At 39.8% G+C, this 52,123-nt stretch overlaps 1 protein-coding gene across 1 annotated transcript; it reads right to left on the reverse strand.

Annotated features, from left to right (window-relative positions):
* Positions 1–21,939: 21,939 nt before the first annotated feature.
* LOC119428837 (E3 ubiquitin-protein ligase Midline-1) lies at positions 21,940–46,884 on the reverse strand. The gene is made up of 9 exons (XM_037696524.1): positions 46,159–46,884; positions 40,708–40,803; positions 33,940–34,047; positions 31,039–31,187; positions 29,533–29,660; positions 27,025–27,168; positions 23,316–23,477; positions 23,024–23,231; positions 21,940–22,951 (listed from the first exon to the last, which is right to left on the reverse strand). Exons 1-9 carry the CDS (start codon positions 46,882–46,884, stop codon positions 22,603–22,605), a joined length of 2,070 nt encoding a protein of 689 aa, XP_037552452.1. The 3' UTR covers positions 21,940–22,602.
* Positions 46,885–52,123: the final 5,239 nt, after the last annotated feature.

Below are 52,123 nucleotides of genomic sequence, written 5' to 3' on the forward strand. Positions count from 1 at the left end.
TATATATGTGCATGCGTATATGTATGCATGTATATATATGTGCATGCGTATATGTATGCGTATATATATATATGTGTATACGTATGCGTGTATATGTATATATGCATGTGTATACGTATATGTATGCGTATATATATATATATGTATATGTATGCGTATATGAGAGAGAGAGAGAGAGAGAGAGAGAGAGTTAGAGAGTGAGTTAGAGAGTTAGAGAGTGAGTTAGAGAGTTAGAGAGTTAGAGAGTGAGTTAGAGAGAGAGAGAGAGAGAGTTAGAGAGAGAGAAATCCAATTGGTAGCCTTTTGTTATGTTTAAAAGAACAATTGTGACAGGAAGTATCCTGTATCTATTAGCCATGGCTATGTAAAGATGTGTGAGTGTGATGTAGGAGTTATTCTGTTGAAAGAATATTTTCATTGACGACCACCGTCACATGTTGTGGGTGCATTGGAAGGCAGCGGTGATTTAAAGGGATCCGACATGAACGCTGAAGGTTGAGTACCTTTAGTGATCATGTTCCTAAAACATGAAGGCCCCGGTCGGAGTGTATGTGTCTGCTCAGTGACACAGCAAATCTAATTATGGTTGGAAGCAATTATTCATACTCGCCAGTCAACTGTTGGACTGTCAGCAGTGATTTCCTCACAGCTTTGAGGAAATGAACTAGAAGACCTCAAGTATACCCGTGTCCATCTCGCTTTGAGCTGCAATTCCTCCTCAAAATTATACTATCACTACAAATAACCATCCACAGTGCTCTTTTAACTCCAAACACACTGTGACTCACCCAATTCAAACTGCAGCTCATGTTTCTCCCAGAACAGCTTTAATCCTGCTTGACAATATTTAAGCAGCTTGTTGGACATATTAATAATAAGCTAGCAGATAAAGACACACATGCACATGCAGGGACTATTTGAGGGTCCATTACTATTCAGGGTGTTAACGGAGTGTTAATGCCCTTTCCCTGGTGTGCAGTTGACCCATTAAATTACTACACCAAATGAATGTTTGACTCAAACAACACCCGTAGGATGTTTATGCTGCAACCCAAAATGCACTGAGCTACAAATCGTCCTCAGGTTACTGCAGGGCTTTCCAAAATAACGGCTCTCACAAGCTGTTGCATTAACATGTCCAATGTGGGGCTGTGATATACATGTGTGTGCTTTGATTGTGGAATGATTCAGTTAAAGTCTGGTTGGAGAAGAATCAGCGCAATGTGCATAAATCCACACCTTGCGCAACGTTTGTGCTGGACCAGGAATGTGGTGGGTGTAGGAGGCAAAAACCTCTACAAGCTGTTGCACATGGGGACAGGGAAGTGATCCCAGACATCTTGTTTGCACTGTGTATCGCGGCTATTGTTTGTTAATGTCAGGCTGCAGCTTCCAGCTCTGACTAGGCTGGAGAGGGTTGAGTCTTTGTACTATGACAGACACACATACAGTTGAGCATGTACATTTAATCACTTGTACACATGCACACGAAAACATACAGCTTAATTGACGATTCACAGAAAAAATTATGTGAATTTACTCCTTTGTAATGAAAATGGAGTATGTGATGGAGAAGCTCAGTTATCATGTGTGTGTTGCTCTCTGCTGGTCAGTTATGCAAACTGCACCCAAAGAGCACCAGAACATCTTGTTTTTTAAAAGGAAACAAGTATTCTAACATACTTTCAAATATTACATTTGTATTTCATGTTTTCGCTCTGATACATGAAGATTAGGTTAGTCATTTATCAGGTATTACCTGCTTCTGTTGAGGTACAATGTCTAAGTCATAATGTAGATTTTCATCTGGGACATGGGCCAGGCTATTTGAATCAAATTGCTTTTCTTTTTAGCTCTTGATGATTTGATTCTCATTCAAACAGTATTCGCTTTAGTAACCATGCCATGTGGTAGATATAGTATTGCAAACTGCATTTTAAATGGATTGACAGTATTTTGGAAACAATATCTTAAGCAAGACGATAGCTCAGTGGTTAGCATTGTTGCCTCATAGCAAGAAGGTCCGGAGTTCAGTTGCCTGACCAGAGCAAACAAGAAGAGGCCCAGAGACGATCCTTGGTGCACTCCCACCTCCACCTTGAAGCTATCTGTCATTCCTACAGCACACCTCACCACTGTCCTGCTGTCCTCATACATGTCCTGCTGTCCTCATACCTCCTTAGATAGAGAACTTTACTAATTGGCTTTTATGTATGTGAATGTTTCCGTAACGTGCCCTGAGACAACTTTGTTGTGATTTGGCGCTATATAAATGAACTGAATTGAATTGAATACATGTCCTGCTGTCCTCATACATGTCATTCCGTCCTTATACAGGTCCTGTACCAGTCTACCATATTTCCTCATGCAACATCACACCACCTCCATCGACACGCTGTCATATGCTTGTTCTAAATCCACAAAGACACAATGGAGTTCTTTCTGACCCTCTCTGTACTTCTCCATCAACTTCCTCAAAGCGATGGTGTCTGTGGTGCTCTGTCTTGGCATGAAACCATTCTGCTGCTCACAAATAGTTATTGACGAATGTGTCTACCATTAAAAATACAATGACAGCTTATCCCTGTCACTCATCTCCTTCAGGCTCACCATAGTTCACTTCTTGTTGTATTAGGCAAAAGGTAGGGTACTAGACACTACTGCTTCACTGTGCCTTAAAGAAACTAGAGGCAACCATTCATGCATGTTTTTGAAGTGTGGGAGGAAACTGGAGTACTATCATTGAGACAACATGCAAAGTCTGTGCTGAAAGGCCTCTACTGGGTTTTAACGCTACAGCTACTAGCTGTGAGCTACATTTCTAGATAATTTTAATAATCATTGCATATTTTCTTTTTGGTTTTCCCCATTGTGGGTGAAGTGTTTTTGTGTGTTTTTGTTGCCAGGATATACTGAATGTCATTGAAATTTGCTCCATGTTCCTTTTATAGGCCTGTCAGCTGTTTTCACACGGAACTAAGCTAAGTCACAGATGATGGATTTTTGAAGGACGTATGTGTGGCGTTTGTGTGTGTACTTGTAGTCGACGTATTTGTGTAATAAACAACTCTGACGCAGTAGAATTCTGTGTGAGTCAGTAAGATGAGAGAGACAACATATCCCCCTTGGATCTGCGAACGCTCACACAAACACACACACACCAGGCAAAACGAAATCAAACTCTTGCTCAGACCGGATATGAACATGATTCAAGAAGTCACCTGGGTGTGTCATTTTCTAAGTGTCTGCAGTGGGACTCGCCTCAGGTAATCCATAAGCAATTATTCTGGGAAGACAACAGACAGGCCTGTCATATCCGCTCTCCTCTCTACAAACTCACCCGGGCAAGAACAAACAATGGCACGGGTGCCCACACACCCACACACAAGCTCGCACACATTTGCACATTCATATCCAAATGTGCATGTTTCTCTCACCTCTCCTCTCGCCTCCTCTCTCCTTCACACACAATACATCAATTCTCACACGTAGTCGCTTTGCTGTTTGTCTTGTTCTCACAAATTATTCACCTTTTTCTTTCTTTTCAGTTTCTCTCTTCATGGAGTCACTGGGGTCCCCTTTTTTTCCAAAACTTCAAAACTCAAGGTCCTAACGTATGTTAGAAAAATTGTTTGTGACCAGATTAGATAAATTTATTGCTAAACAAAATATTCTAAGTAGCAGTCAGTATGGGTTTAGAGCAAAAAAAATCTCTACATCAATGGCTCTCATGGAATTGATAGAACAAGTAACTACTGCTGTCGATCAAAAACAATATTGTGTTAGTATTTTTGTTGATTTAAAGAAGGCATTTGATACTATTGACCACACTATTCTCCTTGAAAAATGGAATAAATATGGTATTAGAAGACTATGCACTACAGTGGGTATCTAGCTATTTGAAAGATAGGAAACAGTTTGTACAAATAAATAATGTAAGATCTGACCTCTGTAATATCACATGTGGAGTTCCTCAAGGTTCTGTACTTGGACCACAGTTATTTATTCTATATGTGAATGACTTGGTAAATGTGTCAGGACTCTTTAAATGTATTCTATTTGCAGATGACACCACATTTTTTTGTTTGGGTAAAGATATAGAACGAATGTTGGAGTTGATGCAGACAGAATTTATAAAAATACAAACTTGGTTTAAACTTAATCAATTATCATTAAACTTAGGATAAAACTAACTATGTGATATGAGGGCGGCTGTGGCTGAGTGGTTAGAGCAGCCGTCCTCCAATGCAAGAGTTGTGGGTTAGAATCCACCAGCAGTCACATGCCGAAGTGTCTCTGGGCAAGACACTGAACCCCTTGTTGCCTCTGATGTGTGTCCCATCGATGTATGAATGTGATGAAGCTCTGATTAGTCTCTTTAGAATGATTTGTTCAATTAGCTTTGTAGAGATCTAGTAGAGTGCTGTATGAATGGGTAAACGAGGGCACAGATTGTAGTGTAAAGCGTTTTGAGTACCTCAATAAGATAGAAAGGCGCTATACAAGTACAGTCCATTTACCATTTACAGTCCATTTAGAGTCGAGGGTGTTGAGATTTGTAGAGTTAGTGAGGTGAAGTTTTTGGGTGTTATCATTGATGAAAAGCTGACATGGAAACATCACATAAATTCTGTAAGAATAAAAATAGCTCAATTGATTGCAGTACTATACAAAGTAAGGGAGTTATTGGGTGATAAAGCTCTGTGTATGTTGTATAACACAATAATTGTTCCACACAATCTACTGTATTGATGTTTGGGGGAAAGCGTGTAAAACAATTACAAATCCTATTTTTGTTTTACAGAAAAGAGCTGTAAGAATTATCACCAGAAAGCATTACTGTCACCCATGGAGTACATTATTTTATCAACCGAAGTTATTGAAGTTTTATGATTTGGTAGATTATAATATTTTATCAGTTATGTATAGGGCTCATAATAACACATTACCTTTAAATATCCAATTAAATGTTGTTAAAAGAGAGAATTGTTATAATCTTAAGGGGATAGAGATATTTGTGAAACCTAAATTTTGAATTGGTTTGAAGGGACGGTCTCCCTCAATCCAAAGAATTAGATTATGGAATAATCTGGAGAGTGATGTTAAAAATGCCAGATCAATGTGTATTTTTAAAAGAATGATCAAAGTTGGTTTGTTAAAAAATATATGAAATAGCTCAATGTGTATTTATATGAATTGTTGCTTGAGAAGGAGTTGTTTGTTTTGTTTATGTTATTTGAAGATTATTATTGTTTAAATAATTTTTTTGGTAAAAAGGGGCAGCTATATGGTTTTTTCTTTCTGCTGCCTGTCATTTTATTTGTGATCGTATTTCTTATTGTAGATAGAATTGTTTAGTTTTGTTCTAAAAAACATGAATAAACTTTATAACAATAATAATAATAATAATGTAAATGAAATTATTACCTAAATCAGTTTGGATGAGCTAGACCTCTAGTGGCCATTGTATAAAAATGACGCAGTTCCAAGAATGTTAAGCCCTGCAAATTGTTATTTATTTTTACAATTGGGCAGAAAATGAACATGGAATCCTTGACTAACACTAATGCTTATTTTTATTCCTTTTTTATGAAGCAGTTCATTGTCCCCCATCGCAAAGCGGACATGGAATTTGAAATACTCTCCATCTGTCCAGGCATGTTGTGGGCATAACTAGAAAAAGTAGAGAAATTGCATTTCCTGTGAAAACGCAGTGAATGCTTATTGCTGAAGAACTTGCTGGAAAAACAGACGGAATTAGCTAAAAAAAATCATGCTGAGTTGTAGCTGAAATGGAAGAACAAGCCTAAATTTGCAGAAGAAACCAGAAAGAACACATATTGGCCAACATCATCCCAGTTCCTAAGAACTCTGCAGCGACTGGTCTGAATGACTACAGACCAGTAGCCCTCACCCCTATAGTTGTTGAAAGACTGGTAATGACCCACATAAAAGCTACCATCGACATCAACGAGGACACTCACCAGTATGCATACCGGAAGAATCGATAAACAGAAGATGCCATCTCCTCTATGGTCCACACTGCTCTCACCCACCTGGAGCAGAAGAGCTCTTGCGTCCGTATGCTCTTTGTGGACTTGACATCAGTCTTCAACACCATGATCCCCCAAACCCTGATGGATAAACTACTCACACCAGGACTAAGCCCTTCCATATGCAACTGTGTCCTGGACTTCTTAACAAACAGGCCGCATTCTGTGAGGATCCACAACTTCTCCTCCTCCACCATAACCCTCAGCACTGGCTCCCCTCAGGGCTGTGTGCTAAGTCCCCTCCTGTTCACTCTGCTCATGTATGACTGCACCTACCCATCCAAGCTGTCATATTGTAAAATTTGCAGATGATACAGCGGTGGTGAGATGCATCACACAACGATGAGTCCAGCTACAGGCAGGAGGTGGAACACCTGAAGAGCTGGTGCAGGACCAACAACCTTCACATCAATGTGAAGAACATGAAGGAGATGGTCGTGGATTTCAGACAGAGTAAACACACCTACACCCCCCGTCCCCCCGCCCCCTGAACATAGGAGGATCTGCAGTGGAAGTGGTCTCCAGCTACATGTACTTAGGTGGGGCAACACCACTACCAGACTGATCAAGAAAGCTCATCAGAGACTCTACTTCCTCAGGCGGCTGAGACGAGCTGGACTGGAAAGCTCAGTCCTTACCTCTTCTACAGGTGTGCAGTTGAGAGCATCCTCTCCAGAAAGAAAAGCTTTGCAGAGAGTGGTAAAGGCTGCACAGAAGTCTGTTGGAGTCAGCCTCCCCACCATCACAGATATCTACACCTCCAGATGCAGGAAGAGGGCCACCTGCATCATGAATGACCCCACTCACCCAGCACACACACTTTTTGCCACGCTCCCCTCAGGAAGAAGGTTGAGGAGCATTAAGTGTAGAACCACTAGACTGAGGAAGAGCTTCTACCCTGAAGCTGTTACTCGGCTGGGGGCCGAGATGGTGTAGTGGTAGGGCAGCCAACTTGGGACCAGAAAGTCACGGTTCAACTCTCCTTCATGCCCACATGTCGTCTGTCTCTAAGCAAGACACCTAATCCCTAATTGCTCCCCAGGCGCTTAACTTGCTGTCCACTGCTCCACCTGGGTGCATCTCTGGTGTGATGGGTTAAATGCAGAGAACTAATTTTGCCATTTTTATGGGAACATACAACAATGACATAGTACTTACTTACACTATGAACTATTAGAGGTTGCTAATTCAGTATTGCATCGGGGAAAACTAAACAGCCACTGGCCAACAGGGTGGCCCAGCACAGATGCTGTTATTGCTAGTATCACTCAGCCTCCTGTGAATAGTGAACACCCATCAATGTGCTAATGATCCATTGTTAGGCTGATGGTCCTTCTTGACCATGTGAGCAGCTGGTTTTGGTGGTCAGCAGCAAAACTGGGTCATCCACTCTGAGAAGGTGCTATTTAAGAGACTAAGCTGAATACAGCACCTCAGACTGAGCAAGTCTTTCGGATGAAAGACGAAACGTTTCTACTTTTTTGTTTTGCTTTTTGTTTTTTGAACGTCCAGAGGACCAGATTTAACTTTTTTAGATTTTTCTACCTGGATTATTGAGCATGCATCTGGATATTAGAGGTTGCATTTGTTCATGTAAAAAAGAATACAAGGCAACCGATGTGCTGATTTCTTGAAGGAATACCCTCTATTGCAATGAAATATTTTAATCAGAGATTTATGCAGCTTTTTAATAACATTTGTAACCATAAATTAGTTTAAATGTAGCAGTTTGTGGTTAATAATTGCAATTCGAGCAGCAGATTAGCTCTGACTCCGATTTGAGTCTTGTGGTGTTGTTAAAGCTGAGAAATGCTTTGTGGAACATGGAACATTTTGGTTTCACTGCATCTGTTTTTATCACTATTCTTCCATTTGTTACCTAAAACCTAATTTTTTCTATTAATTATATTAATAGATCAAGGTGTTTTTGTGCACATAAACTAAATCAAACAAATAAGCAACGCTGTTAGTTGGAACTTAGATGAAAATCTAGAGTTTAGTGTATATTTTGCACTTTGATCAGCAGTCGAAAGGTTGTGAGACGGACATATTAAAGCAATACTTAATCAAAAATAGTCAGTCTCAAACAATATAAGCGTACAAATACATGTAATCAAACTAGCCTAGCCTGAATTTTATGTTGTTTTTTGGGGTTTTTTGGGGGTTCATATTATCTAGAGTCATGTTCCTCTACAATTCATAAACAGATGAATCAAATCAATGTCTTCATACAACCTGCACTGCACCCCAACCGGTACTTCTTAAGAATAATAAGTCTGTCTTTCGTTAGTCAGCAAATAAATTACTTTTTCTCTCAGCATGGGCTCAAACACCTAGCGAACACTCTGCCAGTGTACCTTTTAATTCCTGCCTTTATCTTTTCTTGTTGCTTGGTTGCTTCCCTCTCTTGTCTCCCCTTATATTTTTTTCCCAATTAGTCGACTGCACAAAAGCCCTTTCCCATTTGGAATGCAATAAATTATTGTCTCTTAATTAGGTGGCACGGGGGTAAAAGCATGTCTGTCTGAGTTTGTTTCGACCTGAGAAAAGATGTTATGATTGAGGATATCGAACTAATTGGATTCTTCACTGGCCGTCTGGATGAAATTGCAAGACTTTTGAAGAGGGATTGAGTGGGGGATTTGGGGAAAGAAAGTTTTAAGAAGAAAATCCAAAAAAGTACGAGATAATAATAGAGCCTGGTGGTCTGGGGAAGAACAGACTGAAAGTTAAAACGAGAGTATTTAGACATTGAATAAGGAACGATTAGATGGAGTCTGTGTATTGAAAACCTTTTTGTACTGTTTAAAATTCCAAAGTCTTTGTTTTTAATCTTTGCATTTCATAATGTGATATACTTGTATTAGCTTCCATCCTTCCCAAAGGCCAATGGCACCTTGACCAGTTTAGATTAGAAAATAAGACTTGAGCAGACAGTAGGTTTCTGATTAAATGTAGAAATGAGGAAATCCTGTCCAAGAATCCCTCAATTCAACGCCGGCTTTAGTGAAAAAGATTTCAATTTCATTTGAAAGGTAGCGGCTGGCAAGGGAAGTCCAGTGTGAAAAGAGCACACTCGGCTTCTCTCATGCATCCTCCCCCCCCCCCCCCCCCCCCCCGTATAGCACCTGCTTCACTGCAAACACCGCACCTATCCGCTTATTGATCTCGTGCTCCGTTTTTCCCTCATTCGTGAACAAGACCCCAAGATATTTGAACTCCTCCACTTGGGGCAGCACCTCCTCCCTGACCCAGAGAGGGCACTCTACTCTTTTCCGGCTCAAGACCATGGCCTCGGATTTGGAGGAACTGATCTTCATTCCAGCTGCGTCACACTTGGCTCCGAACCGCTCCAGCGAAAGCTGTAGATCACGACTTGATGAAGCCAATAAGACAACATCATCTGCAAAAAGCAGACATGTGATCCTAAGGCCACCAAAATGGATCCCCTCTACACCTTGGCTGCACCTAGAAATTCTGTCCATAAAAGTTATGAACAGAACGAAAGGTTCGAAACGAAAGGTTGCCCTTTGTCGGTGACGAGGGCAACCTTTCGGTGGCAACCTTGGCAGAGTCCAACTCTCACCCGGAACGAACCCGACTTACTGCCGCCATTGCAGACCAAGCTCTGACACCAGTCGTACAGGGACCTAACAGCCAGTATCAAAGGGCTTGGTACCCCATACTCTCATAGTACCCCCCCCCCCCCCCACTGGGTTCCCCGAGGGACGCGGTTAAACACCTTCTCCAAGTTCACAAAGCACATGTAGACTGGTTGGGCAAACTCCCACGCACCCTCCAGGACCCTGCTGAGAGTGTAGAGCTGGTCCAGTGTTCCACGACCAGGATGAAAACCGCACTGCACTTGTGTTGAATAAATAAATAAAAATTAAACATGATGTCTTCATTTTCAACTTTAATAACATGCAATATGTTTCGCATCGTTTAAATCACATAACTTGAATTACATAATGTCCAGATAGCTTCAATTAGCATAGCTTCATTGTATCTCCCATCACTAACTGAAATACTGTTTATTATCGTTAAACTGTTATTATTTAGCACATTTAGTGTTATACTCCTGTATATAGGAGTGAAATATACGACTGCCTCGACGGTCTAGTTAGCGATTTCAAACTCGATTCGACTGGCGTCTCTTCACAACACAGATGTTGGTCACAGCAGCTACATCCCGGCACAGATTACCTACGAGACCCAAAATATATTCCATCAGTCGTAGCACAGAAAGCAGTAGAAATGTTCTGTTGGTCCATGTGTGTGTGAAATATATGCCTGTAGTGCGCATGTGCTTTAACAACTCTGCAGGACTTCTGACACACCTGCAGGTGGTCACCAAGAAAACCTCCACTCTGAGGGCTGGGTTGGAAAACCTCTGGATTCAGCTGGGGGGAGTGGGGGTGGAGACTAGTTTTGTGTAAATAAACAGCCGAACCGCAGAGGGAAAGGTGCGGTTTCACTCAAAATGCACGCCGTGTAAACGGCCCCTTAGTTGGTGGAGTATTCTGTTAATCAAGTGGAATGGATTTGTTCATATAGAAATGGAAACAGTGCTGGGTGAACTAATATTTCATGGTAAATGTGTGGGTGTCCAAACGAAGATTTTTTTAAACGTGAGGGGGACACGTCCCCTTCACATATAATTGTTGCAGTGCCTATGCTTGGTACATACATGCATCTTCACCAGACGAAATGGTCCATGCAATTCACACCAGCTTTAATTTGAGGTCACAAATCAAGGTCGCAGTTAAAACAAGGTCATTGATTGTCCAGGCCATAACTTCTGATCCACCCAAGATAATTTAACAAAGCTTGATACACATTTGTACCACCACGAGACAGCGTGTTTCAAAATATTTTTGTCAGAGAATTTTTGGGCAAGGGTTATGAATAATTTATATTGTTTTTCTGAGATGGCGGAGAAACATATCACCCTCTGCCCTGAAAAACCAACTGACGACCAAAACCATCTCTTATCTCAACCTGGAGGCCATCTCACTGACTCCCAGTGCTTCCTTGGTGTTGTTGCCATGAGAACATGCCCAAAACATTCTCTCTCCATTTGGAGCCATCTCACTGACTACCATGGCTCATATCTTTTGGCTGACTGCGGCTGGCTGTGAGGGAATGCCCACTGGACTCTGCTACTGTATGAACATCTGCAGATGACTCTATACGACGCTCAGTCTATGACATGTTTTATGCATTATGTATCTATGTAAGTAACTTGTCTTGAATGGGTCCTCAAGTAAAATGCTAGTTAAAAATCTTCTTCTGCTGTTGAGTCTGTTCTTTTTGGGTAAATAACTTTAGTGAGAGAGATTTTCTCTAACAATTTTCATCTCTTCAGCTCTAAGGTCAAGATCACGCAATATATTTATGGATTTGTCCACTTTATTAGACATATTTGGACTGATGCGACTTATAGGGCAGTGTGACGTGTACGGTTGAAAATACGGTACTTTTTGAGTATCCTGATGCATGCTCAATAATCCAGGTAGAAAAATCTAAAAAAGTTAAATCTGGTCTGCTGGACTACTTTTTTGAGTCTTTTTGTCCATTTTGTGCAACCAAATGTCCCACTGGGGTTTGACGTCTAATCTAAAGCCAATTTTTCTTGGGGCTGCAACCGTTGGAGACTAGTTTGTAAATTATGTTTGCAAGGGAGGTTCTTTAAACATATTTTCACAAGTATCATTAAACTTTCTCAATTTAGGTTTGCAATTAGAGCTCTGGAGCTGAATTTTGATTCCTGCTCAGGAGCTCTCTTTGTGACAGAAAGGAAAAATTTCAAACAATGGTTGCGAAAAATTCAGCCACATGGCTCTATGGTTGCTTCGTCGCAAATATTTTGAAAAAAGTGACTGCAAATTAAAATGTGATTATTGTCGCGCCACTTTGTGTCACTAACTAGTCTTTAACAGTTGCAGCCCAGTCATTTATTGGCTTTTGGTGTTGTAAACATTAATACAAACTGTTTGTCAGGTCTAGTAAGACTTTCTGATTTCTTTCTTACCTTAGATTTGTTCTCAGCCTAAAAATTGACAAATTTTCTCTATGATTTTATTGCATGGTGCTTGTTTCATATTGTTGCTCTAAATTGGTGTTGTAGTGCGCGGCAAAGTAGACTATGTGGGCCTGTGATGGACTGGAGATCTGCTCAGGGTGTACCTCGCCTCTCGCACAATGACTGCTGGATATTGGCACCAGTGACCCCCCCGTGACCCAATAAGGAAGAAGTAGGTAAAAGATAATGGATGATGGATGGATGGCAGGTGTTGGAGTGAAAAATGTTAAGAACAACTGTAACCCCTTTAGGAACATAAACCATCTACAAGGTCCTGATTGTATGTTGATTGCATTTTCAAAACTCGGTTTAGACACTGAATGGACGCACAATCCCTCTGCTCCTACCCAAGCATATGCACACCTTGTGGTTCTGAAATGTAAAAACTGGAGGATTTAGTCCAAGAATATTGGAATCACTGAACGCCTGACAGAGATGAGACGCTTGCAGATCGTCCATTGATTTTCTCATTTCGGTGCAATAAAGTTGAAATCATTAGATGTGAGAAGATGCATGAATTCCAATAAATGGACGTGTTGCACTCATTCAGATGCGTCTTTACAGATGAAATATATTTCAACATGCATGGATTGCTTGTGGGCTGTCAGTTGGTGGATTTCTGTTTGAGGGAACAGCTCCTCATTCGATGCATACACTGATCCATGATCCCATCACATCAGAGCAGGGATTTTACCCATTCATTTCCTGGAGACTTATTTGTACATTTCCTGCAATGTGACCCAGGTCATCCTAAAAATAAAAAATAAAAAAAAGCTAAATGGTCTTTTTTATGTCTTTAAGAGTAAATCTGTTACATTTGTGCATGCATGTGTGTACATTTCCCAAATCCTAACAGTGACCCCTGCTGGACGTTTAGTGGAACTGAGGCAATTTGGTTTAAGTGCATAAAAGAAAAGCAAATAAACTGTTTATATTTTTAGGTTTACACTTGGTTTTGCTGTTAAAGACTTTGCTGCCATTGACCATTGTGTCATTTCAAAAAGCTACAGCAACTCATTTGCTCAACATGTAAAACTGTTGGAAGTTAAACACTTGGATTTTTACTCCAGGATTGGACTCGGTCATGTTTTTTTGGGTCTATCTCTCTGATGTTGCTGTGTAAAAATGAATAAAATCTTCAGGGACTGCAGAGCCTCTAGACTGCCCCGACAAGCACAGCTGCAATAGAAGACGCACAAACAGCAACAAGCGAAACCAGCTCTGACTTGACGCATGTACAAAAGTGGGACAGTGTTTGCCTAAAGGAGGGTGAAGTGATCTTTTGAAGGACGGTCTGCGGTTCAATTTCCCATGAGGAAAAAAACTGAGTCACTGTGTCTGTGTTTTGTTAAACAGAGGTGAAGGTGCCTTTCAGGTAAAAATAAAATAAGGCTGGGGCTGTTTAAGTTGCTGGACCAACACTGCGGGTTGTCATGTGATTAAAGCTGCAACTACACCAGAGCCAAGGTTGAACAGTACGAGCTCAGCAAATCCTTCCCTGGAAAAATAAGGTTAATATAAAATGGTCGGTGCTCAGCCTTTGTGGGACATTTTAGCCGAGCAGCAAAATACAAAGGTACATTAAGTTAGAGTATTGATTGTTTGAAATGTCACACAAAGCCTTGTATAAAAATACAAGGGGCTGATAGCAACTTTGTACCAAATCAGAAATTTAAAGACTGATATTTTTTCTATATAAAACGCTTGCGAGAACAACCAAAACAATTAATCTCAAGAGTTACCAGAAGTGCCGAAGAACAAGTATTACTCCTTGTCATATGGGACACAGGGTTACCTCGCAGAGCAGCTGGATTCTTGGGAGATTTGAAAGGTCAGTTACTTAAAGTCTATCTTGCCAGCCTCCGAGGTATTCGTTTGTGGCCAGGACACCGGGAGGTTTCATGTGTATTTAGTCAACAGTGGAAGCACTTCTTTACTTTCTAGGTCCCCAAAAGACACCAAACCAATACAAGGAATGGCCACTTTTCATCCAGTCACCTGTGCACTCTTATTTATTGGATAGCTTAATTAACTTGCCAGTTGTAGAAAGCCTTTTGAATGTCTTCAGTTTGAAAAGATTATTTGTGACGACAATAAGAAGCTAACAGCTAGCCTAAGAGAGGTCAAGTCCAAAGTGGATCGCTGCCATCCTTGTGCAATTTTGTTTTATAGTGTTTCATCAAAACACTGAATTTATGACATTTTACTTAAACAGTATTGTCAAAGAATTTTATGTTACTTTTCATGGAAAGTCATGGTAGGAGCAGCCAATTCTTATACAGGCTGGGGTCACTTCCACCAGGAATGGCATCATATTTCCAGATTAACCATCCATCCATTAGCTTTACCCACTTCTTCCTTTTCAAGTCATGGGGTCACTGTTGTCCATGTCCATTTGTCACTGTGTGAGAGACGGGGTACACCTTGTACAGGTCTCCAGTCCATCACAAGGACACATAGAGACACACGAGACAAACAACCATTTACTGTCTCACTTGTCATTCATTCAACCTTTATTTATACAGGTTAATCCCATTGAGCCTCGGGGACTCATTTACAAGAGAGACCTGATTTTAACAAAGAGTGATGACAACAGTGGACAACAATAGACATGTGTAAAGGATGCATACAAATTGAGAAGAACAAGTGAAAATAAAATGTTATTTAAAATAAAATGGAACAAAAAAAAACCCAGCTAGATTATAAGGCGTGGTAGAAAACTAAAAACAGGAACATGTCTGCATTGGTTCTTGCCAGGAACTTAACAGATGTTTAAAGCCACTTAGAGAGGTCAAGGTCGAGAGCTTCAGTTTGTTTTGCAAGATATTCCAGGAAACAGGAGCGGAGTAGGAGAAGGCCCTTTTGCCAAGTTCAGTCCTCACTGAGGGAACACTGCAGGTAATAATGTCCTGAGAGCGCACGCTGTAGCTGCACTCACGCAGAGACATGTAGGAGGAGATGTATGAAGGCAGCAGACCAAGAAGTGATTTAAAGTTGAAAATGTACCAGTGGGAGAGTCTGCGTGAAGTTAATGATGTCCAGTTAACCAGTGAATACTGGGTGCACTGGTGGGTATGGTAGTTACAGCCAGTTATGAATCTTAGTGCACCATGATAGACAGCATCCAACATCTGCAGGGTGCTTGTAGGAGCGTTCATGTAAATAATGTCACTGTAGTTAGTGGAGGGGAAGGAACATCTCAGTGCCAAGGCTGAAAATAAACTCAGTTTAACTTTCAGTTTCTTTACTAGGTTTTCCACGTGGAGCTTAAAAGAGAGATGCGAGTTGACCAAGATACCCAAATATTTATAGGAAATGACAAACTCAATGGAGGATAAATTGAGGATATTTGAGGATAAAATAAAAAAAAAAACTCCTGGGGCTGACTTCCTGCTTGGAAAAAAAACATCCCCTTGGTTTTATCGGCATTTAGGACAAGTTTGAGATGGAACAAATCTGACTGGATGATGTTGAATTCAGATTGCAAAAGCTGGAAAGCCTTATCAACTGTTTTAGCTCGACAATAAACAACTGTGTCATCAGCATAGAAATGTAAGGATGCATCAGGGATGCGTTGACCTACATTACCTATGTAGATTGTAAAGATGGTGGGTCCTAAAACTGAGTCTTGTGGTACACCATTGTTGACGGCTAAATAACTGGATGAACACCTAGGGACAATAGAGTTACCAATCAGCCTAACATGCATGTTTTTGGTCTGTGGGAGGAAACCGGAGTACCCGGAGAAAACCCACGTATGCACGGAGAGAACATGCAAACTCGACCCAAAAAGGCCCCTGGTCGGGATTTGATTCAGCAATCTTCTCGCTGAGAGGCAACAACTCTACCAACTGAGCCACCATGCTGCCCCTCCAGATTAACCGTGAAATGTAAAATTGACTGTGATATACAAGTTTTAAAGGAACGTTTGTATGAATTCTTGTGAAATTTACAATCATGTACATTTTACCTATTAGCATATAGTGATATTTAATTTATCCCAGTGTCGAACCGTACGCCCCCGCATGATGAAAGTCATGGCATGTAATAAATTAATAAACATCTGTATACACATGACCATTTGATCATCCATCCGTCCATCCATCCATTTTCTTTACCCGTTTATTCCATTTTGGGTCACGGGGGTCGCTGGTGCCCATGTCCAGCAATCACTGTGCGAGGGGCGGGGTACACCCTGGACGGGTCGCAAGTCCATCACAGGGCCATTTGATCAAATATGTGTAATTCTGCACAGGATTATAGCAACATTAACACGGTTTTGGCTAAGAGGCTCAGCTTGACAATAGTTGGAACCACATTGTGAGGTAACTGCACTGTAGTAAATGTATTTCAATAAATGATCAACTGTAAAAATGTATTCAGTGACTACATTAGCTGAATTTTTTTACAAAGATAATCCCTTTAAGCGATGTGAAACTGTCATTTTAAGAACTCAATCTGCCAGTTTGGTAAAACAATGGGTCATTTTAAGTTTTTGTCTACTCTGCAGTGCAATCCCTTTTGGAATAAAGTTACAGAAAGAAGCAAAAATTATTTTTTCAGCATCGAGATTTAGTATTTTTATCACCATAATCACAATTTGACTCGGGAACATTCACATGATGAGGGTTATGTTTAACAATTCCATTGTATGGACTATTCTGCCGCTAAAAATACTTAAACCAATGAAAACTGCATGATTAATAAAAAAAAAAAAAAAAAGACAAAATTGATAGAATCAACGCAAATATATTTTTTCTCATATTTGATAATTTATCAAATCCTTTTCATTCAATGTTTCAACCCACTCAAAACAAAGAAAATATTTGTTTTTCTTTACGAAGACACAGTATTCTGAAAATGTTCTTCGAGAATCCCCAAAGAAAACACTGCCGTGAGGAAAGCTGCACAATTTATAATACTAAAAAAAAACTGCAATTTATAAAAACACTTGTTTTGTATGGATTAAAATGTATTATTTATGTTTTCTATTTATGTATTCAAACATTAATCTATCCATCCCTCTATCATCTTCCGCTTGTTCTGAAGTTGGGTCGTGGGGGCAGCAGCTTGAGCAGGGAGGCCCAGACATCTCTTTCCATAGCCACCTCTTCCAGCTCTTGGGAGGACTCAAAGGTGTTCCCTCTGTTGTCCCATCACTGAAGGACCCATGTCCTGGGTCTTCCTTGGGGTCTCTTCCCAGTCAGACATGCCCGAAGCACCTCCCTACGGAGGTGCCCAGGGAACTTCCTTACCAGATGTCTGAACCACCTCAACTGGCTCCTCTCGATGTGGAGGAGCAGCAGTTCTGAAACCTGTTTCTGGGTCTTACCGCCACCAACTGGTAAGGCACGTGACGTCAATTTGAACCCCGCCCACTGGAACAGATACTGAAAGGGGCTATGGAAACACAACGTGTACCATACCGAGTCGGTATCTGTCGTACTGTACCGGTACTAAGAGGTACTATGGAAAAGGGGCATAAGGGAGAGTCCAGCTACCCTTCAGAAGAAACACATTTCAACCGCCTGGATCAGTCATCTCATTCTTTCAGTCGCTACACAGAGTTCATGACCATATGTGAGGGTAGGAATGTAGATTGACCAGTAAACAGAGAGCTTTGCCTTTCAGCTCAGCTCCCTCTTCACCACAACGGACCGGCACAGAGTCTGCAATACTGTACTGCAGAAGCTGCATTAATCTGTCTGTCAATCTCATGCTCCATTCTTCCCTCACTTGTGAATAAAACTTTGAGAAACTTGAACTCCTCCACTTGAGGCAGAACCTCACCCTTGACATGAAGGCTGAGGGTGTGGCAGTAACCACATTACTTTATTGCTGTTAATGAAAAATAAAACCAAAAACATGCATGTTAGGATGCCTTCAGGCCCCGGCCTCCCTTGTAAAAGAGATCTGTGATCTCAATGGGATTTGTCTGGTTAAATAAAGGTTGATAAATAAAAGGCAAAACATAAATGTGAATTATTTGTCCTGTTTCTCAGTCTCCCCCATTTGACACCCCTACTCCAAGACCAGAAACCCATGGGCAATGCTGTTATGGGTAGTGGATTATTCATCATGTGAATGTCATTTTTCCAGCATGAAGTGAATAACTTTATGAATGATGCAAAGTTACTGTTTAAAAAAGCTCAAAAATATTATTTTATACAGCGTTGGACTAAAGAGATTATCTGGAGAGAACTGGTAATTTTTCTCACATCAAAATGTCACCATCTGAACGTACAGTAATACATTTGAAATGGCATGTATTCCCACAAACTTTGACCTTCAGAACAACTAAAGTGATTTCTAGCATCTTACCTCAGTACTTCCTCTCTCAACGTTCTCAGACGCATACGAAAAGACAAAGATTAATTCTGTAAGGAGTGATGTTTATTCTCCACTTATATCCAGAAACAGTGATGCAAGCACTTATGTTCTGTATTTCATAGAAACATGTACAGTATACAGAGACTAAACAAAATACATCATGGCCATGAAGTTGAAACAGAAAACATTAAATTAAGCACTGGAAACTGACAATGTATTTTTAAGGAAACAGAATTAAATGACACCTCAGTTGTTCAGTAAACTTGGAAACGAATCTGATTTCTTTGAGAAATGCAACCAAATCTTCGTATTTACACCGAAGGATTGCCTTGTGGCTCCAATAATACATAATGGGTTCATCTAAATAACAACTGTAGACTTGATTCTAAAAAAGATGAGCCAGGTCCTCTGGATGGATCCTTCTTGTTGAAACGTTTCGTCTTATCCAAAATACTTTGTCAGTCTGAGGAGCTGCAACAAACTCAGTCTTATAAATGGCACCTTCTCATAGTGGATCAACCAGTTGGTGACAGCCAAAACTAGCCGTTCACATGATCAATTTTTTTCATTTACCCTTTATTTATCCAGGTAGTCTCATCGAGCCACGAGAACTCATTTTCAAGAGAGACCTGTTTAGGGAGCAGATGGGGGTTAAGGGTCTTGCTCATGGACCCAAAGTGGGGCGAATGAGGGTGGGGGCAAGTGTGGGTGCTTCACCTACCCCACCCACATTTTTGATGTTGTCGGTACCGGGGCAAAATTAGTTTTCTCCGCAGGGTGTCTGGTTTCTCCCTTAGAGATAGGGTGAGAAGCTTGATCATCTGAGAGGGACTCAGAGTAGCGCCACTGCTTCTCCACGTCGAGAGGAGCCAGTTAAGGTGGCTCGGACATCTGTTTAAGATGCCTCCTGGACGCCTCGCTGGTAAGGTGTTCCAGATGCATCCCACCAGGAGGAGACCCAGAGGAAGACCCAGGACACGCTGGAGGGACTATGTTTCTCGGCTGGCCTCGGGGTTCCCCCGGAGGAGCTGGACCAAGTGGCTGGGGAGAGGGAAGTCTGGGCCTCCCTACTTAGGCTGCTACCCCTGCGACCCGACCCGAGATAAGCGGAAGAAAATGGATGGATGGATGGATGGTACCGAGGCATGAACCAGCGATCTTCCGATCACAGGCCCACCTTCTCTAACCTCTGCGCCACCACTCCCCGTGGAGTGGAGGACCATCAGCCTAATGACAGATTGTTAGTGCCGATGGCCGCTTGCTATTCACAGAGGGCTGGGTGATAATAGCAGTAACAGCATTCTAAGAGGGGGACAGTTGGACAGGGAGGCCTCCGCCCCTGTTTAATGATGGACAGTTTCTCTTCACAAAGATGGCCTCCTTCACTCCTCTCTTCTCTTTGTGAAAAGAACCCGTCCATCATTTAGGTAGTTTTCACACCTGATAGTCCGGTAGACTCGGTTCAATTGGGGACCAAAATTTGGAACATTCGTTCACATTTTCATCTGGTGCGGTTAGCTTTCACACTGCACAGCCCTGTTTAGTCCGCTTTAATCAAACTCTAGTTCATTTGCCTAGAAAGTATGGTTTGTTTGGGGAGGTGTGAATGTGCAATCAAACTCTGATATGGACCAAAAAAAAAAGAACTCTGGTCCACCTAAGTACCTAGATCTCGGTTCAGTTGAAGTGAACTCTGGTGTGGTTCGAATTCAGTGTGAATGCAAGCGAACCGGAGACCAATTGAAGTAGGAAGTGGTCTACAGTGCAGGGCCAACAAACGAGCATTTCTCTTACCTCATACGGAGCTGTCTCAGCCGCCTTGTGTGAAAAACAACACTCTCCATGGTCTTCTGCCTCATCTTCCGCTCATGCCGAGTCCATTCAAATGACAAAACAGAAATCCTAAAACTGCTAAATTTTGATGCTACTCCATTTTTGTTTTTTATTTCCAGAAGAAGTGGCTTCTTCAGACGTTTTTGTGTTATTTCCTTCAGTAGTTCTTGAGTTGGCTCGATTGACTCAGTGCAGTGTGAATGTGAACTGCACCAGCTGAAAATGTAAACAAATGTTATGAATTTTGATCCCAAATCAAACTGAATCTACCAGACTATCAGGTGTGAAAGCAACCTGAGTCAATCAAGCCAACCTGTCTCCCCCCCTGCGGCGGCACTGCACCAAAAACTACTTAATGAAATGAGACAAAAACCTTTGAAGAATACACTTCTTCCTCTTTTTCTGGAAATAAAAACAAAAATGGAATGGCATCAAATTTTAGCAGTTTTAGGATGTCTATTTTGTCAATTTTCAACAATAGCCTCATCATGAGTGGAAGATGAGGCAGAAGATCGTAGAGAATGTTGTTTTTCACACAAGGCGGCTGAGACAGCCCCGTATGAGGTAAGAGAAATGCACGTTTGTTTTGGTTGTATTTACCCTACGCTGTAGACCACTTCCTGCTTTTGGAGCGGTCTCCAGGCCGTTTGCATTCACACTGCATTCGAACCGCGCCAGAGTTCATTTCAACCAAACCAAGACTTGGTATTTAGGCAGACCAGAGTTCACGTTTTTGTTCCGCATAAGAGTTCAATTGTGCACTCACACCTCCCCAAACAAACCAGACTTTTTAGGAAAAAGGACTAGAGTTTGAATAAAGTGGACTGAACAGGGCTGGTGTGACTGCACCCTGCTAGTATTGCTAGTATCACTCAGCCCTCTGTGAATAGCAAGTGGCTATCAAGGGCACTAACGATCGGTCGTTAGGCTAATCGTCCTCCTTCATCATGTGAACAGCTAGTTTCAGCTGTTGCCAACAAACTCCACTATGAGAAGGTGCTTTTTATAAGACTGACTTTATTGCGGCTCCTCAGACTGATAAAGTATTTTGGATAAAAGACGAAATGTTTCAACAAGAAGAATACATCCAGAGGACCTGACGTAACATTTTTAGATTTTTCTACCTGGATTCTTGAGCATGCATCAGGATATGTAGACTTGTGTCATTTATATAAGGAAATAATTCAAATCCAAATCAAGACTTTGCCATTGACCGATAAAACAAATCAGTTGTATCTTATGGACTTTGTTATCCAACAAGTCTGTGGAAAGTCTGGTGTGTTTAGAGGTTGTTTTATAGAAATTAAATGCAGTTTTGATCAGAATTCAAAACGTCATTGTAATTTTGTCTAAAACCATGAAGAAAAAAGGGAATTTTCCCCCTTGACCTCATTATTACCTTAAGGCAACAATTGTAAGACAATTGATTAAATGTACATCACGTAAACTTGGTATGACAAAAACAAAATTACCACAATGAGTCAAACAGGACACACCGCAAATTGAACACATGGAGATTGCACAAACGTTAGTGTTTAGTCTACAAAACCATGAATAAAGAGGAAACAATGTGCAAAACAACAGGTTTAGGTGAACTCTGCATTTTATTTTAGCCTAGTGGCATACTGTTCACTTAGGTCACGTTTTAAAAAATATTTCAGTACTTCTTATGATAGAATAAAATTTATCTGAACAAACAGCCATGGCTACTTTGGTTTCCTTTTTTACTGAAGCAGGAAAAGATAAGGGCAGCATTATGTGCGACAATTTTACAAAATATACATATTTACCACTTTTCCCAGCAACCGTGGTTTATTTTAAATGTATTGGCGTTTCTATGAATGCATTGTGTGTACTTTTAAGGATTTTCAAAGTGCAATGTCTGACAACGTAATGTATAAATGTTAGAAATTGATTTGTGGCTCACTTTCTTTTTGCAGTACAAGTACCCTATCCAAAGTGCATTTGGGAAAACCAGCAACGCTCAGTAACGTAGCAAAAATGCTAGCTTGTTGTTCGGAAAAGTCAATTGCTCATTTATTCCAGAGCAGCCTGTCAGCTATGGTTTGGACCAAAGAAAACCACATGGGAAAAGCTGTATATATACAGTATCTGACCACGTGTTCATAGTTTTCTAAAAGTGTTTCATAGCTGCTGTTAAGAGTTGAAGGTAGATGTTTTTGTGTTTTAACCATAGCAAAAGAGGATGAATCTCTTATGTGCTTTTCCTATCAGTATGACCTTTTCTCAAACTCTTTCCCAGAACAGTCTTACCATAATGACTTGACGGTGATTGCAGATTTAATTGTTTGGTTCAAGTCCCTCTAAATGGTCAGGGATGGGTAGACCAGTAAGAATCGTCAGACACTTATTCCACACATTGAACACGGGACACGCAGGCTGAACGAAAGAGACATTAAATGTGTGGAGGTGCTGTGAGCCCACTGCATCGTAGAAGGACAGATAGCCAGCATCGTAGTCGAGCAAGATCCCTATGCGACGTAGGTGGGGCGATGGCTCAATGGCCAGCTCCTTGCTGTTGTGGCGAACCACCCAGGAGTTGTTGCAGCGGCAGAGCACCCAAGAGGCCGAGTTCTTTCCAATCCACTCATGCTTGGGGGCTGATTTGTAGGCAATACCTATAGCGTACCTGTTTTAAAAGGTAAAACTAATATGAAACCATTGCCCAAGCTCTGTAGATTATTAAAACAGTTACTCTTACCATGTGCTGCCACCTATCAAAGCCTCCCAGTAGTGACGCCCACTGTCAATATAGACGTTCCCCACCACGCCATAGCTGTTCTGGCTGGTGAACCGATCCTGGCTGTGGCCTTTCTTGGATGTGCTTTCGTCACGTTCCACCGTGAGATTATCATGCGACACCTTCAGCTTCTTGTGAGCAGATTTGGGGTCCAGTTTAAATGGCTGACCTAGTTGTAAAACAATTTGCTTTCAAAGAGAAATTTCCATTTTACAAAGAGAAACCATGTCTTTGCAAGTCTTGATTTCCTTACTGTTGGTCTTTAGAGTCCCTGGTTCACTGCTCCGGCTTCCTGCTTGATTAATGGCCTTTACGATGAAGATGTACTTGGTGCCACTCTGCAAACCGTGCACTGTGTAGTGGTTCTGCTTGATATTTGGAACAATCATCCAACTTTCCAGTGAATTACATAGACCTGGAAATAAAAACAAAAGAACTGTTGTTGTGCAGTTGAAACACTGACACTATATGAAGGACAAGAATCTGTAAAAGACTCTTTCTACTAGGATTACTTAAACTTTAAGCAGTTTTAGCACAAAAATAATTTTATTTAGGAAGTCCTGGACATGAGGGGGTGTACAACTGTGTGACAATAGAGCACTCTAAATTGAAAAGGATGTGTGAGACATCCTTGGGATCAGGTAAGAGGGTGAGAAAAGGCACAAGGGGAAACAATTCACACCTCGTAGACTTCATACCAGCGCTATGCTTTCTGCTGTGAGTGCTATGTGTGTGTCTTGGGTATGTTTGTTGGTACCTGAACATTTTCCAGACTGTTTCCTAAGGCAAACATGTCTTCATGTGGGTGTATGTTTACCCTTCTAGCCAGTGCTTTGTTTACCAGAGGGATTTGACTTGGTTAGTTAACACTTTTTGCCGGTCAACCAGAAGTTTAAAGAAAAATGGTCAAAATAGCATTTTTGGTTCGTTAAAAGCAGCTAAGCTGAGAAGCTAAGCTACAAGCTAAGCTAACAGGCCGGTCTCGGGGGAAAAAACCTCCATCTTGTCGAAGCTCCAAAATTCACAGGTTAAAACTGGTGCTTTTCTCTGCAAAAAGACACCGAGAACTTTACTGATTTTTTAATTAAAGGCTTTGTGTGAAAAATGCTATGCTAAAGAGCTCAAACCACACCTAGTGTCTGACATTTTGAGGACCGAAGAGAGACAGCCCATGTTACGTCAAGGGGCCGCCCTCCCATTTTTCTTAAAAAATTGGTTCAGTTTTATACTGGCCATCAGTGGTCAAAAAAGGTACTACACACAAAACAAATCAAACATTTCTTCTAAAATTTGGCAATAATTACAAATTATTGTCAAATTTCAATCAATATTATCGTTGATCGTAATAATTTCTGAGAGAATTAAGCGCCCAGCCAAATTTATCATGACAGGCCTATCCTCAACATCTGAAATATGACAGTCTAAGTTCTCTATTAAAGAAAGAAAAAAAATAAACTGACATTGTTGCAAATCAAAACCTGAAGTTTTGAATGATGTCAAAACTGATAACAAATAAAGGGGGAAAGGAACACCCAAACCAACAGCAAACTCACGCTTGGATCTTTCACAAAATTCTTTCAAGCTGAATCTGTGGTGCCTTTTGTTCATTTTGTGATTCATAAAAGGGTTAAGGCAGCATTTAGGGTTAGAGTCAACCTACTGCTTTTATCCTGATGCATGCTCAATAATCCAGATAGAAAAATCCAAAAAAGTTTAATCTGGTCCTCTGGACCAGATTGAACTTTTTTGGACTACTGCTTTTATGCCTCTGAACGTTCGAAGGACGATGGTCACAGAACTGAAATAGTAGATGTAATAGTGATTGTGGCTCAATGGTATGATTCAGACTGTGTATCAAAAGTGTAAACAATGTCCAGAACAGATTTTTTTATATATTTTAAGTGGTAACATTTTGGTACCATAATTAATTTTTTGTTTGTTTGCTTATTTTCAAAAACGGAAAAAAGTTTTTTGCTTGCATTACAACAGTTGAAAATAATATGGCAGTTTTGTCATTAAATGCATTTTGTTCTGATTGAATGCTCTCAGAAGTGTGCTGAGATGGGGTAGAGGTGGGGCAGCTGACCTCGGGACCCGAAAGTCCCAGGTTCGATCCCCAGTCATTTCCACATGTTGTGGTGTCTCTGAGCAAGACACCTAATCCCTAATTGCTCCCTGTGCGCTTGCATAACTGCCCACTGCTCCACCTGGGTGTATCCCAGGTGCGATGGGTTAAATGCAGAGAACCAATTTTGCCATTGTATGGGAACATACAGTGATGACAACACATGGCACTTTATTTATGAAAGGATGTACTGTAGTTGTTTTTCTTTTTGTTAAACAAATGCTATGTTAAATTTCAAAAGCTACAACTTTAATCTACAACTTGTTCTGCTTCTTGTGGCCTGTGTGTGTGTGTTTTAAACAGGTACAGTAACTGTGTTTTTGGTCAATTTAAAAAAGCTAAGCAATAGGCATGGTCATCTGTAACCGATTTATAATCGAGACTCAGAAAGACTTTCAAAGTAGTTAAATGGATTTTAAGAGTTTAAACTATTGTTTTTTCCCACAAGCACATGCAGCAACCACTGGCACGACTGCAAATTAGTATACATTTGAATCCACCTTCTTCCTGGGGGCTCTACTGTATAAATGATTCTGGGTGCAACTTCCTGTCAGACAGGAAGTAGCAGTAAGCATTGGTTAACCATGGTAGCGGAGCACGGATCGTGGTGTATTTGAAAGTAATTTGCATTCAGCTTTTCAGATAAAACTCTGTTTTTGTTTTGTTCACATTTATTTAACAACCATAAAGTTTACTAAAAATAGCCGTGCTGAGTTCAGGTACCTGTTGTGTTCACGGCTGCAGGAACAATCAGACCAAACTAAATCAGTGGCTACAACAACAGAGTTTGAACACGGACCCAAAACAAAAAGAGTGTTCCTGTGAAAACGGGTATAGTTTCCATCTCCTACCTACAGATGAGGAATTAATTAAGAAAAATGTGAACTTGAAGAGACCACCCAAAATGCTGTATGTGTTTCACTTTGTTGACAAACGGCCGACGGATGAAAACCTGCATCCTTCTTTATAGCTGGACTACAATAAACCACCGGAGAAGAGACGCCAGATCCTCAGAAGGATTGAAAACAGGGACGAGAACATCAGGCATGATTTCAAGTGTATGGAGGACACATTATAGCATTTGTTCTTCAGTATTATGATTTTCTCTGTAATTAACCCAAGCTCAGTGATGGAGGACTTTAAGGCTTTGGCTGGGCTCTATGCCTGCTTTAAGGTAAATATGATTGTGTCCCACCTCTTTTACCAAAATACCACCAACCTTGTTACTGTGTAGATACTAATACAACTCAGAGTTTTTCAGGTTGTTCTTCGCTTCATCGTCAGAAGAACAGAGTCAATGAAGTAGCTAAATATGCTAGTAGATGTAGCTAAATATGCTAGTAGATGTAATCTGCAGCCATTTCTTCAGGTCATCCTCCTTCACTCGTCTGCAGGCAGCGCTATGTTTATATGGTCCTGTTTGAGCTTTGACAGGTGGTGTTCTTACATGTTTAAATTAAATCCACAATGCTTGGAGGAACTACATTAGCTCGTACTGTTAGCACATAAACAAACGCCAGTTTCGGTCAGGGCCAGAAGTTGTGCTCAAAATTCGCGCAAGGTACCATGAGGCCTAGGAATAAGCTGGATAGGCTTTTTTTTAGATTTACTTTCCTTCCAAGGTAATGTTAAAAAAAAAAAAAAAAACTACAGCAGAATCCTCACGATCCTTAAATGGCAGATTCTCTTAGTGATTAAAACACCCTTGAGTTAACAGTAAAAAGTCCACTGTCCCTCTAACATAACCTGAGTAGACTACTTGAAACCCATTCTGCTCTGTTCAAAAACTTCAATTGATCAACCTCGTTGAAGTTTTCTATTGCACACGTGCACTTACTGGCTATGTTGGACTGTCCCGTGAAGATGGCGTACTGGAGCTCATAGGACATAACTGAGAATTCATCGTCAGACGTCCAGTGGACACTGATGGTGTCGTAAGAAGCCGTGCACAACTCTTCCCTAATGCATGGAGCACTTGGAGCTGTAGAAAATGAAGAACAGAAACATTATTTCAGACCTTAATTCTAAAACGTGTCCAATATCCAATACCATTAGCCCCAAATATACTTTAATTTTTGTGTATGGCTTAATTTATGAATTTTAGTTTTAGTAAGTATATCGAATAGTCACAAAATATTAAATCATGTCATCGGGACAGAGTCTTTTTAGAAGAAACATTTCATCTTTTATCCGAAAGACTTGATCAGTCTGAGGCCTGCCACCAAGTTCTGTCATTTAAATAGCACTAGCACTGATGTGTTTCAAGCCAGCCCTCCGTGGAATTACCAGAAACTGGCTTTACACATGCAAAAAGGGGACCATCCTTCTATAACAAGATCACCAGTGCACATCATGGACTGTACTTATATAGCACCTTTCTATCTTATTTCAAGATACTCAAAGCGCTTTACACTACAATCTGTGCCCTCATTTACCCATTCATACAGCGCTCTACTAGATCTCTACAAAGCTAATTGAACAAATCATTCTAAAGAGACTAAGCAGTGCTTTAGATCACATTCATAAACTGATGGGACACACATCAGAGGCAATGAGGGGTTCAGTGTCTTGCCCAGGGACACTTCAGCATGTGACTGCTGGTGGATTCGAACCCCCAACTCTCGCATTGGAGGACGACTGCTCTAACCACTCAGCCAGCCCCATCAGATAGGTTAGAGTTTTTTTCAAACCGTAGGTTGCACTATAAAAGCAATACAAAAAGGTGGTGTAATTTTTGCTATATGAGTTGCAGTTTTTTGCATAAATTAGCATGCCTGCGACTTATACACTGAAGTGACGTGTTTGGTTTTTTTTTTCCCCTCATATTTATAAACCAATTTGTGGCTGAGATCTGACAATTTCATTCATTCTGACATAGAAAATATTGAACACTACCATTTTCAGCCACCAGAGGGCCCTTGGCTAGTATGGCAAGCCAAGTGTCTCATTAATAGGTAAAAGTGGCTACTTATGAGACACTTGGCTTGCCATACCAAGTCAACTTCGTCTCGCTCTGGAACTCTTGAAGCAAATGTAAAATTGGCTGCATTTTGCCGCGCCACCCAGGAGAAATGCAGCTGCTTTGACCATTAAAGTACATTTATTAAGGAAAAGTTCAACTAAGACACACCTCTGCTATAATTTTGAGCAAACATATAATTGTTTTTAAGTGTTAATCTAGTTAAATTCTTGTTAAAGTCCTCCTGTGCACGCTCCCGCAGCCGCCATTTGGCAGCCAATTGATTTTTGGCATAACACCTGCCCACATTTCCGGTCAGCGGTGACACGTAACAAAACGCAACGAGTCAGCCATGTCACATAATAGATGCGACTTATACAGCGGTGCAACGTATTTGTTTTTTCCCACTTTATTAGATATATTTGGACTGATGCGACTTATACGGCCATGTGACGTTTACGGCGGCGAGTACAGAAATTAAGCCAAGCTGATGCGTTTCAAGCTTAGATTAATTAGATTACCAGAGTTAAAATGACAAATGTACATCCAATGATAACTTCCTGAAACTCATTAAAACCCATTTATTGGTTTATTAGATCTTTTGCTAACAGGCAGACATAGATATTTGGAAAAACGCATTGCCTTTCGATGGTGTGTAAAAAGATGAAAAGCAAGAATCATTCTATACCTATATACAGTAGGTTGTTACACTCAGGTTGTTTTTTACAGTTCTTTACCCTACAGTGAACTAAATAAAATAAATCCCTTCCACATTAAATCTCTAAAGCTACTTGTAGAAAGAGAATAGACTGGTAGAGAAACAAAGATACAAAGGCCCAGCTTGAAATGGTTGTAAAGCCACTTCTTATCTCTTTCTGCGTCTGTCACTTTCCCCCCACTCCCAGGCCTTCTGTCATGAGTGGCTGCACATAGTGGAGTGATTCAGACTGATTCACTGAGTGAAAAAGCCCTCCAGCATTGCATTGCAGAGAATAAATATGAGCCAGTCATTTCCACAGACCTTTAAAACCATTGCTTGGGATTCTTTTTTTATTTTCCCGTTTTAGTTTTAGCCATAGTGTCCTGATAATTTATACAGTGGCATTTTGATGGGTCATTAAAGTGGAACGTGGGGAATTAATACTAAAAATTAATTTAATGTTAAAGGCTGAAGTCTCTTACTTCAAGCCCAGTACTTCCAGACAGAAGTTTCAAATGAAATCAAAATTTAAAGCTGGAAGGGAATATTTAACACGGAACAAAATCAAAAGACCCGATAAAGACGGAACGCCTTGACTTTACAAAGCCTTGTAAAATTGTAACTTCAAAACGACAGTTCAGATTAATTAACAATGTGTGTCTATCTACATTTAGAGACGTTTTTACCTGTGAGGTAATCCAGATTCTCCAGCAGCTTCTTTTCTCTGGTGAAGTCCAGGGCAAAAGTGTCAAAAGTGTCAGTGAGGTGTATCTCAGGGATCAGTACCTGGGTTGATGCAGTTGCCATGGACACCCTAAATTATAAGTCAAGACTTTACCAAAAAAAATTAACATTGCACATAGTGTTATTGAACATATGTCAGCATTTTGTATTAGATATCAGATTTTGCCATAGTTGTACAAGATTACCTTCTAAACTGTTTGTAGCTCAACTTTTCTGGAGAAATTTTAGGACTGCTTCTGTGTGTGTTTTTTTTTTAATCTTGGTAGATTCTAACTTCTGATATTATTTAACAATACAGTGGTTTAAGATCTTGAGATGAAAATCTGTGCCGCACCTGCAGATTAACAAGCTGTCAGTTGAGTCTAATAGGTTAGCTAGCAATCGAGTAGCCAGTCCTTGTTTTTATTCCAATTTATCTAAATCTTTGGTCGTGACCTGCTAATAATGACCAAAACACTGAATGCAGATTTAGGGTACCGGTATTCTTGAGCCAAACAGTTACGTAGACTCTGAGAGTTATGAGGATTGATAGTTCCACCATGGAGGGATTATAAGGGCCTACGTGTTTGAAGTGATTGCCCAACGCTCAGCCAAAATGTTCATGACATTCACCACCAGCAACAATGAAGGACATTATCATTAGAGATGTTTGCTGTGGATCTTTGGCTTGATTTTAAAAGTGGAGTGCTAAAACATTCAGGTGGAATTATAGGAGCCAACACGTGTGACAGGTTACTTTATGCTCCGTGTGTTCAAGTCATAGAAGACATTGGCACAAGTTAAGCAGCAACTATAGCAATGCAAGTGCTATTTTAGTAGAGCAGGTGCTTAAAGAGTATTTACAGTAATTTGCTTGGCTGATTAATTTAAATTCATGGATGGACCAATCGCGACCCCTTACATGTCCCAAGATTCCTCACCGAGCTAAGAAAGCACCTACTTTTAGTAGGAGCTTTTAATAAATGTATTGACCGTAAACCGTCATGGTAATGGCAAAATACCGTAAATGGTTATATGAACTGACAATCGTCAAAGATGCCAACAAGGTACCTGAGGAAGTGTGGGCATGACATACAATGAGGGGATCCTGTGGACTTTTAGTCCCAATAAATGAAGCTCTATGGATTAGATCCTGATTAAAACATTGCTTTTGTTTGAAGGACTAAGGGATAATGATTTCTTTTTATACCGCTTCCCTCCTTTCTCCTGGGAAAACCCATAATGGACACTAGGTTCTGCTTTCAAGTGCCAAATCAATTATTCAAAAAGCTGAAGGAGAGCATGAAATAAGATTAGGCTAAATAAGACAGGAATTCCCCGTCTACTTGTCTTGAAAAAGTTTTTAAACTGGCTCTTGATGTGTTTTTGTACTCTCAGATTTAAGTTAAACAGTGGAGTGTTGTGCTGTATAGACATGCCATGTGTGGGCAGAGGGTAGGCTGTCTGACCTCTCGTTGATGCTCTTGGCTGTCTGCAGGAAGCGAGCGTGATCGGTTTCTTTCAGCGTCTGATCAGCCTGTGTAATGAGGGCGGAGGACCTCTCGATGCACTGCTTGCAGTTGGAAATCTGTTGGGCCAGCTTTCGAAGCCTTTGAGCCTGGAAATGTTGGCGTAAAGAATCCTCAGGAGAGTGCTTTCAAGATGGCTCAAACAGTCAATGCAAGAATGCTTAAAAAATAGCCCCATGCAGCTAGATGAGAATGTTGTGGATCATTAAAGACAAGATCAAATTATGAGCATATGACAGGAAACGATCCAGACGTATGGGGTTTTATGGGTACATGGAGATGAATGTTAACATTTCAAAGCCACGAATACACAAAAAGGTTAAATCCAGGGTTGACTGATTCAAGAAATCATGGGTCCCCACTTGATATCAATGTCTGAGGAAGAAAATTACTGCATTCCAAAGGGCATGAGCTCATCCATCCTTAGTTAAATTTCTAAGTACTGAGACTTAATTTGTCTTGACCTTCCATCCTGTCGCCTTTTATGCAGGGATATTTATACCCCTTTGCAAGTAGGAAGGATGCTAAATCAGATACTTTGAGGTAAAACTTTCTCTGTAGTACATCTCTCAAACTGATAATGAACAGAGCAGAGATGTTAAATGTAAACGTTGACCAGGAATTGGACTTTCTAGTCAGAGTAAATTATTTAAGGCGTGCTAATGATTTAGCTGTATGGAAATGTGGGATTTTGCGCCCTACTTCTTTGCTTTTCACTCTAACTGCTGACCAGATTTAGGTCAATAGTTAGACTGAGGTCAAATGATGTTTCATCATCAGTCTGGCTTGTACAAAATTAAAATCCTTACAGAAGTGTTGTCTCTGGAAAGATTTGGTTGTGATCGTGACTCCAATGATGGCAAATACATGTACCAGCATGTCTTTCTTGATCAAGTGTAAAAAGCTGAAAAGTAGATGGTGAAAGAAAAACTCTCATAAGCATTCCAAGATTTAAAACATGCATAAAATATTACAGTATCTGGGCATAGAATACAAGCAACCACCTCTTCCATTTGCTGTTGGAGATACTTTTTGGCCAGTTAGACTGTTTCCCTCACCTTCTCTTTGGAATGTGGCGAAAGGTTTACATCTCAGGCGTCTGAACTGTTTGCTATCTGTTGGATTATTTAAGTCTGTGTTTACAAAGATACTACAGTGAAGGGAAAGGTGACTTTGATGCCATATTAAGGTGCTTTCAGATTTAACAAGCAGTATGCTGATGACTGTCCTATTATCACTGAATGATTTGAAGAATGAATGGGGAATGTTCGGGCAGCACGGTGGCGCAACCGGTAGAGCTGCTGCCTCTTAGCGAGAAGATTGCCAGTTCAAAACCCAGTCCGGGAGCCTTTCTGGATGGAGTTTGCATGTTCTCTCTGTGCATGCGTGGGTTTTCTTCAGATATTCCAGTTTCCTCCCACAGACCAAAAACATGCATGTTGGACTGATTGGTAACTCTAAATTGTCCCTAGGTGTGAGTGAGAGAGTGAATGGTTGCTTGTCTCTATGTGGCCCTGTGATGGACTTGCGACCTGTCCAGGGTGTACCCCGCCCCTTGCACAGTGATTGCTGGGCATGGACACCGGCGACCCCTGTGACCCAAAATGGAAGAAGCGAGTAAAAGATAATGGATGGATGGATGGATGGATGGATTGGGAATGTTCCTAGTTTTCAAGATTGTTTTTCTGGACTGGAATTGGAAGTGTGTAGGACTTCAACTGTGTATAGGAATAAAGGTAGATTTTTGTGTTGGGAGCAGGGGGACACACATAGTGACAGATAGTGGTGAGTCATTTATCCACCGTGAGGTGCAATGGCAGAACCACGGTGCAGCTAATGGTGGCCATAGATTAATCTTCAGCCACCCCAATCATTTGAAATAATCAATGTTTTTGAGCAATATAAAAATAAAAAAGCTTAATGTTCTCAAGTGATTGTGGTGGTCAGATATAGATACTGTATATCAAATCATTTACGTTTTGCAAGTTCCATTACAAACTGTCCTATGGTTAATTGTACATTAGTTTAAGATATTTTGCTAACAGATAATCATGGTTTACTCCAACATTTATGTTTGATACTTATACAAAAATACTGTGCAGTATGTTGGCGCTTGAAGCATGTGTGGGGGTGAATCTTATCCACCACCAGCCAAACTTGGTCTCAGAAGCTGTAGAACTGCCTGATTTATAGACATGTTTGTGTTCTCTAAAGTCGATTTGCTGTGGTGGCCATCTTAAATTACGTTAACTTTAAATCATCTGTGTAGATATCAAATACACCTAATGAAGATTTTTCCAAGTTTCATTAAAATTTGTCCACATTCATGAGATATTTGCTTACGGACAAAAATGAGTTTCAACGATTTCCCTACTTTCATGGTGGCAGGCTAGAAAAACATGTAGGAAATTGAGTACAAAGCTATACCAATGGTTAGCCTTAACACTTTGAGTTTATAGTCAAGTTATTTAAAAAGCATTATACTTTTTTAATTTAGAAAAATGCATGAAAACAAATGATCTGTAATCTGACACCCCCACCCCCACTTTTTATATGCCCGTCGAAGGTGAGCTGTATTACCATATACAGTAGGCTTTATCCATAAAGTCTCTCTTGTCCAGCCCATAATTTTATATTTGCTCAAGATAATTTAACAATATGTCAAACACACATGCATTCTCTCTAGAATGAGTGCCACATACAGTTTTCATGATCTCTGCTTCAAGGTCAAGGTCACAGATCAATGTAAAATGTTACACAAGGTCTTTGCTATAGAATGCAGTATAATAGTTTGTTGACCAATGTATAATGTGCCGTACTCTTGATGTGTGTTCACCTCACCTTCCCCTCTTTAATCTTGTTGCCAATGATCTGCTTCCTCTGCTGAATGATGTCAATCAGGACGTCACACTCCTCCATGAGCTTCCCCTCCTGGTGCGATGCGTTCACCTGAGAACCAATTCAGATTGCATCACGACCAACAAAGAGACTGACAGAAGGCGAGGACGGGCGCTACAAGGAAAATGCATAGAGAGAAATGTAACGTCAAGCCGGACAAGGGACAGGCTGTTATTTTCATTTATCGTCCTGTCTGGCAGTAAATGTGAGGAAAATGACATATTCAAGTTATTTGCCTCCTGTTGATTTGAGCATTGGCTGATTTGAAAATAAAAAATGTAGGCAAGAAGCACTGGGGCTGTGAAATAGCTGCCAAGACACTCAGCATCATGCTGAGAACCAGATATAAGGTGCATAAAATTACTCCCTTTTTGCCACAGTGCATTACATTTATCATTTAGTGCAATATAGATATAGTGGTGCACACAAATAACCTCAGTGGATTGATAGTGGTTGTGGAGTTTGTGCTCACAGTACCATCACTGATTTGGAGCTACCGAGGATAAATACTAAAGTTGCCATGTTGAGAGTGTTTGTAAAGTGAGTTTAGGTTCCTGAAAGATCAACTTAGGTGAGTTTAAGTTACAGTGAACTTTGAGTACCATGAATGACTTTTGCATGGAGGACTTTTGGAAGTCTTATTGATGGACAAGATGAGCAATATGGAATGATAAGGAGCTAATAGATACAAGAAATGCTGGTAACAATATTACAATGAGGTACACAAAATTTGCTTAAATACTAGGGAACGCCTCAGAAACAAATCGATAACTAATGGGTAGTTAACCTGTACTTACTGGGGAACACACAACCAAACCTTGTTAGGTCAGATGTAGGTTTTTACACAGTGCATTTCTTAAATATTACTCTGTTGTTATCCTCTAAGCGAATACCTTTTATACCAACAATACTCTACTAATCAAGCAGAAATAAATCCTTCAGATAGCAATCATTATGTTGGCAAATTAACTTTTAAATTCAATGTTTTTAGTATACTCTTTTTCTAATACTCTGTATCGTCCTGCTTTTCCAACATGCAATAAGCAATGGAAAGCAACAAATGTGGTTCGGCACTAGACCCAAACAAGAACCATGATGCTGGCTGAAAAGGCACGCAAATAGAATATTCTGCAGTAATGGAAATCTGTGCCGAGACAATGAGTCAGAGGAAGCGGATGTGAGTTTGCAGCCATTTTTCTTATCATTGCACGTCTCCTCAGTCAGTTTTAGTTCAATCAGATGTAAAATTTTCAAAAAGCTATCCGGCATCACGCAAATAGTTATCCTCATATCTTCTTTTTTTCCTTACTATATTTGACCCCATCTGTTTTTTTAAAATACCTTCCACGTCATTCATCAAATGCAGCTCAGAGAGTTTAAAATTAATTATATAGTTTTTACATCAACTTATACCGGCTGCATGCTGTTGCTGGACATTACAACGGCACATTTTTTTATCGATTCTGTGCATTTGGTGTTCTTTGTATTTCTTTACCGATTATGATTACTGATTACCATACTTGCCGTCGTACACGTCGCACCGCTGTATAAGTCACATCAGTTCAAAAATGTCTAAAAAAGTGGAAAAAAAAAACATAAATAAGTCGCTTCGCCGTATAAGTTGCATCTATTATGCATCACCGCTGACAACCCGGTAACGTGGGCCGGTGTGCCAAAAATCGATAGGTTGCCAAATTACGGCTGCGCAAGAGTGCACGCCAGGACTTTAACAAGAATTTAACCAGATTAACACTTAAAAACAATTATTTGTTTGCTCAAAATTATAGTAAAGATGTGTCTCAGTTGAACTTTTCCTTAATAAATGGACTTTAATGGTCAAATTAGCTGCATTTCGCCTGGGCGGCACGGTAAAATGCAGCTGATTTGATGTTTGCTACAGGAACTCTGGAGCTAGATGGAGCTGGCTTGGTATGGCAAACCAATTGTCTCATTAATTTTTCATTCATTCATTCAAACTTTATTTAGACAGGTAAATCCCATTGAGCCTCGAAGACTCATTTACAAGCGAGACCTGATTTCAACAAAGAATGATAACAACAATAGACAGTTATAAAAGGCATACAGATTTTTATTTTACAAATAAGATAGCAAAAACGGTAACAAAAACAGCTAGATTATAAGGCAAATGTAGAAAACTAAAAACAGGAACATGTCTGCATTGGTCCCTGCCAGGAGTCCAACAGATTGTTAAAGCCACTTAGAGAGGTCAAGGTCGAGAGCTTCAGGTCTTTTTGTAAGATATTCCAGGAAACAGGAGCGGAATAGGAGAAGGCCATTGTGCCAAGTTCAGTTCGCACTGAGGGAACACTGCAGGTAATAATGTCCTGAGAGCGCACGCTGTAGCTGCACTCACGCAGAGACATGTAGGAGGAGATGTATGAAGGCAGCAGACCAAGAAGTGATTTAAAGATGAAAATGTACCAGTGAGAGAGTCTGTATGAAGTTAATGATGACCAGTTAACCAGTGAATACAGGGTGCAGTGGTGGGTACAATAATCACAGCCAGTTATGAATCTTAGTGCACCATGATAGACAGCATCCAACATCTGCAGGGTTCTTGTAGGAGTGTTCATGTAAATAATATCACCGTAATCAATTGAGGGAAGGAAAGTCACAGATACAAGGCGTTTCCTAGCATTCAGAGTTAGACAGGATCTGTTTCTGAAAAAGAAACCCAGTTTTACTTTCAGTTTCTTTACCAAGTTTTCCACATGGAGCTTAAAAGAGAGATGTGAGTCGACCAAGATACCCAAATATTTATAGGAATCAACAAACTCATTCGGGACACCATTTGAGGATAAAATCAGAGGAAGAACTGCTGGGACCGAGCATCCCTCTGGTTTTGTCGGCATTTAGGACAAGTTTGAGGTGGAACAAATCAGACTGGATGATGTCAAATGCAGATTGCAAAAGCTGGAAAGCCTTAAAAAATTGTTTTAGCTCAACAATCAGGGATGCTCTGACCTACATTGCCTATGTAGATTGTAAAGAGGGTGGGTCCTAAGACTGAGCCTTGTGGTACACCATTGTTGACTGTTAAATAACTGGAGGAAGTACCATTATGTTGACCACATTGCCTCCGGTCTGAGAGATAGTTAGAGAACCAACCAATGGTGTGATCTGAGAAACCGATTTCTGAGAGCTTATGACACAAGATGTTCTGATCCACAGTGTCAAAAACTTTAGACAGGTCTAAGAAAAGTGCAGCACAATAATCTTTAGCATCCAGTGCTTCAACAACATCATTAAGAACCTTCACTGAAGCAGTGGTTGTGCTGTGTTGTTTCCTGAAACCAGATTGATGTGGAGGTAAGATGTTATATGAGTCCAGGTAATTTTTGATTTGAGAGTTTATCAGTTTTTCTAGAACCTTGGCTAAAATACAGAGTTATAGATTGGTCGATAGTTGTTCAGTGAGGTGGGGTCACCTTCCTTCAGCAAAGGTAGAACAAAGGCTGTTTTCCAAGCGTCTGGGATGGAGTTTTGTCTTTTGGAGAGATTGAAGATGTGGGTCACAGGGACTGTGATGATATGAGCAGCCAGCCTTAAGAAATAAGGTGGAAGTTCATCTGGACCTGCAGATTTTTTAGGATCAAGACCTTAATTATTTAATTAATAATCACTTTTACCTATTAATGAGACACTTGGTTTGCCATATTAGTCGGGGACTCTCTAGTGGCTGAAAATGGTAGTGTTCAATATTTTTCATGTCAGAATGAATGAAATTGTCAAATCTCAGCCAAAACTTGGGTTATAAATGTGGAAAAAACATATATTAGTCGCTTTGTTGTATAAGTCGCAGGGCATGCTAATTTATGCAAAAAGGTGCGACTTGTACGGCGAAAACTATGGTACTTTTCTCCTGCCAATATTACCCCGGCATGGTTTTGGTAGCATGAAGTGCATGCAATGGTTACAAAGTTGAAACAACCAGTTTCTACAGGGGGAAATATTTATGGTTTAACACAACCTGCTAAAGTGACGTCTTTCCATTTTTAATTGTTTTGTGACCGCAGAATAAAAAGCCTTTACTTTTTGGCTCTAAATGTCTCGTCGTCTTCGCATGCGTGCAAAACACAAAGAAAAACGAAAGGAATTGAATCTCGAGACATGACAATCCTCTTTTCCCTTGCACTTTGGAAAGGTCTTGGCAGGCAGCGAGGCTGCTCTCTGTAATTTTTAAACCCTGTGGCACTGCTTTATTTAAAGCATCTTAGCGCTGCAGCATAACACGAACAGGCAGGCTTGGCACACATCTGCCTGGAGCAGAGCTGAACACATGCAAACAACCACACAAATCTTCTAGCACAACAATAAATATGGTAAACCCGACAAAATGACGCGTAATCATGAGAAATACAAGAAAGAGGCTTTAATTTTATGTTTGTGCATTGTTTGAAAGATGCTGCATATGACTGTGTGAGTGGCATCTGTATTGAAAACCAAATATTTTATGCACCTTACATGTAAAATAAGATTATTGCTGATTTTCTTATATTTGTCTTTTTTCAGCACTTTTTTCCTTGTATGTAAAAGCCATCAGCTATAAATCTTCACCCAAGGCACTGACGTTTATTGTATTAATAAATAATTTAGTCCTTAAAAGGTCAGAAACGTGACAAAGTTTCAAAGTCTACAGACAGAGCTTAAAATTAAATTTTGATTATCCATGACTTTGAAATGCAAAAACAAAGAATAGAAAAATCTTGCTCAAAAAGCATGTTTTGAAATTCCATATTGGCTTTTTTTCTGCATGCACTGCATCTTTAGCTGCTGGCTTTTGCTAAAATAACTGAAAACTTGTAAAATATGTGATATAATTTGATGTAAACAAGAAATTAATCATAACTACAGAAATTGCATTTCCTGTGAAAATGCATTGTGAATGCTTATTGCAAAAGAATTAGCTGAAAAACAGCTGAAATTAGCACAAAAAAAACGTGCTGAAATGGAGCTGAAATGAAAGAACAAGCCTACATTAGTAGAAGAAAGCATAAAGAACATAAATTTGCTGAATTGGGTTTAAATAAGCAGAAATCAATACAAAAAAATAGGAAATTAGCTAGAATTACCTAAATTTAGGAAGAAAAAAACCCATCTAAAAAGTAGCCGAAAAGGCAGAAAGAAGCTTAACCTATGAGAAGGAATTGGAAAGACCTGAAATGAACTAAAAAATGTGGAATAAGCTGAAATGCTAAAATTTGCACTAAACATCTAAATAGTAGCTGAAATAGAAATAGCTGAAACTAGCTGAAAAAGCTAAAAGGAGCATAACAAGCTGAAATTAGTAGAAAGAAGTTAGCTAGGCTGAAAGCAGCAGGGATTATCATGACAAAATTTGAATTTGTCTGAAAACAGCAGAAATTAACTAAAAAGTAGCTGAAAAGGTAGAACAAGCTGAAAGTAGCATAAGAAAGCACATGTTTGCCCAATTAGGCTAAAAGAAGCAGAAATTAACACAAGTAGAAATTATCTGAAAAAAGTTGATAATAGTTTTTTAAAAACGTCTGAAAAGTAGCTAATAAAAAACGGAAAGAAGCTGAAAATACCGAAGGAAGTGGAGAGAGCACAGTTTTGCTGAATTAGTCAGAAAAATGTTAAAATGAGTGCAAAACGTGGAATTAGCTGAAAAAGCTTAAATTAGCATAAACAGCTATATAGTAGCTGAAATAATAGAAAAAGCTGAAACTTGCAGCAATAGGCTGCAAGGAGCGTAACAAGCTGAAATTAGCCTAATGATATTGGAAGAAGCACAAATATGTTTTAGATAGCAGAAAGAATCTGAAAGGAGCACAAAACAGCTGAAAAAATAGCTAATATTAGCTATTAAAAAAATGTCTAAAAAGTTAAATGAAAAGGTAGAACAAGCTGAAATTAGCATAAGAAAGCAGAAAAAAACACATTTGCCCAATTAGGCTGAAAGAAGCAAACATTAGCACAAAACAAGTCGAAATTGTCTGAGAAACGCTGAAATTGCAGGAATCAGCTGAAAAGTAGCTAAAAAGGCAGAAAGAAGCTGAAATACAAGGAAATGGAGACAGCATAATTTTGCTGAATTAGGCTGAAAAAAGTTGACATGAGTGCAAAAAATATGAAATTAGCTGAAAAAGCTTTAATTAGCATAAAAACAGCTAAATAGTAGCTGAAATAATAGAAAAAGCTGAAACTTGCAGAAGCAATCTGAAAGAAGCAAAACAAGCTGAAATTAGCAGAAAGAAGTTAGAAGGAGCAAAAAAATTGTAGTTGGCAGAAAGAAGATGAAAGGAGCACAGAACAGCTGAAGGTAGCTGAAGGTAGCTGAAAAATGTTTAAATTTGCACAGCAAAGCTGAAGGAAGTTGAAGCAGAACAAATTGTGAAAGAAGTAAAAGGTTGTAAACGGATCTAAAGATTTAAAGGATGTAAAATTAATTAAAATCATTTTCTATGAGGGAAAAAAATGGTAGAAAAGGCTAAATATTTCAAAAAGCTAAAGTTGCACCAATACCAGAAATAGCAGGATTGTCCTGAATCATAAGCATTCACACAGTAAGGTGGTAAAATACAGTTAATAAGTTTTATTCAACACAAGTAAGGCAGTTTAATAACGTTGCGTGCACCAGAGCACGTAAGCAGTCCATTATTTTTATTAAAGTCCTCCCTCTACTGACAATCTGGGTCATGGTGACCCCACAACACTACTGGGACTCACCTCAACGTGTTGACAAGTCTGGATCAGTTTCCCCATTAACGACTCCAGCTCGTTGTTCCTCTTGATTAAATTGCTCAGGTTGGAATCCAGGGCTTGCTGTGGGAAACACACAAATATCACGCGTTGGACAGAGGAACACGTATGACACAACTATACAACAATTTTCTGGAAACCCTCGAAGAAACGGCGAGACGGTTCAGAGCAGATCCACCACAGAGCTGTGAAAACAAGACGCCGCTTTTCTTCTCTGCCTCCAAGTTTTGGAGGTGCGTTCAATGACCACATACCTCCGAGCGAGGGGAGTACCCCTCGTCCCTGCACTGCCTCCTCATCCTGCCCCGTCCGAGCCTCAGACGGTGGCTCCTGCTCTCTGAGAGGATGCGACTGGGACAGCCACCCCCAGCGAGCGTGAAGCCATGCGCAGACCCAGCCAAGCGACAAATCAGGCGTCAAAAGCTTTTCCAGTAAGAGCGCACAGCCGTGCCCCCCAGGCAAAACGACCCGGCAAACAGGTGATAGCACATCATCCCCCTTTTCTCCTCCCCTTTTCATTTTTTTAAAATAAAAAAAAAAGACGGAGCACAGATGGCTTCGTTTGCTCCCAGGTTTCACAAAATTGCCAAATCGGGCGTATTTAGGCCATTTTATCGCTATCACAAATTCATCTATACGTAAATAACAAGACTCCTACAAATGATATGTTTTCACCTACTTTTAACCCTTTTTTAAGCGACATTGTCAGAGATGTTCTGAGGATTACAGAGGCTCTACCCAGAGGGGGAACAGAATAAACGGCAGCAATCAAAGATGGGAGCGGTTGTGTGTTTTTTGTGTGTCGTGGTGCCACCAGGGGCTTAATGGATGACCTTAATACGCAGATGGCACAGAAAAGCAACGTGAGGGTCCGCTTGAACAGGAATCTCAAACAGGAAGACAAGAGTCAGTCAGACGCTCGTGCAGTTACGTCTACATGAAGTACATTTAACTTTAAATACGTAGAGTTGGTAAAAAGACTCCAAGCGTAAAACCCATTGAGTGAACGTATACTTCTTGTATTTTATGGGTTGCTTTGTGATAAGAGTCCATATTGCTGGTTTGAAACTACCCTTCCTGCACGTTTCGTCAGTTTTACCACTTGTTAATCATCGCGTTCTTTTATTCTCTTTATTTATTTTTTGCCATCCATATGAGCTACATTTAAAAGTGACTTTGTTAATCTGGGCTTAGTTCATCGGATCAGGTTTAATGAGTTTCTGACGTACACTGAGCCAGTAGATGACAGTACATTTGGACTTTTTACTTTTAAACAAACACACTTCCTAACATGTTTATTTGCACCAATTGGTCGCAAACGACATTCACTCCACCGATGCACAAAAATGAAATTGGATTTATTTTCTCCACTGATGCTATTTGATACATATCTCTCCAGTTTTAGTTTCTCTCCATTGGCTTCCTGTCAAATTCAGAATAAAATTCAAAATCTTACTTCTAACCTACAAAGCCCTCAACAACCTAGCTCCATCTTATATTATAGATCTTATTGTTCCATATTTTCCCAACAGAGCACTTCGCTCTCAGACTGCAGGTTCACTTGTGGTTCCTAGAGTTTCCAAAAGCAGAACGAGAAGAAGATCTTTCAGTTATCAGGCTCCTCTCTTGTGGAACCAACTTCTAATTTCTGTCCGTGAGGCTGACACATTGTCCAGTTGTAAGATTAGGCTTAAGTCTTTGTTTTCACGTACCTAATGATATGTCATGTATCACTGGGCACTTTTAAGTGGGTATACTGAAATTCTTAAACTTGTCTAGTGGGTATACTTCGTATGCCCACGTATCACGTAGGCTACACCACTGCTGCTATAGAAAGTACACCTGGACCTGCCATTTTGTGTTTGTTTGTTTCTACTTCCTGTTCCTCTCAGCCCCAGCCGGTCGAAGCAGATGGCCGCTCATCCTGAGCCTGGTTCTGCTGGAGGTTACTTCCTGTTAAAATTGAGTTTGTCCTTCCCACAGTCTCCTTTGCGCTTGCTCAGGATGGGAGACTGTGATGAAGTGAAGATGCAACGCTTTTAGAGAACTTTACTGCTCGTCTTTTATAATGTGTGTGAACGTTTCTGTTCAGTGTCCTGAGATGACTTCTGTTGTGACTTGGCACTATATAAATAAACTGAATTAACTAGCTATAAAATTAAAAGGCCCTTTTTTCTGACCGGTTGTTAATATACCTACAATTTTATATTAGGTCGACAAAACATTTCAAAACAAATGCATGAAGGCCATTTTGATCATACCATCTAATTAACGCAAACTGATGCAAGTGAGCAAAATGAGTGTTTGTTGTAAATGACTCAGCTACTACCACATCAAGAGTTTGGGTCAATCTATGTCAAACTATCTGATTTATGTTCATTTTTGTGTCTACTAAGGCCAATTAGTTGTTGTTAGTTATTACTGTTGTAATTATTAGTCCTAAATCAGTTGTAGATTTGTGTATTTATTACCTTTATGTTTCATTATAATTTACTATCATGTGTTTTAGATTTGCAGCTTCATGCCCGAATGTCGGAAATGACAACACGAAACAATAAGTGATATTTTACTAATTTTACGTATGGTTTTGAACGTGTTTCATGTCATTTATTTATTTAAAATGAATAATTAAAATTACAAGAATATAAATGCACTAGATTTAGCGCTGCATCATTTGTCATAAGCATTTAATGCCCAAACGCATTGGTTCCCAACCCTGGTCCTTGAGGAACACCATCCTGCATGTTTTAGTTGTTTCTCTGCTTTAACACACCTGACTTGATTGAATGGGTGATTAATGGGCTTCTGTAGAACTTGAAGTAATTAAATCGTTGAACCGGGTGTGATGAACGAGAGAAACAACTAAAATATGCAGGATGGTGATCCTCAGGGACTAGTGTTTGGAACCATTGCAGACCTAAGATATGGAAACACTTTTTTAAGAACAATAAGAGTTAAATAAAATGTATTATTGTTATGTTAATGTTATCAATGGCTTAAGCTGATATTTATATATTTTACTTTTCAGGTTAACCTATTTTGATTTAGTTGTTTTTTTATATACCAGTCAAAGGCGAACGTATTGTAGTATAGTCTCTCTTCGTTTATCAACGTTCTCTTGTCCTGCCCATAATTTCTGATCCGCTCAAGATAATTTAATGAAACTTAATACACATACAGTATGTATCATCACTAGACAGACTGTCATTTAAAGTTTTCATCACCCCCAGCTCTAAGGTCCAAACACAAATCAGGGTCAAATTTAAAACAAAGGCCTTGCTTGACCTGTCCATACCTTCTGATCCGCTCAAGATAATTTAATGAAATTCCATACACATACGCATCATCACTAGATGGTGTTGCATACACTTTTCATCACCCCAGCTTCACAGTCAAGGTCACAAATAAAGACCAAAGTTTACACAACCTCTTAGCTTGTCCGGTCCATTGCTATACATCGCTGTATAATAGTTTGTTGACGGGCATATAATGTGCTGTATAAAGTACTCATGTTCAGCGTTTCTAACTTTTGTTTCCTGTTTACATTGGTCATACAAAGAAGGACTGAAGCCATGTAAACAAAACGTACGACTGAAAGCGAAATATGTGAAACCAAAATAAAAATAGAAGAAAACAATTACCTGTCATTTCACATCCACACGGTTTTTGCGTTTGCACTTTTTTTGTCAGATCGACACCTAATTTTTCATGCCTGAGCTCCTCTGGAAATCTGAAACAATATGTTTGTGTTTCAGTTCGAGACAAACCAAGATGACTGTTGTGGGGTGGGTGAAAAGAGCTGTGATCCGAAAGCAAAACACAGCAGAAAGAAATGTTTGTACGGAAACAGAAAAAATGAAGCGTGCACACAGCTTTTGTTGTGTTTGAGAGACAAGAGAGCTCCAAGTGAAAGAAATATTGAGCACAGAGGAGAACAAATAATGCTTAGCATCCTGCACAATGCACAAAAGTTCTCAAAAGATGGATTTTATTTTCCAAAAAAATAGGAAAACGAATGGGTTTTTTGTCTCATATGGGTTTTAAATGGTGTTGACTTTATTTGGATCTACATCAAGGGGTCATTCAAAGGCATTAAAAATAGAGCAATTGCATTTTTCTTCAGTTTTTAATACAATTCAACCTCACATATTGAGAGGCTTGTTGAACAGTTTCCTCTGTTTTAACAATTTCTTCTTCTTGTTCTTCTTTCGGCTTTTCCCGGGGTCTCCACAGCGAGTCATCCTCCTCCATCTCTGTCCTCTGCATCCTCTGTCCTCACTCCAACTCCCTCCATGTCCTCTCTAACTGCATCCATATGTCTCCTCTTTGTCTTTTTCCTGGCAGCTGCATTTCTAACATCCTTCTACCAATATACCCACTGTCCCACCTCTGGACATGTCCAAACCATCTCAGTCTGGCCTCCCTAACTTTATCTCCCAGTTGTTCAATCTGTGCTGTACCGCTGATGATCTCATTCCTAATCTTATCCATCCTTGTCACTCCTAAGGAGAACCTCAACATCTTCATTTCTGCCACTTCCAGTTCTTTCTCCTGTCTTTTTGTCAATGCCACTGTGTGGCAGTGGCCAGAGGCCAGACTGAGATGGTTTGGACATGTCCAGAGGTGGGACAGTGGGTATATTGGTAGAAGGATGTTAGAAAAACAGCTGTCAGGAAAAAGACAAAGAGGAAGGCCAAAGAGGAGATATGTGGATGCAGTTAGAGAGGACATGGAGGTAGTTGGAGTGAGGACAGAGGATGCAGAGGACAGAGTGAGATGGAGGAGGATGACTCGCTGTGGTGACCCCAGAAGAGGGAAAAGCCAACAGAAAAAGGTATAAAACAATAATACCATGTTAAGTCTGCTTTGTATAATTTCTACTAGCGTTCGCTCTCTCATGCTTCAGATACACACAACACAAGCTATTTTCATGGCCATAACTAACACATGATGACAGTCATTTCTCAAGTAAACCCACCCGTACCCAGCAGGAAAGTGGTTCTTATTATTCTGGAACCTCAATGAAGACACTATGTCTCACCATTAATGACATTCCCCATATTCACTTAGTGTGCTTCCCCTGTATACCCTTGTGGCTTGCTGGCATGGTTCAGCCATTATGCTAATTGCTTAATTATTCAGGAGAGATTGTAAATTAGTGTGAAAAGATGAAATCTCACTGATAATCGAATCAGATACCTGAACAAGGATATTAGGAAATTTCATACATCAGAGCAGAATGAAATTAAAGTTTAAAATCCATTATGTGCCTAAGATAAAAGAAGGTTGGAGTGTCTATGTACTTATCTGTAATTAGGGTGAGTCGAATCTCTTTGGAAGCAGCAGCAAGTTTTATTAAACCACCATAAAACTCGTGTAATTCCGTTTTCAAATACCAAAGTAAACTTCTGTGCTTACCTTGAGTTTTTCGTAGCGGTCGCTGAGTGCTGCCACCTGATGATCCCGGTGCCTTCCAACCAGTTTGCACAGTGAGCAGATCAGCTGATCATCGCTTACGCAGTACATGTTCACCTTCTCCTCCTCATGCTCCAGGCACTGGAGCCCTCGGAGGTGGGAATCGGGCATCGGCTCAATAAGCCGGTGACCGGTGAACGGCTTCTTGTTTGGGTGAGTTGCTTTGAGGCACTCCTCGCAGTACGACACCTCACATGTCACGCACGTCTTAACTGCCTCCTGAGGTGGGTCCTGCTCACAGAACTGGCACTGGACAGGCTCTGGTGGGGTACATGGGCTGGACATGGCGGCGTTGACGGGTACCAGAGCCAGCCGGTTGCTCCCTTCTTCGGAGGGAGAGTTGGGTCCACTGTGGGGAGTCGGCAAAGGCAACGGTAGAGGAAGCCCAGCTGAAGATGAGGCTTGTTGAACTCTGTCAATGATGTTCTGCAAGGTCACGTTTCTCTTGAGTCCTTCTAGTCCACGCTCTGGACTCAGGGAAATGACATATCTACAAGTGGGGCACTGGAAGGCTCCGATGCTATGGACGGACTCGTTTGTGGCGCAGTGGGAGACGAGGATGCGATGGGCACAACCGAAGCACAGGCTATGGGCGCAGGGGAGCAGCAGCGGGTCTTCAAAGAGCTCCAGGCAGATTGGGCAGGTCAGCTCTGACTCCAGAGTGTCCATCCTGCTCAGAAAAGGCCAGGCGGGACCAGGCACAGCGTCAGCAAAATCCAGAAGAACCACTCAGCTGTCTGGAGGTCAGCAAAAGAGGGACAGGAGTAGTAGAGAGGGAAAGAAAGCAGAGGGGTTTGTGATTAAATGGCGTGAAACGGCTTAACTTTCAGCTGTTTTCTTGGGAGAGCTTATGTCTCAGTGGAGCAAAACGGTGAGTAGACTTAAAGAATGGCAGTACTGAACACTGCTTCTGAGGTGTAAACTGAAGAGAAGTAGTTATCAAAACCACCTTAAAGCAACCCACCCACAAGATCTGTTAAAAAGTTGATTCTGGACCTTTTAAGTAAAAGAACGTGCGGCATATTCTCAATCATTAGAAACAATTAGTGTTGAAAACATTCATTCTATCCATTTTTTTTTAGATGCTTACTATTATCAAATTCATGGCTGCGGTAGCTTGATGGCCAGCGCCATGGTCTTGAAATCCTGAGGTTGCGTGTTCGAGCCCAGGTTGCATCAGGAAGAGCATATGGCATAAAACAAATCGTCAAATCTTTCATGCGAGTTCACTTGCCGTGGCAACCTCTGACGAGGGAGCAGCCGAAAGAAACTACTGTTACCGAATGTCTAGTTAGAATTAGCAACATGCTAGTTTTGGCTATGCTTGAATTATTAGGATCGCCATCTGGATGCAGATTTGAAAATGTTGTGCTCAAATTATAATAAAGAGTCAAGAAACTGCCAAACTGTGTTTCCACATGCCTTGAATTGGAATGATCTCTGTATGATTTAGTCTCCTCAAAAAATTTGCAGCAGTAGTGATTAACGACTAACGGCTGTAGTCAGCAGTGCTGTGGGTTATTAGCAATTAGTGCTAATGATAGTAAACTGAATAGTATTTCTGAGTAAGAGTACTCGAGACCTAATTTCCAGCCTGGATCATACTTAGATTCAAACCTTTTTAATCTTACTGAAGTGTGTGTTTTGTGCGTGAGCATTCATTGACAGATGGAGTGTTGTTTGTATTGTAGGTATTGCAGCTGAAGGCAGTTAACGATTAGCACACATGTCAACTTGTTCCCCCACACAAAGATGATGACTTTTTTTTTGTTGTTTCAGCTGTCGGGGAGTCATTGTTTTTAGGAAAATAAGCTAGAACATTGATTAAATTAACTACAAATGTTTCAGCTGCTCATAATTTCTTTATTTAGCCATTTTTCCTTTTAATTTTGTTGTTTCGTCTGAATGTCCCATCTCAGACAGGCTGGTAGAACATTTATAACCACAATTTATGACGATATAATCCATATAAAACCATCATTTCAGTTTAGGGGGTGATTATTTTGGGTTTGCAAGCCTGGAATTTGCAGAAAATTATTAATTTACGTCCAATTAATTCCAGGTCAGGAGGCTATTTTTGCAGTGGTTTCCAACCCTGGTCCTCGAGGAACACTATCATGAATGTTAGTTCTTTTTTTTAAATTTAATTACTTCCTAGAGTTCTGCAGAAGCCTGTTAATCACACACTCATTCAAATCAGGTGTGTCAAAGCTTAGAAACAACTGAAACATGCAGGGTGGTGTTCCTCAAGGACCACTGTTGGGAACCACTGATTTAAAGGACCATTTTGTTTTAGCATTTTTCATTTTAAATCAAGTTTATACAAAGCTACAACCACTCTTCAAAAATAAAGTTGCTTTTTTTCCATTTTAAACTACTTTTAAACCACTGTTAATGTCTCTTTGTGGTGCAAAACTTGTATATTTTCATAAAAGGAAACGTTTTTTTATGTATGAGTTATGCAGACCTATTTGAATTCTTATGAGGAAGGTAAAATAAATCACCCCGTTAGAAATAAATGATTAAGCTGCAGCCGATTGTCTTAAAATGGAAATCAGTTCTTTGTTTTTAATACTGTTTTCTTTTATTCAAATCCAAGACCCCAACTAGTTTGTACCTGAACTGCTAAGGAATTTGCTTTTATCAAAGGCACTTTGTTTTGATTTTTTAAATCACTGTGAGAGACTCCCTGGCTGTTTCTACTTTGCCATATTTCACGGCTTAAAATTGTTTGTTTCCAATAATTAGTGTCTGCATTTACAACAATATGACTCGAATATGATTAAAAATGTGAATTTTCAGCTGAATTTGAAGAACAAATTCACTGACGGTGTCATCAGCTTAATAGAAACATGCTAACAAATCAAAATCAAACAAACCACTGCAGCTTAAACCCATTCTAGAGAAGAACTAAGTGTTTTTGTTAGTGTTGGTAAATGATGTGAGGCTGTAAACAGAATTAATTATAATAATAGTGTACATGTACTAAAGTGTTTGACGTGTTATTGGTGGCACTGTGGTGCAGAAGTTTCAAGCGCATGTTGGAATAAAACATATGGACGAGTATGTCTGCAAATGTTTTTTCCATTTGAAATATATTCATTCATTCAACTTTTATTTATAGAGGTAAAATATTAAAAACAGGAACATGTCTGCATTGATTTTTTTTCATGCTGATCGACTGAAGGCAGAATAAGATTATTCTTTTGCAGCAAGTCCATCTTTCATTGAGCTTGCATCCTCTTTTAATCTTTTACTAAAATTTAACGTGTAACTGCTTATTAAGCATTCACTCTATTGTGATCCATTTTTCTTCCGTACGTTTTCCAGCAACATTCTTGTCCCGCAGTTTTCAGCTCTTTCAGGACAATCCTGTTGTGACTTCTGGTACTGGTGCAACTTTAGCTTTTTGAAACATTTAGCCTTTTCTAACATTTTTGTCTCATAGAAAATGAATTGAGCTCATTTTACATCCTTCAAATCTTTAGATGTGTTCACAACCTTTTACTGCTCCTTTCACATTTTGTTCTGCTTCAGCTTCTTTCAGCTTCCTTCTGCAAATGTAAACTTTTTTCAGCTACTTTCAGCAGATTTGTTTTTGTGCTCCTTTCAGATTATTTCAGCTAACTACAACATTTTTGTGCTTTTTGTAACTTTTTCTGCCAATTTCTACTTGTTATGCTCCTTTTAGCTTATTTCTGCAATTTTATGCTTTTAATTGTTATTTCAGCTACGTTTTAGCTGTTTTATGCTAATTTAAGCTTTTTCAGCCCATTACACATTTTTTTGCACTCATTTAAACTTTTTTCAGCCTAATTCAACAAAAACGTGTTCTCTCTACTTCCTTCTTGTAATTTCAGTTTCTTTCTGGTTTTTTCAGCTACTTTTCAGCTGTTTTTGTTGTTGTTAATTTCAGCTTTTTCAGAACAGTTCCACATTTCTGTGCTCATTTCTGCTTCTTTCAACCTAATTGGGAAAGCGTGTTAATTCTGCTATCTTATGCTAATTTAAGCTTGTTCTACCTTTTCTTCTAGCTTTTTAGCTCAATTTATCTGTTTTCAGATCAATTCTTTTTTTGTGTGTGTGGTAATTTCTGCTACTTTCAGCCTAACTTCTTTCTACTAATTTCAGCTTAAGCTGCTTTTAGCCTTTTTCTGATAGTTTCAGTTATTTCAGCTACTATTTAGCTGTTTGATGATAATTTTAACCTTTTCATCTAATTTCACGGTTTTGCACCCATTTCAACTTTTTTCTATCTAATTCAGCAAAAATTAAAGTTTCTTTCTACTTTTTTAGCTACTTTTCAGCTGTTTTATTTATTTATTTATTTATTTATTTATTTGTTTTGCCAATTTTGCCCTTTTTCATATACTTGGATTTTTTCTACCTGGATTATTGAGCATGCATCAGGATGTTTTTCAGTAAGATCAGCAATAATAATAAGCATTCACACTGTATTTTCACAGGAAATGCCATTTCTCTAGTTATAACTTTGTTCTGTTTACAGCCTCCAATCATTTACCAACACTAACAACAACGGAAGAATGGCTTTAAGCTGCAGTGGTTTGTTTGAATTTGATTTGTTAGCCTGTTTCTATTAAAGTTGAAACTTTCAGTGGTTTATTTGTTAAAACTCAGCAGAAAATTCAAAATTTTTAATCATATTTGAGTCATATTGTTTTAAATGCAGACATTATTTATTGGAAACAACCAATTTTAAGCCGTCAAAATATGGCAAAGTAGAAACAGACAGGGAGTCTCTCACAGTGATTTAAAACGATCAAAACAAAGTGCCTTTAATAAAAGCTTGGTTTTCTTAGCAGTTCAGGTACAAACGAGTCGCTTTCTTGGATTTGAATAAAATAAAACATTAAAAACAAAGAACTGATTTCCATTTTGTGTTCCCTCATTTTAAGACAATCGACTGCAGCTTAATAATTTGTTTCTTTATAATTTACTTTACCTTCATAAAAAATGTCTCGTCAGGCAGCTGGTAAAAGCCGAAAACATCTGGATCAACACTAAACTGCAAGAAACATCAGTCGAGTTAATCCCAGCTGAAGTAGCCAGACGTGTATAAAGTACTAGAAAGATTAAACAGAGGGTATAAAAAAAGGTCTGACACTGATTTAATATCAGTATCTTGACTCTACCAACATTTTGCAGCATCATAGAAGCACTGAAAGGAATAAAACTCTTCCAGATGATGAGGTGTTGCTTAGTGGTCTCGGTTCTGAAGGAAATGTTGATTGGTATGGATAAATTTCTTTCTTTCAGGCATGAAACGCACAGCCAGTGCAGAGAAGAGAGGGTGAAATGCCTCGAAGCATACCGTAGGTGACACTGTTGAACCGCGTATTGAGAAGGGAGGCTGCAGGAACAAAAAGGGGGTCAAAGATAGAAACAGTAAAAAGGGCCACGGAGGCAGAATTAAATAGAAAATAATAATAATAAAGCAAGTTGTTTATTTTTCCCACCATGACTTGGTGCCTCAGAGCTGTCACCGTTTGTGAAAAGCCTTCTCGGCTGTGCTCCTCTGGTTTGTCAGTACCGATAATCTTCAGAGGGGGGCAACACGAAGCTGAACAACAAGCTAAAGGACGCCTGCACCTCCTCTACCCCTGCAGCTGCTGCACATGAGCTAAAGCTGCTGCTGCAAATCAAGCAGAAACGGATATTTACAACCAAACAGCTTAACATATACTCATAAACATGATTACATGTATGTGTATGTATATGTACATGTACATATACATACACATGCATGTGTATCTTTTTATATATACATGTACATATGTTCATGTATATACATGCATGTATATGTACATGTACATATGTCTATGTATAGACATGCATGTATGTATACATGTACATATGTCTATGTACATACATGTATGTATATATATAC

Source organism: Nematolebias whitei, chromosome 23, assembly GCF_014905685.2.
Source record: "Nematolebias whitei isolate Nwh7 chromosome 23, NemWhi1, whole genome shotgun sequence".
In the NCBI taxonomy this organism is placed as follows: domain Eukaryota; kingdom Metazoa; phylum Chordata; class Actinopteri; order Cyprinodontiformes; family Rivulidae; genus Nematolebias; species Nematolebias whitei.

What these genes read in the sequence shown, in the direction of transcription:
- LOC119428837 (XM_037696524.1), bottom strand. Translation starts at nt 46,884, where the DNA reads ATGGACACTCTGGAGTCAGAGCTGACCTGCCCAATCTGCCTGGAGCTC. An exon ending in AGACTTGTCAACACGTTGAG is followed by an intron (nt 34,048 to 40,707) that starts GTGAGTCCCAGT and finishes ATTGGTTCTCAG; the next exon opens with GTGAACGCATCGCACCAGGA. An exon ending in GGGACAGTCCAACATAGCCA is followed by an intron (nt 23,478 to 27,024) that starts GTAAGTGCACGT and finishes TTTTATTTCCAG; the next exon opens with GTCTATGTAATTCACTGGAA.